This window comes from Phaseolus vulgaris, chromosome 3 (assembly GCF_051622355.1).
Source record: "Phaseolus vulgaris cultivar YP4 chromosome 3, ASM5162235v1, whole genome shotgun sequence".
NCBI classification, from domain to species: domain Eukaryota; kingdom Viridiplantae; phylum Streptophyta; class Magnoliopsida; order Fabales; family Fabaceae; genus Phaseolus; species Phaseolus vulgaris.
In genome coordinates this window covers 45,971,702-46,043,648 of record NC_143500.1, presented here as the reverse complement: position 1 = coordinate 46,043,648, position 71,947 = coordinate 45,971,702, and the positions used below count along the sequence as shown (strand labels likewise).

At 29.6% G+C, this 71,947-nt stretch overlaps 6 protein-coding genes and 1 pseudogene across 8 annotated transcripts; 5 read left to right on the top strand and 2 right to left on the bottom strand.

Annotated features, from left to right (window-relative positions):
- The first annotated feature begins 3,265 nt into the window (after positions 1–3,265).
- Positions 3,266–4,555, top strand: LOC137805948 (protein DJ-1 homolog B-like; annotated as a pseudogene). The gene is made up of 4 exons (XR_016519786.1): positions 3,266–3,389; positions 3,575–3,727; positions 3,807–3,945; positions 4,305–4,555. The product of XR_016519786.1 is annotated as a protein DJ-1 homolog B-like (transcript).
- A 289-nt stretch (positions 4,556–4,844) lies between these two features.
- Positions 4,845–6,189, top strand: LOC137808046 (multiple organellar RNA editing factor 8, chloroplastic/mitochondrial-like). Its single transcript, XM_090299621.1, has 4 exons — positions 4,845–5,227; positions 5,584–5,684; positions 5,773–5,838; positions 6,066–6,189. The coding sequence occupies exons 1-4, from the start codon at positions 4,845–4,847 to the stop codon at positions 6,080–6,082; spliced, it is 567 nt and encodes a 188-aa protein (XP_090155747.1). The 3' UTR covers positions 6,083–6,189.
- Positions 6,190–11,585: 5,396 nt separating this feature from the next.
- Positions 11,586–16,022, top strand: LOC137808045 (Aldolase superfamily protein). The gene is made up of 12 exons (XM_068608943.2): positions 11,586–11,929; positions 12,034–12,112; positions 12,205–12,280; positions 12,377–12,460; positions 12,569–12,673; positions 13,126–13,206; positions 13,302–13,366; positions 14,171–14,240; positions 14,338–14,415; positions 14,727–14,824; positions 14,929–15,064; positions 15,599–16,022. The coding sequence occupies exons 1-12, from the start codon at positions 11,746–11,748 to the stop codon at positions 15,743–15,745; spliced, it is 1,203 nt and encodes a 400-aa protein (XP_068465044.1). The 5' UTR covers positions 11,586–11,745; the 3' UTR covers positions 15,746–16,022.
- A 6,112-nt stretch (positions 16,023–22,134) lies between these two features.
- LOC137805662 (uncharacterized) lies at positions 22,135–23,079 on the bottom strand. The gene is made up of 2 exons (XM_068605602.1): positions 23,040–23,079; positions 22,135–22,505 (listed from the first exon to the last, which is right to left on the bottom strand). The coding sequence occupies exons 1-2, from the start codon at positions 23,077–23,079 to the stop codon at positions 22,135–22,137; spliced, it is 411 nt and encodes a 136-aa protein (XP_068461703.1).
- Positions 23,080–34,951: 11,872 nt separating this feature from the next.
- On the top strand, positions 34,952–39,100 carry LOC137808044 (acid beta-fructofuranosidase). The gene is made up of 7 exons (XM_068608940.2): positions 34,952–35,665; positions 36,270–36,278; positions 36,797–37,659; positions 37,856–38,017; positions 38,122–38,357; positions 38,471–38,558; positions 38,667–39,100. The coding sequence occupies exons 1-7, from the start codon at positions 35,278–35,280 to the stop codon at positions 38,874–38,876; spliced, it is 1,956 nt and encodes a 651-aa protein (XP_068465041.2). The 5' UTR covers positions 34,952–35,277; the 3' UTR covers positions 38,877–39,100.
- Positions 39,101–45,756: 6,656 nt separating this feature from the next.
- Positions 45,757–50,421, top strand: LOC137808043 (monocopper oxidase-like protein SKU5). The gene is made up of 9 exons (XM_068608939.2): positions 45,757–46,468; positions 46,713–46,822; positions 46,911–47,181; positions 47,302–47,440; positions 48,042–48,408; positions 48,735–49,100; positions 49,180–49,258; positions 49,724–49,923; positions 50,027–50,421. The coding sequence occupies exons 1-9, from the start codon at positions 46,328–46,330 to the stop codon at positions 50,127–50,129; spliced, it is 1,776 nt and encodes a 591-aa protein (XP_068465040.1). The 5' UTR covers positions 45,757–46,327; the 3' UTR covers positions 50,130–50,421.
- Positions 50,422–63,354: 12,933 nt separating this feature from the next.
- On the bottom strand, positions 63,355–66,450 carry LOC137808042 (protein YABBY 4). 2 transcript variants are annotated; one of them, XM_068608937.2, is made up of 7 exons: positions 65,972–66,450; positions 65,668–65,823; positions 65,355–65,481; positions 64,437–64,485; positions 64,210–64,285; positions 63,776–63,850; positions 63,355–63,670 (listed from the first exon to the last, which is right to left on the bottom strand). In XM_068608937.2, exons 1-7 carry the CDS (start codon positions 66,065–66,067, stop codon positions 63,602–63,604), a joined length of 648 nt encoding a protein of 215 aa, XP_068465038.1. In that variant the 5' UTR covers positions 66,068–66,450; the 3' UTR covers positions 63,355–63,601. The 2 variants fall into 2 exon arrangements, with proteins under 2 accessions (XP_068465038.1, XP_068465039.1); XM_068608938.2 differs by having other exon boundaries at positions 65,932–66,149.
- Between the last annotated feature and the right edge of the window lie 5,497 nt (positions 66,451–71,947).

Here is a 71,947-nt window from a genome sequence, read left to right as displayed (position 1 = left end):
CAAGATTGTTCTCTTTGTGTGGTAATAAAGAAGGTAGTTTACAGTCTTGTGGGGAGTGGGTTAATGATAGATGGGAGTGGAAGTTAATTTGGAGGGGAGGTCTGTTTGATCGGAAAATATGCCAGGAAGTCCAGTTGTTACAAGAAGTGCATGGAAAGACCCATATCTTGAATTCTGCAAATAGTCGAGTTTGGAAGGCTGGTAAGGATAGTGGTTTCTCGGTAAAATCTGCCTATGATCTTTTAAGAGGCCCTGTTGAGGAAAAAAGTGTGTTTGTCTTCCTCTGGAAAACTACTGCTTTGCCCTCAGCACAGATTATCGCTTGGAGGTGTTGATTAAGTCGATTGCCACAAAAGCTAACTTGGAGAGGCGTGGGATTTTGGTGGATACCAATCTACGTAGTTTTTGCAGGATGGCTGTGGAGTCGACAAAACACATGTTTTTTTATTGCAGGATTGTTTGGTTAGTCTGGAATCAGTGCTATACATGGTTAGGGATTGCGTTGGTTGACGATGTTGTCCCAACAACTCACTTCTTGCATTTTATTTTGCTAAATGCTCCTATCCAGGTTAATGTAGTTTGGAATTGTGTTTGGATAGCTATAGTTAGTGAATTATGGAAGCACAGGAATAAACATATTTTCCAAGGAGGGGTGATCGATCCTTCGAAAGTGTTCACTTTGGCACAATTAAAGACTTGGTCTTGGGTAACTTCTAAAACTGTTTCTGTTAGTTTTACTTACTCTGAGTGGTGCATTGATCTTAAGGCTTGTATGTTTTCAATAAAGTGAGCTTTTATAAGAGTTATCCCTTCGTTTGGGTTGTTTGTTGTTCTAAGTTTCTGTTGTTCTTTTTGCCCTTTGTTGTGGTTGCAAAAAGATTGGATTGGGTTTGGTTTTGAGTTTGTACGGGTTAGATTTGAATTTGTACGAGTTAGTTTTGAATTGGTACGGGTTAGTCTTGAAAGTGAACGGGCTGTACGGGTTTTTAGTGGTAGATTTGTTTGTCTCTCTCTATTTGTTGGTTTGGGAGATCAGAGAAATTGTCTCATTTTTTAGGTATGTATAAGGGTTGAACCACTCCTTAAGTGGTTCCGGTTATTCAATCCTTTTTGCTAATAAAAAAAAAACATACACGGCAAAAAAAATATACGATGGATTCCACTACCGGTTGTTGCACAAACTAAAGAAAGCCCAAATCAAATGAAAGAGTATAAAGCAAATTCAAAGAAGAAGAAATCCAAGAAATGAATGAGAGAAACCAAAAGACAACGAAATAAAAGAAAGAGAAAACGCGAGGTCGAGAAATTAAAGAAAGAAAAACGATGAATGAAAGTATTTAAAGAACGGTGTATTTAAAGAAATTGTGTTTTGCACACGTGTAAGCTCTACAGCATGCTATTCAGCACTTCCAAAATGAGTTTTAGATTACTATTTTGAGTTAAAATTTGAATTTTTTTTTTTATAACTTATCTTGGGAGTGCCTTTCATTTGTATTATAAGTTGATTATAGGTTGATTTGTATTATAGGTTGATTATTTAGCATTTTGCTAAAGCTGGATTGGTACGTAGTCGTTCGTGTATTATGATGAACTGCTTCTTAGCAAGCAAAATGATATGAAAAACAGTAATACTATTTATACATTAAATTTTAATTATAATTTATGCAATTTTTATTTTCATTTTTATCACTCATCACTCCATTTGTCACGTATTTCACTCTTTTTTATTATATTTTTTCTACATAATGTGCATTGCAGAATCAATGATGAAACTATTTTACAAATATATGATGTTTTTTCGATTCTGAAAATATATAATATTTAACCGTACTTGTTTGCATCAGCTTTATAATTGTGATGGAAATTAAATGTAGGATGATTAACAGAGAACAAGACACGACGGAAGCAGTTAGGGAATTGACTATCTATTTATTGCATTTAGAGAAACAATTGATTGGGGAAAAGAAGTACATTCATTTTACAATAAGGACCATGCCTCTAAAACATCGTATTCTAGGTACATTTGCGGCATGTCCAGGCACATTTTTTTCATGGAGGAAGAAAATGTAAGAAAAATAAATTAAGTATTTCATAAACTAAGTTTAATTTATATACAAGTTAAAAAGCAGAATTTAGAAAAATTATAAAGAAAATTTTATAAATTAACTTATGAATAATTTAATTTTAGGCTTTATTTAGATTTGAAGATGGGTTTGAGGGAGTGAATTTAAGGTGAAAGTAAGATTTTTAGATTAATGATTTGTTTGGACTAAAGAGTTGTAGAAAATTATTAATTTAAAAAAAAGTGTAAGAAAAATAAGATTATTTGAATTAAAATAAATAAAGTGAAAAGTTATTTTTTTTAAATGACTTAAGGTATGATTGAAATGTATTTTTTTAATTGGTGATTAATTAGATTTGATTGGTATCTCAACATACATGCATGATTCATTAAATTATCTATTAGCTCTTTCTATTACAAAATTTTAATCTTCTACTTCTATTGATATCTCAGTACTTATTTTAATTATAATTTTTCATTTATGCTTAGTAAAAAATTAAAGTTGTGTAGTGTATTAAGTTATTAAGTTAGGAATAATTCCATTTTATTTATAAAAAAGTTCATTAATTAGACTTAATGTCAATCACTATACTTAATTATTTTACATATTATTTTTTAAAAGGTAACTATTACAGCAACGTGTTAAAGTTCCAAGGGCTTAAAAACTTTTAAAAATTATCAATGGAGACTACCCTTTTTTTATTAAAAAATGTTAATTACTTTGTCACTGAAAAACCAAAAGTGAATATTTTTCATATGTGGTAACATGTTTATTTTTAACCTGAAACAAATTAAATCTCACTTAAACTCAATAAAATTCTTCTAAACACCAAATTGACTTCTAATAAAAAAAATATCAAATGATATAGAGTAAACTTTATGGTCAGACATTACTCTTCCTTCAACCTCTTATTATTGAACTAAATATTGAGAAACAACATATGATGTTTGTGCTACATTGTTGAACTCTAACAGTAAAGACTTCGTAAGAGAGCTCACCCTCTGGGCCCTCTTCCTTCCTGGGGTGGAACCAAATAAAGAAAAAACAAATTTTATCACATGTAAGATAAGTTTATTGGTAATGTATGAGTCTAGTGTTGCACATGGGTGCATTGAGCCTTCTACTGCTGAATTTTTTACAATAAAAGTGCTATTTTTTAATGCTTTGTTATATCAGATCCTTGCTATATATGAAGTAAATTATTTTCCTTTCTCTCATCAGGTTTGTGTGTAATTGAACGTTCAGGTCATGCGTTCCAATCATGATGATGAACATACTTTCAAGGAGTTTAACCCAGTGCAGTGGACATTTGACAATCCACCCCGGGTGAGGTTTTGACATTTTTGCTGCAGAATTTCTGTGCATTAAAAAGAGTATCTCTGAAAGGAAGCTGGACTATCATTATTTAGAATTTCTTTGGAAGGAGTGTATATCACTGTTCAAAGATAAATTTTGTCATTGGATTTGTAACTTTTACATGCATTGTTATTTGCACTTTGTCTTCTTTTCAGATTCTTGTACCAATTGCTAATGGTTCAGAGGAAATGGAAGCTGTGATCATCATTGATATGCTGCGAAGAGCAAAGGCAAATGTTGTGGTTGCTTCTGTTGAGGATAAACTTGACGAAGCAGCCAAACTTTCATATGACCTTATTGTGTTACCTGTAAGGTGGCTTCTTATTTTTGTCGAAGTATTGAATTAGTACATAACATTTAGTTTGCGATATATTCAATTTTCTACAGGGTGGACTTGGTGGTGCACAAACATTTCCCAACTCAGAAACCTTGGTGAATTTGCTGAAAAAACAAAGAGAATCAAACAAATATTATGGAGCAATTTGTGCATCCCCGGCCTGTCTTGGAGCCCCATGGTTTGCTTAAGGTATTTGTTTTCCGGGTCAGTCTGTGATCATAAGCATGATTCAGTAAAATGACAATAATATACGTGCAATTCTCTTAGTTGCATTTGGTTTGGTTTTCCGTAATTAACTTGGCCACTTGGCCTGCAACAATCAGCAAGGTTTAGAAAGGCATGCATGACAAGCTGCACATAATGTTCAAGTGCATTGAGACACTCTGTGTTGCTAATTCCCCTACGGAGTCTTCATTCTAATTATTTTGTGGTGTTATAAAATGCTTGCTTGGCCTAAATATTTCTTTAAACTTTATTTCCAATCTATGCTTTTCCGATTGCACCATGGTGTTAATTTGAGACATGGTTCTTTATTTTCTTCAATACAGGGTAAAAAGGCCACTGCCTTTCCTGCAATGTGCAACAAGTTATCTGATCAGAGTGAAGTAGAAAATAGGGTGGTAGTTGATGGGAATCTCATTACCAGTAGAGGCCCAGGAACCTCCATTGAGTTTGCATTAGCTATTGTGGAGAAGCTGTTAGGACGCAAGTTAGCCCTAGAACTTGCAAAGGCAGTAGTGTTCGGGCGCCCGTAGGATTTTTGAATGCCAAGTTTTTTGTACCGATGCATTATTATATATTTGTGTTGATTATTTGTCGTTGGCTTGTACGCAAGATAAGTGGTTGTTGGTAACTTTGATTACTCTTTGATAGTTGCTTTTCATATGTTGTGGAATCTAAATTACTTAAAAGAAAAAATATATTTTGACAACCCTTAGATCAACCCTCTCACTCCACACTTAACCCGCGCCAATTACGAATTATGGGGAGCCGAGTGTCTCACGGGCCGAGATAAACACAGAAACCCTAAACCCTTTTCATTTCTCTTCTCTTCTTCTCAAACCCTAAACCTACCAATCTTTCCAACCATGGCCACTCAGATCATCTATCGAGTCTTCCCCAAAACCCTAACCCTAGTGCCCTTCCACTCCCGCTCCCTCACCTCCCCTCCTCCCTCCTCTCTCTCCGCCCTCTCCTTCCTCCGCCGCATCTCCGTCGCCGCCAATCCCTCTCTCTGCCGCCTCCTCCTTCCCACCACCCCCTCCCTCCGCGCCCTATGCACACGCGCCACCACCTCTTCCCTCAACGACCCCAACCCTAACTTGTCCAACCGTCCCCCCAAAGAAACCATGGAGTTCGATGTATTCGAATTCAAACACTGGCTCGTCGTCATCAAGAAGCCTGAAGATTACTCAACTCGCGACGAAATCATCAATTTTTACATCAAAACCTTGTCCAAGGTTCTCGGAAGGTAACAACAACAGCACCAATAATCCCTCTTGTTCCTTATTTCTGTTTTATCTGTATTTTATGTGTTTTACTACTCGGTGCAAATTTTTATTACATTGGATTGTCTTTTTTTTTTTTGATCGGCAGGATTGTCCTAATATAATATGAAGAAAAAAAAGGTACCTCTTTGCTTGGTGAGTATGATAAATAGCTTGATTTAAGTTTTTATTTTTTTATAATTAACAGAATGAGTATTTTTATGATAATATGAATATTTTCTTAATATTAATAAGGTGATGAGGTTGAAGATATGCATTTCGTACGTGGTTTCTTGTTTTTGGGCTGACTATTTCGAGTGTTTAGTTTTGATTTTTATAGTGAAGAGGAAGCTAGGATGAAGATATATTCGGTTTCCACCAGTGATTATTTTGCGTTTGGGCCGCTTGTAATAACAAAATATTTTCCTTTCAAGATTGAAGGTATATGTGGTTTTGAACCTTCAGGGTTTTGTTTGTATTTTATGCTGGTGGGGATTTCTTATACAGGGTTCTGTATTTGGTATTGCAGAATTGCCTGGAGTTCGGTACGTGCTTCCTGATTCGTATTTGAAGGTTAAGGAAAAGGATTATGGAGGTAAACTCTGTTGTTCTGTTGTCTGCCTCTTTGTGTGCATTTGATTTGATGTTTGAATTATGGTTGTTGTGCCTTTAGTTCCATGAACGTTTTTTTATAACATAAGCGTAGCGTGGCATGTTATGACTGTTAGGATGTTTCATAGTGGTTTATGATTTAAATTCCTGCCTCGGAGCCACAAATGCCATAACCATGCACTCTGTGAACTTTTTTCTTTTCCCGATCAGGTGAGCCCTTTGAGTGAAGGAAGAATGTTGTGAACAGAGACATGCAGGGTAGGCCTCCTATTCCAAATCCTGGTCCTGTTTCCAGTGATGCTCCGCCAAGCAATGCAGGTGGATATGTCCCTCCCGGCAACCAAGGTGGATGCGCCCCACCAAATGCAGGTGGATATGCTTCTTCCAATGCTGAACGTGGTTACCCTCTTCCTCCTAACATGGGTGGTTAAATAATGGTTTGGGGTGAAATAGTAGAAGATAAGTTTTTAGATATTGAGCTACAAGATGTACACTCAAGTGATATGATATATATTTTAAACAAGAGCTAGTAGTTTGAAGGACAAAGAAATTGAGGTTGAACAACTCCTTCTCCTCTAAATAACAACTTGGTTATTTAAGTGATAACTTAGTCATTCAAGTGAGTTGTGACCTCATAGGTTCCTAAAACATGTGAGACCATGCAACTATTTTTTAATGCTTAAGAGATAGTAAAGTTGTGTACCTTATGCTCATGAAACTTGATGTACTAATGAAACAAGTGTATCAATCAAGCATTGTAAGGACACTCAAGCAATTAGTGCTTAAGTGTAGAAAAGATATTTGAGCGAGGAAGAGGTTTAATTCTACTATTTGGATGTCACACTCAAGTAATGTGAGACCATTAAAGGAAGAGAGTTCTTTTTTAGTTTATAGGAAACAAAAATTCAAGTGAGAAGAACTCTCTCAAACAACACTTAGTTGTAATAATGGTGATGGTCATATTTAATATGATCATTGGTGTGATATGTATATGTATATGCAACAAGATCGTCATAAATTGCAACTGTTTCCTCAAAGTGTACTCTCATCATAATATCTTTTCGAATTTATACCGAACGCGGTTACTTTTTCAGTGTAAAAGTACATCAATACAGTGATCCTAAACCGTATTTTTAATTAATTTTAATGAAAAATTTATTATAAATTACTATATCATTTAATTTCTGTAATATAAAAAAAATTATATAAATCAAACAACATGTAAATATAAACAAACAAAATAAACAATAACGTAAAATTAATAAACTATCATAACAAATATAACTATACAAATATTCAAATTTCATATATTTATGTCAAATGTATAAAAAAAAAACCTAAAAATTTAAAAATTTTATTTCATTTATGTCTAAATTTTTACTATTTATTTTAATTACTATATCATTTTGTATAATGTTTTTAATTATAACATTAACAATTTATGTCAAATAAAATTAAAAAACCCTAAACATTAGAAATTATTATTTTTCATTCTGTCAAAATTTTATTTATAAATAAAAAATTCATTTTTTTTAAAAAAATTCAAATTTAAAAAAATAAAAGTCAAAATCATATTTCTACTCTAAACTTTTACTGCTTTTCTTAATTACTACAACATTTTTATAATATTTTTAATTATAACATTAATAAATTATGTTAAATCTACAAAAATGAAAACCCTAAATATTATAAATTTTGAATTCCATTCTCTCAAAAATATTTTTTATAAACAATTCAATTTTAAATAAATAATTACTTTCTACATTTATTATTAAAATATCATATTTCTTCTCAAAAGTTTTACTGGTTTTTTTAATTAATAAAATATTTTTTATAAAGTTTTTAATTATAACATTAACAATTTATGTAAGATAAAAAAAAACCCTACAAATTACAAATTTCTATTTCCACTTGTAAAAATATTCATTTTAAATAAATAAATTTTTTTCTTATAAACAATTAAACCTTATAACAAAAATTACTAAAACATTCCTTTTTAATGTTTTTCATGATAACATTAATAATTTATGTGAAATCTAAAAAAATATTAACTAAACATTATCAAATTTTGTTTCCATTCTGTAAAAATATTATTTACAAATAAAAAACTATTTCTTATAAACAATTTAATTTTTAAAAATTAATAACTATCTACATTTATTATTACAAATTCAAGTTTCTTCTCTAAACTTTTTCTGCCTCTTTAAATTACTATAACATTTTTTATAACATTTAATTCTAACATCAATAATTTATGTAAAATAAAAAATAACCCTACATAATACAAATATTTATTTTAAATAAATAAATTTATTCTCTTATAAACAATTAATTTTTTTTTAAATAACTATGTACATTTATTATTAAAAATATAAACAATATTTATCTAAACTTTTTCAGTTTTCTTTAATTACTACAACATTTTTTTAATTGTTTTAATTATAACATTAATTTATGTTAAATATAAAAAAAAAACCTAAACTTTACAAATTTCTATTTCCATTATGTAAATCATTAATTTTATACAAATAAATATTTTTCTTAAATGTTAAAAAATAAATAACTATATACAAAAATTAAAAAAATAAATCAAATAAAGGAATTAGAAACAACATTAATTTTCTAACTCATTAACATAATTAACTAAACTAAACCCTAAACAAATTATATTACAAAACAATAATCATCCAAAAAAAAATATAAAGCAAAAATTAAAAACAAAAAAGTTAACATAAAAAATTTAAAAACCTGAAGAACAGAACAATAGGGACGAAGAACACACCAGGAGAGTGCCTGAAAATTAGGCAACCCAAAAAATTTCACAAAACTCACAAAAAATTAGAACATAATCGATTATCCCATCAGTTACAAACAAAGGATAATCGATTATCCAAAAAAATCAAGCATAACCGATTATTGAACAAGGCAAAAAACAGGCTTATTCGATTATCAAAAGCCATAATCGATTATCACCATTTATGAACGCTTAAGATAATCGATCATGTCTTGAATTTTTAACACATAATCGATTATTTTGGCTTTGCATAATCGATTATCAACTCCATAATCAACTATGTGGCTAGTGCTTTTTCAGCCATAATCGATTAAGCACCATTGAAGCAAAGGCATATGCTCACCTAAGATGAACCAAGCACAACGTTAGTGAACCCCTACCACACACTCTGATGCCTTACTAATCTCTCCAACCCTAGTAGAACTCAATACATATGAGGACAAGCTTCGGTTTCTTTGACCAGTGAAACAACCATGCATGGTTTTATATACTGAACAACCAACTTAATGCACACCTACTCCTCACCCATTGCATTCATAGCTTTCAGAGCCTTCAATGGTCAAACGATTCCTGAGCCAAGTCAGGAATCTCACGCTTTGATGTGGCATGCATGCAGGGGGCAATGGTTTGTCCTGGAATGGAGAGGAGAAAAGCAAGGGCACAAGGGTAACTTCCTAGCTGTGACGTGGCACTCGCTCTAATGATCCCTACTTTCTCTTCATCTTGGAGAAGAGCCTAAACCCACTCCACTTTCTCCGCAGTTCCTCCCTCACCCGCATTGAACGCTGGAAGCAAACGGGGTGGTACTGAGACTTTTTTCGTCGACAACAGTGCCACCCCCAGAACCAAACATGGCCTTAATGTGTGTTTGGATTGGGGAATGGATGTGTGAGGATTTGAGGGAGTGAATGTGTGAGGATGTGAGAAGAAACAACTTTATCCTTGCCTATTAAATTTTTTTAATAATGAAATGAGTTATTTTTGTTTAAAAATAAACAACTTTCAATATTTTGTAAATTTAAAAATTAAAATTTAAAAATAAATATATATTAAATATAAATAGATATAATTTAAAAATTATAATTAGAAAAAAAATGTATTCAACAAATTAAATAAAAATAAAACTTAAAATAATTTCTTAAAATATTAAACATGCATTATAAAATTAGAAAATAAATTAGATCTTATATAAATAAAAGATAATATTTTTTATTATTAAAAACCATATAGTAATAAAAAATAAAAAAATATAAGGTAATTAACAATAGAAAATAATTTCATAAAAAACTATCATCAAATAAATCACAAACTCATAAACATAATAATTATAAAAAAAATATTATAAACACAGCAAAAAATTAAATAAAAAGATAACTTCAAATAATTTTTTAAAATATTAAATATATACTATAAAATTAGAAAAAAAATCACATCTTATATAAATAAAAAATTCTGTTTTTTAATATTAATGAGGATAAAATCGGAAATAACACATGCTGATGTGACTTTCCCTCTACATCTTTTCATCTTGAGAGGAGATGATATTTACTGTTCACAGATATATTCTTTCCTCCTCTTCCGTGCAAAACCCTGTATCCAAACCATTGATATCCTCACACTTCTTTCCTTACAAACCGTACATTCATGAAAACAAACAAAACCTTATATTTCAAAATTGTACAATTAATTAATATTTTTTAAAACAAACTAGTTTATGATATTTAGTATATGTTTGTTGTAGATTTAGGTATAAAGTTTGTATATGTCTTAATGTAGGATCATGTCTCTTACTAATAACAATAGAAGTTGGATAACTTAAGAATTTATTTAGTGTTTGAAACCTAAGAATAAACAAATATCAATTAATATATTTTAGTATAAAAATATATTAATATAAATATTAAAGTAACATGTAAATGTTAAACATTAAAATATTTTCTGGACGAAGGTGTCTTCTCGGATAATGAGTGAATTTTTTAAAAAAAGTGTGGGTAATCATAATTAGAATAATTATTTCTTATCATAATATTTTCTTCCTAAGAAGATTCACTCAACAAGGTACAAGAATAAATAAGATTCAGCCAATATGTGCTTGAACTTGAGGTTTCACAATAATATTAAATGCCATGTTATTTTTCTTAGTGAGACATTTTATTATTGAGCAAAAGTTCAATTTATGAACTAACAAAAAGACAAATTTATGATTATGCTGTACATTTACTGATGGGTGATAGAAAGAAACATTGAAAAGCATATCTTGGACGTCAAGGATTCAAGAGAGTTTCCATCTTCTTGCTTATAGTTTTTTTAATATTTGTTCTTTTCACCAAAGACCCTATACTAGTTAATCATTCATTTCATTGAGATTAAATGTAATAAATGTTTTCTATACATAGTTTCTCTATATCTAGAAGTATGAACATTTGACACTCATCTATATCTAGAAGTAACCTGCTTACAAATAACTAATTTAGAAGACTGTCTTTAAAGTTAAAGTGGCTCATTAGTAATTAAAGGTGAAATTATTTGAATGTCTGGACTTGACATATAATATGTATACTATATCAGATTTGAATATAAAAACTAAGAAAAAAAATATAGTTAAAATTATCGATATCTATTTGGTATACATGACGAAATACGAACATAAATAACAAATGAAAAAAAATAATATGAGGAATATAACAATAATTACGTTGCACTGTCTTATTCTGTTAAACATTTGATAACGTGACTGTTTGAAAAACAAAGGAAAATTGTGCGGGATAATTTATCTGAGCAATTATATTTTGCAATTAAGAAAGAAAGAGAAAAATAATATAATACAAAACAAGATTAAAACATAAGTTTAATTAAAGTCAACTTACAATTTCATTACTACAAATTAAACTAAATAGAAATGAATAATGCAAATGGGGAGTTGCTTAAAAACTGTTAGAAAGTTATGTAACAGAGAGAGAAAAAATAGAAATCTGACATCACTGTGTCCAAAATTAGAGAGGTGAATGTGGTTTTGGATTTGGATCTGGTCTATTACTGTGAGTTATTAATTCAGAAGTGGTAACGGAGCTTAGAGTCTTAACCTCTAATCTCAAAATGTCACTCACTTTGCAAACTCCGTCCTCTACAACGCTCTCTCCTGCAACATCCATTCACTCAACAACAACAAGATCCACTTTCTCCTTCTCGCCTCGTTCCACGCTTTCCCCAAAAACCCTCCATTTCAATTACCACAGGTCCCTCCCTCGAACTCGCGCTTCTGCTTCCTCTATCAATATCGGTAATTCATAATTTCACCATATTATATACATTAGTAGTTATGCTATCTTCATTCCTTCATTTCGCGCTTTCCTTTTCTCTCCAATGTCGCAATTTATGTTGCAGCTTCCACCACTGAACTCGATGCTGTGTCCGCCTTCAGCGAGATCGTCCCCGACACCGTCGTTTTCGATGATTTCGAAAAGTAACGTCGATTTATTCTCTCTGCTTTTTTCCTATGGAATTTCAATGAGTTTTGATGTGATGGTTAATTAATGAGCGTATACGCTGCTGCAGATTTCCTCCAACTGCTGCTACTGTCAGTTCATCACTTCTCTTGGGGATATGTGGCCTTCCAGACACCATTTTTAGGGTAACACGTGCATTTCAATCTTAGGAAATCCTAACCAGTGCACTTTGATCTGAGTCTGACTTAACGAGTTACGCATTTTTATTATTATTATTATAGAATGCTGTGGAGATGGCTTTGGCTGATTCTGAGTGTTATGGAATTCAAAATCCTAATGCGCGATTGTCTTGTTTTGTCAGCAAGGTATTTGTTTCTGTTTTTCATTTTAATTTGATTTAATGATAACTGGTGATGCTCATTTGAGTCTAATCTATCTGTGGTTGTTTTGCGGATTTTATCCTGAAACTGTAGGCTTTTGCGAATGTGGGTAGCGACTTGGCAAAGCTTGTCCCTGGCCGTGTTTCAACAGAAGTGGATGCGCGGCTTGCTTATGATACACACGCCATTATCAGGAAGGTATTTTACATGTTTCATAACTACTTATTATGTTAAAATTTTATTACTTTGTTGAATAATACACTTGTAGTTTCAGTGCTTCTTTCTCAGGTACCAATCATAGGTCTTGTAATTTCTCAGGATTACATAGTTCTTATTAAGTTGTCTATACTAGTCATGAGTAAGAGCTATAAACAGTTTCGATGTTGGCTCCAGATGTAGGAAAACAATTGTTTTAGTTGATTGCCACATCATTCTGATATATGCAATGACCAATCTAAGGAGATAGGTGTTTCTCTCTGACTCTCTTTTCCTTTTCTCTCTATAAATTCTAAGCTGAGAGTGGCTGCTAGGCTGTTTAAAAACAAGGTTCACGTTTTGTGAGTCCTTGTCGCTCTGTACAGTTACAATGACAAAATACACATATTTTGTGAGTTGGTGAAATCTAATGCTACTGTTATCAAATTTTACAGGTGCATGACTTGTTAAAGTTGTACAATATTAGCAATGTACCTCCGCAACGTCTGTTGTTTAAAATTCCTTCAACTTGGCAAGTGAGTAATCTGAAAAATAGAATTGCAGTGCCAGCTGAATCCAGATATACTGATGCTTTATTCATGTACTGGTGGCTTGGTTACTTTTTATTTAGGGAATAGAAGCTGCAAGGTTGCTGGAATCTGAAGGCATACAAACACATTTGACCTTTGTCTACAGGTAGTTTAGTTGAATATTTTGCAAAAAACTCTCGAGGTTAATACAAAAACGATGCCATATTAGTATATTGCTTAAAAGGCTTGGATCTTTAATTATGTGCAGTACACCAGTTTTTCTGTTTTGAATTCTCTTAATACATTGCAATGTTATGTCTAAACCTCAGGAATCTTACAATGGTATATTTTGTTTTGTTCCATTATAAGAAAAAAATATTTAGCACACATTACCTTTTGGTAGCTATATCCATAAAGAATTTTATTCAACTGAAAAATAAAAGCCATCTTTCCATGAAAACAGATATTTTATGTGTTGGAAAAAAAATACTGAAGCTTCATTACTACAATTTCTTGATGTCAATTTTGAATTGCTTAAAATATTAGCAAGTCTGTTTATGGTTTTTTTCTTGACCATTATCTTTTAATATTTTATGTGGGTGGGGGAAAACTATCCTAAACAACATGCTCAATTTAACTCATTGTTTGTCGGAAGTACAAACGTTGCTCTTTTTTTACTCTGGACCGCCAATTTGAATATCAGATAGCTAATGCTATGAAGCATGGCATCATGCTCTCTTATTAGAATTTTTGTGAAATGTTCTGCGTTTTGTTACATCAAAAGAAAAAGGAATTATTTGCTTTTATGAAAATTACATGTATGGAACTTATGTGAAATTTTTTCCCTAATGAAAATTCAAAGATCTAAGTTTGTAACCTTTGATCTAGTGGCTGTGTTATTCCGTTTGAATTGAGTTATTTTTATTTAATTTATTTTTAATCCTTTGATGGATTGGTTCTATTTCTTCAGTTTTGCTCAAGCCGCTGCTGCAGCTCAAGCTGGTGCGTCTGTTATTCAAATTTTTGTTGGTCGTACAAGGGTAATTTCTATCTTTTATTTGTGTCATAACTTCATAAGAGTGTTTAACAACAGGTTAAGGTTTTAGGGTATCCTATTTAAACTTCGTAATTTTTCAGGATTGGGCACGTAATCATTCTGGTGACAAAGAAATAGAATCTGCCCTGCTAAGAGGAGAGGATCCAGGGTTGGCATTGGTATGTTCTTCAATATTTTACTCTTTTGTTCGTTGCCTATTGCTCTATTCTTAGAATTAAATTTATGTTTGTTTTTGTGTTGTGAATACTAACTTATAGAGCTTTTTGTCAAATCAAAATTAACTTATAAAGCTCATGGTGAAAATGTAGAAATAGAGGTAATTTCTTTTTTCACAGTTGAAGTCAGTAATTTGGTAGGTATGACTTGTGGAAAATAGCTTGGCTCTTGCTGCAAGAATCAGATTTTTGCTAAAAGTAGTTATGATGATCACCAACAAAGCCTATGCTTGAAATCATTATTATTATTTCAGGTGACGAAAGCTTACAATTATATTCACAAATATGGGCATAAGTCAAAGTTGATGGCAGCAGCAGTTCGCAACAAGCAGGATCTATTTAGTCTTCTGGGGTATTCAAAGACTTCCTTTAAGTCAGATCCAATTTAATACCTGATTGGAGTTTTTTATTTGTATGATATACTATCAATTTATTTGCTTTTTCCTCCTTGTCTAGGGTTGACTATATCATCGCTCCTTTAAAGATATTGCAGACTCTCAAAGAATCTGTTGCTTCTCCTGATGAGAAGTACTCTTTTGTTAGGAGGTTATCCCCTCAGTCTGCTGCACAGTACAAATTTAGTGATGAAGAGGTATGGTTTCAGCTTCTAATGTCATTTGCTTTTCACCTTTACAAAGTAGCAATTCTTAGTTGAAACTGCAGAATTAAGTTGGTAGCAATGTATGTCCGCCCACCTTATAATTGCAAAAACATGATGGCATGCCCATTGCTTGTTTTTCAATCAAATGGAAAATAAAAAACCAATTAGATGAAGGGCAACATCAAACTGCATGTTGTTTGTTCTCTAATGTTATTTCAACCAGGTGTTAATTCTCCCTTCAAGAGGCTCAGGAAAATCGGAATCAGCCGACCCTAACTTTTGTCAGTTTATTGCTGTGAAAGTTTGATTTCTATCAGTGCCATTGACAATGTAATAGGAAATGTGAACGTTGACTGCCATCTATGGTGACTGGGTTAATGCTAAAATAACGCCCATTCCAGTGTCCTTTCTCACCTCAATCATCAGCCGGATATTTTAATAAAATCGCGTTTTTGTTCTGAAGTTTGTTGTATTTGCTAATTAATCTGATTGCTATACTAATAAGTTTGCATGCTTTATATTCAGCTTGTTAAATGGGACCAACATAGCTTGGCAAATGCCATGGGGCCTGCAGCTGTGCAGCTTTTGGCTGCTGGACTGGATGGTAATGCTGATCAAGCAAAGCGGGTTGAAGATTTATTTGGGAAAATTTGGCCACCACCAAATGTATGATTTCACTTTTTTATGTCGCACGACAGTATTTTGCCTGAAGGAATAATCGTGAAGCGAACAGATGAAGGGAATATTCCGTTGTTTTTCTTTCCCTCTGACCTTTGAAGTCTTGAACACGCGGTTCCTAAATGCACTTTTTTTTTCAGTTTTGCAGTTGCATTTCATAGTATGATTTTTAGAGAGATATTATTATACTGTGTGTATCTTTGGTGTACACTTAAATTTCCGGAACTTTTATTCCGTTTTAATAGTAAATAAAACCGGATACTCCTACAAAGTAAGGCGCAAGAAACGTCCCTCCAAGTGTGCCCAAGATCTGACATTTTGCACATCGAAAATTTCTTACACTTCTTTTTATTCATGTAGGCTCTGATTGGATTAGGGAGGGAATGTGTGAGGATTTGAGGGAGTGGATATGTGAGGAAAGTGTGAAGAAAGTGAAAGGGTTTGGATTGGGGTATGTTAGGGTGGATGTGTGAGGAAAGTTTTTGGGGATTTGTGAGTGATGTGATGGTTATGAGGAAATTTTAATTTTTTTAAAAGTGTGAAATGTTACTTTAGAGATTAACTCTTGCCTATTAAAAAAATTAATAATAAAATGAGTTGTTTTTGTTTTAAAATGAAAATCTTTCATACATTTCGTAGATTTAAAAATTATAATTAAAAAAATATATATGTTAAATGTAAATATGTATAATATAAAAACTATAATTAGAAAAAAAAAATGTATTCAACAAATTAAATAAAAACAGATCTTCAAGTAATAAAATTGAAAAATAAATCAAATCTTATATAAATAAAAAGATATTATTTTTCAATATTAAAAACCCTCTAGAAATGAAAAATAAAAAATACCACAACAACAAAAAATATAACGTAATTAACAATAAAAAAAAATTTCATAAAAAATTATTAAAATAAATTATAACTCATAAACATAATAACTATATATAGAAATATATTAATATAAACATAACAAAAAAAACAGAATTTCAAATAATTTCTTTAAATATTAAACATATACTATAAAATTAAAAATAAATCACATCTTATATAAATAAAAAATTTACTATTTTTTAATATTAAAAAACCTCACAATAAAGCAATCTAAAAAATACAACAGTAACAAAAATATAACTTAATTAACCATAGAAAAGGATTCCATAAAAAATAAGGATAAAAACGTATTAGTGGTATAATCCGATATAGTTCAATAATTAATTATTATTATTTTATTTTATTAAATATTTGTGTTAGTTAAATTTATTTAATAACTAATATTTATAATAAAGTGTAGTTTTTATTAATAAATTATGTAAAAATACGTGAAAATATATTAATTATATTTTCAGTTTCTAATGAATAATTGAAGTTAGAATAAAATTATTTTAAGTGATGGATTGTTTTTAGGGATTTTTTTAATTAAATAAATTAAATATTTAGTATAAAATAAAATGAAAAATGTTTAGTATAATCTTTTGGTGATGACCATGATCCAACCCAGGTAATATTTTCAATTTTAATTAGATATAGTATATTCTTTTCTTTAAAAAAAAACTAAATCCAACCACATTTAATAAAATATCTGATTAGAACTTGAAAAATAGGTATCACCTTATCTACTCTAATAACTAATATATAAATGGAAGATTTTATTTAACTATATTTTTTTTACACTGATTTATAATCTTTTATAAAATAATAAACAAACTTAAAACTTATTTAAAATTTATTATGATTTGTTTCTTCATTTTAAATATTATATATATATATATTTTAAACATCGTAAAATAATTTTTTTTAAATACTAATACATTCAAATGAAGCATTGTGATACATTCAAATGAGAGTAAAATTGGAAATAAGGGATGCTGACATGGCTTTCCCTCTACATCTCTTCATTTTGAGGGGAGAAGATATTTGTTGGAGATCCTCCCACATCGACTAGAGATTAGAGCCTTTCATTGTATATAAGTGTGGGTGCAAACCTCAACCCTATGAGCCGGTTTTATGGGGTTGAGTTAGGCTTAAAGTCCACTTCTTAATATGGTATCAGAGCCATTTCGAGCCTATCCTAGCGAGTATTTGTTGGGCCTATCGTGTCACCCGCTATCGGGCCGCTATCGGACCACCCATAATATATAGTCCCACGCACGAGCTTCTATCTATCACTCTCGGCGTGAGGGGTGTGTTGGAGATCCCACATCGACTAGAGATTAGAGCCTTTCATTTGTATATAAGTGGGTGCAAACCTCAACCCTATGAGCCGGTTTTATGGGGTTGAGTTAGGCTTAAAGTCCACTTCTTAATAATATTTAATGTTCACAGGTATATCTTCTCCTTCAGTCTCCTGCACATTCCTTGATCCAAACCATGGATATCCACTCACATCTTTCCTCTTGAAAAGTACATCCATGGAAGCAAACAGGGAGTTAGTAACGAGTTTTTCAAAATTTTAATACATTCTGAAAAATTTACTTTACTTTTAAGTGAATGAGTGTTATGCTTTGTAATCCGGCTTGAGCAATGGCAATGGGCCACATTTAAGCTGGCTTTGTTGAATCATATATATTTTTTTTTGTTACAACATTAAATGATTTCATTAGTAATCATAATCTATATTTAGATTTTATTATATGATTTAGAGGTTAAACCCTACTGAGTGAGTTCATTAAACATCGGTATGGGTGGATATGGACTAAGTTCGGATACCTTTTTATCTAAACTTGGTTTGTTTATGTTTTAGTTTTGTTCTTAGGCTTCAGTTGATTCTTTTTAAAGGTTTAACCCGAATTAAAAAACTTATTTAATTGCTTGTTTATGGTAATATTTAATACAAAAATCTGCTTAATAAATGTATATTTTCTTTTTTCATTTAGGTGATTAAGTCTTAATAAATATTTCGAATAAAAATACAATAAAAATATGCGAAAATAAATCTAACCTCAACAAGTATTAAAGAAAGATAATGATAAAATAAAAACAGAAAACAAACTATCATTAAAAATTCTCAAATGACATATCATAGAAAACTACTTTGACCTTGAATTTAGACATAAGAAAAAAAAAAGATAGATATAACTCTTACCTCGACTTGTTTTCATTTAATACACGACTCATTCAATCTCTCAATATTTTTTTCCCATTTTCATTAGTACAAAGTTAAATTGTAACATTTTGGTGAAAAAAAACCCTAATCGCTTGTCCTAATTATTTTAAAAATAATTCAGTAACTAATCCAATAAAGGAGTTTCGATAAACATTAAAAGGTAAAAAATAAAAAAAAGGAGGTGCTGTGCAAAGGAGAATTAGTTTAATTTTCCTTGAACATAATTATAAGAAAATAAACATAAATCTAGTAAAAATTAAAGGAAATGGATTATACAATGCATACAATAAATAAACCCAGTATGTACTGTAAAATAATGAAATGTAATACAAAAATAACAACCAGTTGCGAATGGCAAATGAGAATATACATGTTTAACTTAGTTTTGTCAGTTTTGTAAGCGAGTTTGAAAAAAAAAATCTGACAATTTTACTCTCAAACATGCTCTAAATAAAGTTTTTAATTCAACTAAAAATTGATATTCTTTTTTAATAAATTCCAAATGTCTAAGGATGCACTTAAAACATAACTTAAAGCTTGCTTATAGTTTAGACTAGAAAGGTGCAGCAGCAAGTAGAAAACAGAGAATAAATAAACAACTTTAATCAGTGTGGAGTAGTGCGTGAAACCATGGTGGAAGGGTTTAGCTTCCAAATTATGAATCAATCTATCTCCAGTTGTAGGGTCCCACTATAGTTGACCCTTTTTTACTCTCTTTAGTATTATTACTTTCAAACAAAATTGAAATTTCATATCTGTAAAATGATTTTATTTTTTAAAAAACTAAATAGTTAGATTCAGAATAAATAGGACATATTTTATATTTAGAATAATACAATAAAAAATTATTTTTAATAAAAAAAATAATTTAGTTAATTTTAATGATTGAAGTAATTGAATACATGTTTATTAAAAAATAATTAATATTAATATATAATTAACTTTTTTGTTAATATTCAATCAAAACTATGAGAATTTAAAATATATGTGAATAAAATTGAGATAATTATTAATATTACTGTTAATTTTCTCTTCAATAAATATATGTCATAATTAATAAGGATGGTATCTTTAATCACTTCAACTGTTGAGAGAGTTCAAATAAAATTAATAATTTAAATCAAAAGTTGTTGTACTAAAACTGTATTTTTTTATTATACTAAAAATGAAATACCTTAATATTTGTGGTATTACAATGATTATTTATTTATTTTTAAATGATAAATAAAAAATTATAATATAAAAGTATAATTTCGATTTTTTAAACACACAAACCATAGAATACGAAGTACAAATTTGTCTCTTTTTATAAACTCTAAGTTATGCATATAGAATATGACTTTCTTTTTTAAAAGATATAAGACTAGTGTTGTATTTGTGACCTACGTATTTTTTTTTTTAATATAAATGTAGATTCTTAGAAAACTTGATTTTAGGATCTACACAAAATCATAACTTTTTTAGTTTTATATCTATAAAATGATGCAATTTTAGGTTTAAATTAGAACTAAAAATATACATTTGTGATAAACTTTTAAGACTAAAAAATATTAATTATTATTGTGATTAAAATCAAAATGTGAAGATTAAAAATGTATTTTATCAAATTCTTTTTAAATGGTCTAATTGATTATATTTGATCTTTTTACGTTATATATATATGAGATTTATATAAAATTATTACCTTGATTATTATCACCTGCAATATTATATACAATCAATCACATTGTAATGAAACCGCGTATCTTGTTATCTTTCAAGTTAGTCTTTTAGAAAAATTGTATTAAATATTTTTTTTATCAACTAGACAAAAATAAATGTGAACTACTTCAGGAATAGTCCACAATAGTCAAAATAACAACAACAACTCTTCACAAACCGTAAAAGAAACATCAACCCAACCAACCAATAATCACTTGTTTTTAATAAAAAACATACAAACTAGAGGATCAAGACACCAATCAGAAAAGAAAAAACAAGCAGAAGGAATTTTGGAAGTAACCCAAGACCATACTTTCAGTTGAGCCAATGAGAAGATTTCAGAATGATCAATCACTCCTCCCTTGAAAATATGTTTATTCCTATGACGCCAAATTTCACTAACCAAAGCAATTCAAGTATACCCAAAAGCTAAGTTGACAGAAGCAGGAACGTCAATGAAGTTATAATGCAAAAAATGTGAAGCAAGTTCAAGAAGATCAACCGACTTCACCCTTACTCAATCATAACACAAGTTCCATACTAGCCAAACAACTCTACATTCAAATGACAAATGACTTGTAGTTTCCTCTTTCTCCCTACAAAAGCAACAAACCATGATATCCACCATAATCCCACGTCTTGCCACCAGATTGACCTTGGTAGCGATCTTGTTCACCAGGACCTTCCAAGCAGTAATGTGAGTTGAAGGCAAAGCCTTAATTTTCCAAAAAAAGTTATACAAACTCAAAGACTCCTCTTCTAACACGCCCTTTAAAAAACCATAAGTTGAGTTAACAGAATATTCAGCGCAATCACCATCCTTACAGACCCATTTATCTTCGAAATCCAAATAGGGGCTTGAAAGGTGAACAACCCCAAGAAGTTGAGAAACCAATTCCGATTCCCAAGAAAAAAGGCTCCTTCTTCAAGACAGATCCCACACCCAAACATTATTAACTCAATCCTCACACAAAGAGATTTAGCATCTTTCGATACTAACAATGAAAACAACCTTGGAAACATGTATTTCAAACTACCAGAACCCAACCAATTATCTTCTCAGAAAAAAAAACTCATTTCCATTACCAAGCTCCCACCTGAAAGGATCTTCAAAGGAAGAACATCAGACTTCATGTTTCCAGACCTCCTTCAAATCTCTCCGCCACAGTGAATCTGAGTTGAGAGTAGTCGTTGCTCTCTAAGGCTTCTCCACCCACCATATTTAGACTCTATAATATCCTTCCAGAGTCCTCCCTTAGTCTGACACAAATGTCAAATCCATTTTCCCAGCAAAGCCAGGTTAAACAACCTGATATTGAGAATGCCAAGGCCACCAACATCTAGTGGTTCGCGCACCTTATCCCAAGCAACCCATGCAATTTTCCTCTCCTCAAACTCCCAACAACTCCACAAAAAGTTCCTTTGTAGGGTCACAATCTTCTTCACAACCGTGGAAGGCATCTTGAACAAGGATAAAAAGAATAGCGGAACAGACGAAATAAATGACTTGACAAAGAAAATCCTCCCAGCCATCGAAATAAAAGTCCCTTTCCAGGTGCTCAATCTAGACTTGATTCTGTCAACTACACCGTCCTAAAACACGTTTCTCTTTTGGCATCCCCATGTACTTGAAAGGGGTCTTCGTCATCTCACAATTAAGAATAGACGCAAAGCGAAGAATGACATTTTGATCAATCCCCACCCCTCCAATTCTACTCTTCGAGAAATTCACCTTCAACCCAAAAGCAATCTCAAAATAGTTCAACAAAACCTTGAGGTTGTACATACTCTTAATGCTAGCATCGCAGAAAAACAAGGTGTTATCTGCGAATTGAAGCATATTAACCTTAACCTTTTTATACCCGACCTCGAGCTCCTTTATCAAACTTTTCTTCGTTGCTTTCCTTGAAACACCGACTAGACCTTCAGCTGCTGCAGTAAGTCTAAACCCTAAACATATCTCATTTGAAGTTAATATCAAACCTATTAGAAGAAGTGTATTAAAAATTTATAATCATTTTTGGATGTCAAGGTAGTTCATCTACCGAATTTGTAACAACTTATGCACAAATTTCCTTTAACTTCTCATTACTTAATATCGTAATTTAAATATATAATATTTCATTTCCTTAATGGATTATGTGTTTAATATTATACCCGACCTTGAGCTCCTTTATCAAACTTTTCTTCGTTGTTTTCCTTGAAACACCGGCTAAACCTTCAGCTACAATAAGTCTAAACCATGAACCCTAAACATATCTCATTAGAAGTTAATATCAAACCTATTAGAAGAAGTGTATTGAAAATTTATAATCATTTTTGGATGTCAAGGTAGTTCATCTAACTAATTTGTAACAACTGATGCACAAATTCCTTTAACTTCTCATTACTTAATATCGTAATTTAAATATATAATATTTCATTTCCTATTATGTGTTTAATATGATAACCTTGGAGTCATAATACCATTTCTGGTACACATACATATCACACCAATGATCATATTAAATATCACCATCACCATTATTACAATTAAGTGTTGTTTGAGAGAGCTCTTTCCGTTGAAATCTCGCTTCCTACAACCGAAGAAGACTCTCTTCCTTGAATGGTCTCACATTACTCACATTACTTAAGAGTGACAACTCCAAATAGTAGAATTAAGCTTCTCCCTCGCTCAAATTCTCTTTCTAGGCTTAAGCATTAATTGTTTGATTGTTCTTGTAATGCTAGATTGATACACTTGTTTCATTGGGTACATCAAGTTTCATAAGGTACACCACTTTACTATCTCTTAAGCATTAAAACATAGTTACATGGTCTCACATGTTTTAGGAACACATGAGATCACAACTCATCGCTTGAATGACTAAGTTATCACTTAAGTGACCAAGTTGTTAATTGAGCGTCATTTATTTTAAAGGAGAAAGAATTGCCTCAACCTCGATCTCTTTCTCGCTCAAGCTACTAGCTCTTGTTTGAGATATATATCATATCACTTAAGTGTCCATATTGTTGCTCGAGCAATAATAAATGAAAAGAAATGAGTAAAATCATTAGAGAGTGGTCTACTTACTTAGATGAAAAACCTAATTAACTATTTTATCCATCATTGTAGTACCTCCTCAAAATGTAATATGAAATCACAATGATAATTTAATTATTTTATAAACTTAAAGAAAATTTAAAAATTAGAGATTTTAGAGAGATATAATTTTTAATAATAATATATTACATTTTATTTATTTATGAATATTTTATTATGTACCCATTTAAATAAAACTCTAGATATATTTAAAAATTCCACTTGCTGCATATTATACCCAATATTCATTTGTCTAGACAACTCACTAAAAGATGCTGCAAATCATAAAAAAAACCATGAAGGATAACTTTTTTAATTAGTAAAATAAAAAATAAAATAAATAAATAACAATTTAAGAAAGCTCCAACTCTATTACATCTAACACTTATCAAACTGTATAACTTTCAAGAAATCTTACCAAGAGGGTGCCTATCACCCTACCACCAATTGGTGAAAAAAAAATAGAGTAAATATTACTTCCCTTAACCAACATTCAAAAAAAAGGAAAACTTTTCTTACACTGTGAATAGTGAACAACACACACTTCACACCTCTTTATAATAATATAATAATATTTTAAATTAAAAATAAAATAAATATTATTAAAATATTAATTTATTAGTATATTAGGTATATATTTTATTTTTACTGTATATAGTGGCAACAGCACCTTTCAAAAAAAGTACATTCCTAAATACATCACCACTGTACCCCTAAATACATCACAAAAAACACTACCCAACAGAAAAAGACCTATACACATAACTCAATCACAATGCAAGACACTGAAATTATAACCAGATACAAAAGAAGTTAGATAGTAATTCTAAACTAAAACTGTTGAAGGAAATATTACATAACATAAATATAGCCTTCATATTCCAACATAGTCTCATTAATGCTCAAAAGTTTCCTAATAAGATGACAAATATTAGCGGATTAGTTAAACAAATTCATTTTTTTAATATTGTGATTATGCTAATTTATAAAATTTGACATCCAATATTATTTATTTTTATTTCCCAATAGATATTACATTAAAATATCATACTTGTCTTTCTTCTTTCAAAATTTATTTTATTTTTTCAAGATTTTGAATCTTTAATAATTACACGCATAAATACTCTTTTATGTTAAAAACACTCCTAATAAGATGATCTGTCAAGCTTCCATTTTTAATTCAGCTCTTTTAAATCTTGAATTTTCAATAGCTTTCACCCATTTGTTTCATTTATCAACAACTAGTTTTTTGAGCAAGTTATATGCCAAAAAACTGTGATCGTGTATATCAGTCATCATGTTACTTTGTTATGTAAATTTTAATTAGAAATAAAATACAACTCCTATTAATATTAATTAGTTGGCACTAGCAACCCGTGAATCATGACAGTTGACATTGGTTCCTAGTGGTGACCATGCATTGTTAATTGACAGCAGTGTCCCTTAGTGAACAGTGTCTCTATATACAGTATGATCATAATTGTCCTAATTAGCTTGCCCTAGGACAGGTTCATATGATCAATATTAATTAGTCATTCACTCATTGGTTATATCAAACATTATTGGATGAATGTAATCATATCGAATATAATTTTCCTGACGGCCATGTGGAACCTGCAACACCACCCATTTGCTCCACGTGGATTGTGAAAACATGCAACAAATTTAGGTCAGAGTTAAACTAAGTTGGTAGGGCATATAAATCACATCATTAAATGTAATGCAAGAAGAGCCCAGTCTTAAGATCTGGTTTTGGTTGTTTTGTCTGTTTAATTTCTTTGGTGGCTTCCTCAATAATGAAACATTATTGTTGACCATGAGAAACATTATTTGAGGAGATAGGTGGGAGGAAAACAATGCCAGCCACAAGCAGAAAATACAAGAAAGAGAAGATGATAGAAAGATTTGAAGGATGTTGTGTGTGGATTAATAAGGATGTAATATGATGATAGTTCACTTTCACATGTGGCTTAAAAACAGTCACCAAAATGTTTGGTATTTAGAAAAGCCACAAAGGCAGTGTGTGTTGACAGTTGCATTATTGAATGCAGTGAAATGGTACAGGTGCCAACATGGTGGACCATCTGACTCAGCAATGACTCACACACCTCTCATTCATCTTTTTCTATTCACAAAATCACTGTAGAAAACTACAGCTCTCAAAATCATATTATAAAAGAATATATAGTTTAGTGATGCAAATTATTGGGACAGGAAAAACCTCACCTCACCTCACTCTGGCACCTCCCCTACTAAATTCTAATAATGTCATTAAATTTGTTAATGTTTCATTGTTGATTACAAAAGTATTAAATAACAAAATATTGAAAGATACGGTTCTGGTACAATATAAACTCATCATTTTATTATATTTATTTATTCACATTACTATATAAATTTCAATACAAAACAATTCTTACTGAAAATAATCAATTATTTAATAAATATTATTTTTCACAAATTAATAAATATTACATAATTTCATTTATATAATTATGAAAAAAAAAATACTTCTCATTTAGTATGGTGATAAAACTTGAGAATATTAGAGATAAAAATGGATTGCTTCTTTAAAAATCTAAATCAAATTTAATATAAATCTAAATAATTGGATTGAAAAAATTAAATATATATTTTAAAAGAAAATTTGTAATCCAAATTTAAATATTTAGATTTGTTTTTTAAGATAATTTCATATTTTTTTTTAAAATAGTTTTGAATGTTTACAAATTAGTTTAATATCGATTTAGAAATTGAATTTAAATTTAAAATAATTTAAAATTAATTTATATATATATATATATATATGAATATTTAAGAATTTTTTTGAACTAAAATTTGTTGAAATCTTTTATATTTCAAAACTGTAAAATTAATCAATAATTTTTAAAACAAATCAGTTTATGATATTTAGTATATGTTTGTTGTAGATTTAGGTATAAAGTTTGTATATGTCTTAATGTAGTGGCATGTCACTTACTAATAACAATAGATGTTGGATAACTTAAGAATTTAGTGTTTGAAACCTAAGAAAAAAAAAATATCAATTACTATATTTTAGTATAAAAATATATAAATATAAATATTAAAGTAACATGGTATTTGTTAAACATTAAAATATTTCCTAGATAAAGGTGTCTTCACACATAATGAGTGAATTAAAAAAAATAGTGTAGGTACTCATAATTAGGATAATTATTAGTTCTTATCATAATATTTTCCTCCTTATTTATATATATATATATTAAAATTTTCTCAATTTTAAAATATAGGAAAACAATTTAAGAAGTTGAATTAGATTTATTATAAAAAGGGATACAACCAAAAGAGATACCACTAATCTTTTCTTATTTTCTTAGAAAGTTAAAAACTTTGAGTAAGAAGATTCACTGAACAAGGTACAAAAATAAATAAGATTCAACCAACATGTGTTTGAACTTGATGTCTCACAATCAACATTAAATGCCATGTTATTTTTCTTAGTGAGACATTCTATTATTGAGCAAAAGTTCAATCTATGAACTAACAAAAAGACAAATATGATTATGGTGGACATTTACTGATGGGTGATAGAAAGAAACATTGAAAAGCATACCTTGGACATCAAGGGTTCCAGAGAGTTTCCATATTCTTGCTTATGGTTTTCTTAATATTCGTTTTGTTCTCCAAGAACCTTAGACTACATTCATTTCATTGAGATTAATGTAATAATTATTTTCTATACATAGTTTATCCATTTCAATTTATAATTTTTTTATGAATTTTCTGCTCAATTGATGGTTATGTTGCATGACTTAACCATATGTATTTTTATTGATTTTTAATATTGAAAAATAATTTTAAAACTTTGATCTTAATATTGAACAACTTAAGAGCTTCATATTAGAAATAATATTGTTACCAATTTGTCATTTTTTATAACACTTGCAAACCTTATGTAAAAAAAAGTTAAAAAAATTGGTATTTTCACATTTAAGGTTTAGAACTTTACCTAAAAGAAATTAGAGTTGTAATAAACTTATAGTGTGAAGGTTGGTGTAAGGAAAATATTGGTTTGAGAAAGTATGTTACGATGAAACTATGAAATCCAAGATAATTTTATATTGTCAAATAAAAATTATTAAAATTTATTTATCTTTTTAATTTGATATTATAATTAGATTTCAACCTCAACTTTGATTAATTAATATTTTTAATTAGTTGTCAGTACTAATTAGGGAAAATCAATATAGTCTAAATAAGTGCAAATTTATTAGAGAAACAATACTTGAATATTTTCTACTCATACTTCGATTGGCTACACTTCCTATAAGAACACAACAAATTTATCAAACAAAAATTTTGTCAAATAGTTTTTCTTTACTTCATCAATTATTGTATGATTTTCTCTTTTATGTCAATTTTCACTTTCAAGTTTTAAGTTTTACATACGCACAAATCTAGTATTTATATTTTAAAAAAATATATAATACAATATTATCATAATTGAATTACTTTATTGATACTTTCAGTTTTTAATATGTTTTAGTAAATTTAATAAAATATTTGATTTACTTTTTTAATTCATTTTGAAACTTTTAAATTGTTATTTAAAGTAAAAAAAAAAAAATACAAACCTATATGTTTTTTGTTGAATGGTTATTTCAATTACATCCTTATACTAAATTTCATAGAAAAAAATATACTATACCAATTGAATATTGAAGTATATTAGATTTAAATCTTTTTTTATACCAGAGAATATGATATTGTGATATTTTTTAAACACTCAACTACATTTTTTAGGTTGTATTTGGATTGAGGAGGAGAAATGTTAGGATTTGGAAGAGTGGATGTGTGAAAATGTGAAAGGAAATCATGAAGAAAGTGAGTGTGTTTGAATTGGGGTATGTTAAAGTGAATTTGTGAAGAAAGTTTATTGAAGTTTGTGAGTGATGTGGCGGTTGAGGGTATTTTGAATTTTTTTTAAAAATGTAAAATATAAGATTACAAATTTATGCTTGTCTTGAAAAAATAGAATAATAAAATATTATGTATTTTTGTGTAAATTTGAGTGAATTAAAATTATGTAAGTTATTTATGACATTATTGAATAATTAATTTAAAAAATACAAGTTATTTAAGAAATTAAATATTCATAAATTTATAATTTATAATTAGAAAAAAAAATTATATTAAATAAAAAATTATTATTGTATAATTTGTTTATTATAAATAACTAAATATTTTTGTATCAAAATTTTATTTTATTAATTATTATTATTTCATTTTATTAAAATATTTTTGTTAGTTAAATTTATGTAATAATTAATATATGTAGAAAAGATAAAATTGGAAAAATCACAGTGGTGGTTGACTTTCCCTAATCTTTTCTTTAGTTCAGGGAGAGATAATATTTACTATTCACGAGTATATCACTCCCTTCCCTTTTGTGCAAATTCCTGAATCTAAATGATATACAATTTATTTCGTGCTCATGCATAGTAAATCTCTAGAAACAAAGAGACCCTTAATCTTATATAGATAAAGATGTTTTTTGGTTATACATATAATGTATTTTTTGTAAAAAGGTTTTATGTAAGGGTCTAGAAAATAACCTTAGAGTAGAAGTGGTATATTTTAAATGATACCTGAATATTTTATTATTAAAATGAAAATGACATATAAATAGAAAATTCAGTTATTCGAGTTTCATTTTAAAAGAATCACCATCTCTCTAAAGGTTTCCCTTTTCCTTTCTCTCCCTTTTCTCTAAGATTCTGATTTGCTCGCTTATCAGTTTGGCGATCGGAGTCTGCCATTGGACTCCTGGCAGCGAAGACTACAAAACTGCACGATCAGAATCTCTTATAGAGTAAAGTTCAGTTTTGTTCCTCTTTTTTCTTTTCTCTCCCTTCTCTCTAAGACTCTGATCTCCTTGCTTATCAGTTTGGTAAGATTGCCCGATCAGAATCTCTGATAGAGTAAGTTCAATTTTTACCCTTCTCTGAGTCAATTTTTAACTTGTAGGTCTATCTCAATCTAAGTGTATGCATGTGTCTCTTTTAGTTTTAGGATTAGTCTTTAGTAGATCAGAGTCTTAGAGATATAGTTAGATTTTTTATCAGGAATCTGTGGTGCAGGTTAAGCTAATTTTGAAGATTTTGGTAGGTTTGGAGCTCTTCGTGAGCATATACTCAAGTAAAGGTAAGGGAAGCTAGTTTAAAATCTTCAATAGAACCCTAGGTTAGAAGATTTGAATGTGAGTGTGACGGGGTCACCAATTCCAGATTTTGTTGCAAGATTTCTTGTTCTGAGTAGATTGTAGTTTGATTGAAATTGAAAGTGTTGTGATTGAGAATTGGTTGTTTGATTTAAATGGTTTTGGAATTAGAAATCATATATATGTATAAATGGACATAATAACTCAATGATTCAATGAGAGTGATTGTATCACGCTGAACAAGAACTGTCAATGTAATGTGTAATTTATAATTTATGAATTGAATGAGATATTGATTTATAATCTAATAGGTATATTAAGTTATGCAGAATTTTTCTGCATATTTCGCTCAAGCTAGCAAGTGCTAGCTCAAGTTAAAAAATTTGGGTGCTCTTTGGAGGATTTTAGCTCAAGCTAGCGAATTTTATCACGTTGAACAAGAACTGTCAATGTAATGTGTAATTTATAATTTATGAATTGAATGAGATATTGATTTATAATCTAATAGGTATATTAAGTTATGCAGAATTTTTCTGCATATTTCGCTCAAGCTAGCAAGTGCTAGCTTAAGTTAAAAAATTTGGGTGCTCTTTGGAGGATTTTAGCTCAAGCTAAAATTCTGGGTGCTCTCTGGAGGATTTTAGCTCAAGCTAGCGAAATTTAGTTCAAGCTAAAATTTTGGGTTCTCTTGAGGATTTTAGCTCAAGCTAGCGAATTTTAGCTCAAGCTAAAATTCTGGGTGCTCTCTAGTGGATTTTAGCTCAAGCTAGCGAATTCTAGCTCAAGCTAAAGTAAAATAAATAAAATAAAAATATTAAACTAATTTTTATTTGCTTTTAAAAGATTGATTTATTTATTTCTATATAGTTTTTCTTATAAAGTATGTAAACTTATATTTCATGTATAGTTAATTGAAAATCTCTTTAATTAGACATTTATATGATTAGTCAATGAATTGTTGTGTATTTTGGAAATTCTAAACATTGGTATGATTTGATTGTTTGATGGTGGATATTACGAGGTTCAAAATATGAATTCTAATCGAGACATAGTATTTTTAGGAAAGAAAATACCGTGTTAAGATTGTTTAGGATGTGCATTGACTAGGGATTCGTCTAGAAGGAGATATCCTGACTCTCCTGAGATAATGGAATCATATAGATGAAGTTATTCAGGTGGTGAGAGTCGAAGGAGGTTCATATGAATGGATAAGTTGTTTGAAAGATAATTAACTTAACCTGTTATATGAATTAACCAGTCATACTAGGAGAGAGATGATATTGAGATTAATTATGCGCATAGCTGTGTGGATTTCACAGTGATGTAGTATGACAGGTGCAAATCTCTGAGTCTAAGTCAACGCACGAGTCTTCCGGAAGTAGAGTCAAGTGTCTATGTGTTATGAGTCAGTAGAAGTCTGACATGTGAAAAGATGAATTATGAAATTTAATAGACACTTGATGATTTGAGAAATTGTATGAGACTTGATGATTTATGTTGATTAATTTGACATGAAATTATATAGAAATTTTTATATACCCTGTTATTTGTTTGTGTTTGTTTCTTTATTTGTGATGATCGTGTTTTACACGGGAGCAAATGAGATTATAGGTAATAGAGATCCTTAGTGAGCAACTAGAGTATTAGATAGATTTACCTTTGAATGCTTTGTTTCTTTTGTGTTTTTTTTTTTACTTTTGATGTATATTATGAAGAGGGATATCTTTTTGAGATACAAATATGATAACCTAATATATGTTTACATGTTAATTAGATATTGCATGCATAATATATCAACATATATGGGGAAAAAATAGGGATGTTACATTTTACACTACAAGAAAATCATTAATTAGAAACTAATTTTAGAGACAAAAAAATAATTAGTTGTTATAGTGACCAAATTAGAGACTATTTTAAAAACTAAAAAAAATTGATTTCTAAATTAGTTTATATTATTGTTAAATGATTATTGTTGTTAAATTGGTTTATAAATAATTTTCATTTAATAATAATAGAAACCAATTTGTTTTTAGTATTCAAAATTGTCTCTAATTTGGTTACTATAATAATTAATTATTTTTTATTTTTAAAATTAGTTTTTATTTAATGATTTTCTTTATAGTGTTAAATATCCTTGAAATATCTCATATTTATTTTTTATTTTTTATTAATAAAAATTAAAATAATGTTTATATATATATTAGCTCTTATATGATCTAGATATTGGATATATTCAATTTATTGGTATAAAGTGGGTAACTATCCTCTAAAATTTGTACAGACTAAAACATTTGTACATTTATTAGCTATGAAAAAAAAAGATCACTTAATATCTATATATGTTGTTATATCAGCCTATTCTTAATTAATCCTTACAAACAGACACATACTAGGTTTTTTTCACAAAACCAAAATTTGAATATTATAAATAGATTAATCCTTGTTCAATATTTTGGTTAGATTCCTATAATGGATTTATACTCAGAAAAGTTGTGTGGGTCCCAACTTAAAGGGGCTATTATTTATTAGTACTTTTGAGGACTGGGTCTATTTCCTTTTCCTTAACTGTCTAAACCACCTTATCTTACATGTACAAAATTTGAATACGTAATTTGGTGAGATTACAATAGACGTTGGAATTATTAAATTTAAAATATGAATATTTATATTAAATTTGATGAGTTTCAATTTATTGAAATTGGATAGGAGAGAGATAAATTAAATGAAATTTTAATAAAATTAAATAATTTGTTTTCTTTAATTCTTTCAGAAAGCACAAAGTAGAACTGAATTAAATTCTGTTTACTGAACAGGAAGCTAATATGTAAGATTTAGATTGTTCTAAAAATAATATAATATGAAAAATTCACTTTTATTATTATTGTGAATGTAGATAAGCTATAGTTATCCTTGTGAAGAAGGGATCTACTTATACAAGTATGAGATTATTAAAGAAAACTAATACTAGTATGAGTTATGTTTACTCTTACATTATTAATAATTTTATATAAAATTGGATTTTTATTTTATCCAATCAATCAATTACAATCCTACATCATATACAGTATTCCTATTAAATATTATAAAAATTAACAATAAAAAAAATAAAAATTCCTATTTCTTAGTATTTTAAAAATTTAGATTTATATATTTATCATAGATTTTAACTTTTAATTCAATAGAAAAATTTAGAGTAAAACTACACAAGAAAATATATTAATTAATATAAAAATAAAAATAAATTCTATCTATTTAAATTTATCCTTCCACCTTGTCTGATTTCACCTATTTTCTAACAAAACACTAAAAACATTTCAAATCAACTTAATGTTTTCCCTTCAATTCATTATTTCATTAGTTTACTTTTCTTAATTTATCCCTCTATATACAATTCTTTTATTAATATAATTAATATTATTTTTTAAATTTAATTGAACTTGTTGTTTTTTTATTTAAGGACATTTTATGGAAGAAAATATTTTAGTTTTTTTTTTCAGATAATCAAAATTCAGAAAGAAAAAACATGTTTATCTTGGTTTTTTTTAGAAATTGACATTTGCACTAAAAATAGCATTTAATTAAGTTTTCCAAAAGAATATTGGTATGTTTTTGAGTTGTAATAAAAAAATTATATTTTTGATAAATTATAAGCTATGGAAAATTAAATATCTTAATAAAAACAACACATTATTATTTTTATTTATAGAAGACTTGTATAAACAATTTTAATAATATTTGTTATCAACTAAAATTATTTGTAGATAACTCTCACGCAAGTTGAACATGTAAAAAAAAGTAATAGTACAATTCCTCACTTTTTTTTAGTCACTTTTGGTGTTGAACTGGCAGTAAGATAGTGTCAATCTTGATTGGATGAGAGGATGTACTACCATTTGAAGAGGTTTTGCCCATTTCTCTAGTTTTAATTTCTGGTCCATTATCATATTTATTTAGCTTATATATTTAACATAAAAAAAATATTAAATAAAAATTAATTTTAAAAATAAAAGTAATTAATTATTATACTAACTAAATTAAAGATATTTTAGAGAAAAAAAATTATTAATTTCTATTATTGATAAATAATTTTTAAATTATTATTAAATTAGCTACAAAAAGTTTTAATTACCAATTATTTAATTCTAAATTTGATAATAAAAACTTTTGTAGTTAATTAAATATCAATTTAGAAATATATATATATATATATATATATATATATATATATATATAATAGATTACAAATCTGTTTTTGTAATAATAGTAATAACCAAATAATTTTAAAATAAAAAATTAATAAAAAAATCAAATAATTTAAATATTTTACATCTAATTCAAATAATTTTATGTCTCTTTCTTTTATTTTATACTCTCTTCCTCTTTATGGGAACAAAGATTTATTGTTAAGACTATTTTAATCATACATTTTAAATTATGGTAAAAAAATATATATTTTTTTGGCAATTTTAGTATTGTATCTAAACATCTCAGAAATATTAATAATGTAACCTTTACAAATCTGTAAATATTAAATGTTATGAAAAATAAAGTAACGTAAAATCATAAAAAATAGCTCTTAAATTCAAATATTGTATACATATAAAAAGTCCTTTTATGTTTTTATCTTTTTTAGTGTCCTTTTCTGATTAATTAACACTAAAATACCAATTTGGATTTGGGAATTAAAAGTTAATAAAAATGTAAGACTTAAGTGCAAATACTTAAACTCTTAACAAACAAGGTTACTCTAATTAAATTATTACCTCCTAAATATGAATTCAAATACAGAAAGTTCTTAAAACACAGATACCAAATAAAACCCTTTATTACCATCCTTAATCACAGACCCTTTAGATTGAACTAAGGACAAAACAAAAGAGAAGAAGAATGATTGCATCAGAAAATTGTAGGGCCTTGAACCCCAATTATGCATGTGATGTCCCCGACATAGATGCCTGAGTTGGAACCTCCATTCCTGGTCCCATCCCATCCACTTCATCCACTCCTCACACTTCATGTTTCATGTCACAGACATTCTGTGAAAATAGTTTTCCAAATAATAATAAGCCACTCAATATTAGCAAAATATACAAGTTTCCTTTTTTTTCTGATAAAAAATGTATTATTAAATAACTGGAAAGTATTTTTGAGTCTTCAAATCTGTCTTGAATGGTTTTGACATCCCTATCAGTCTCCAGACTCTAGGATCCGAGTCCTATAAAATGTGCCAATGTGAGGAAAACCCTCTCTCATCTCATTCACTTCACAACTTCTGCACATTTCCAACCCAACCCAATCCAATTCAATCCCCACTCACATGCATGTTGTCTCTGCCAGCAACTCATAACATAACATAACACACCAAATTACTCATTCTCTCTTTCTTTCATTCATTCACAACCACTTCCTCGGCCCCTCATCTTTTCTTTCTCACCATGGAACATCATAAACCCTTGTTACCTACTTCCTCTCACGCCGCTCCAAACCCACGCACTCGCAAGGACCTTCTCCTCCTCCTCTGCGCCTTGCTCTTCCTCTCTTCCCTTGTCGCCTTTGGGCGGAACAGGGCCTCCAACGTCCCTCATGATCACGTCTCATCTTCTGCATCCAACCATCAACAAGAACACCAAAGTCCCACATCGCTGCCTTCTTCCAAATGGCACGCTGTTTCAAGAGGCGTTTCTTCCGGGGTGTCGGAGAAGTCATCCAGCATGTTATTCTCCGGTGAAGGAGGAGCTTCAGAAGCATTTCCTTGGGACAATAGCATGTTGTCTTGGCAGAGAACTTCCTTTCATTTCCAGCCAGAGAAAAACTGGATGAATGGTAACTTTTTTTTTTTATTATTCACCTCTAACCCAACTAATTCTGTGATCTGAAAATCAACACGTTTTTGTTTTCTTCAACTTCTACCTAACCAATACTCAAGTGACACTTTATTGGATTTTATTATTTTTTCATAGATGGAACGTTTTGATTATGCCTGATATTAGATTAGCCTGAATAGTTATCTCGCATTGCCTAAAATTTGTCTCCACGGTTCAAATTATTAACACGATTGAGACCTGTATTTTGTTTGACGTTATTCACTTTTTAGAGATGTTATTTGTATTGAAGCAAAAAGGGATTTTGGATTGGGATTTCGTGGGTCTTTCTACTTCCAAAAATGGTCCTACGAAAAGTGATAAGGACAATAATTAATCAAGGTTTAGCCAATAAAAAAACATTATTTTTTCAAAAGAAGTTTTTGAAGGGGTAAAATCATGTTTTGTCGGAATGTTTTCTTTGAATATAAAAAAATTGTGAATAGTGTATGTTTATACCATTTGTATTTGTACTTTATCTCAAGCTAACTATCATCCCTATTATTTTTTATTGTTGGATGTCTGTGGCTTGGACTGATGGGGGAACCTGATTTGCTCTGCTTCAGATCCTAATGGTAAGAACTCTTCTACCTTGCAAAGTTTGCGTAATTCGATTTAATTCCTCGCTAATTTTCTTCTAATTTTAATATTTTGCGTTGAATTGTCTCCTCTAAATTATCTATTACTACTAGTCCAGAAGCAATGAACTTTTCCCACAGCACCACGTTGGAAATTGCACCAGAGGTTAAAAGTGGACCCACATAAGATTGAATATTTGACAACGAGTCATAAAATGAAACAAGATCACGTAAAATACACTTGAATTTTATAAAATAATGGAAATAAAATTAAATCATTAGTTTATTGTTAAAATATTATTTTAGGAGAAGTAAAAGTATATTTAAAAGAATGAAATAGATTCCTTTCTCTTAATTTTTAATCACTTCATTTTATCTGTTTTTATTTTCTTTCTATTAGATTTAATTCCATTCATTTTGATTTTAAATAATTTAAACAAAGACAAAAATCTAATTTTCACTTCGTTTTATTCCTCCCATCAACAATTAGTGAGAACCTTTTATATGCATTTCAGGTCCTATGTACTACAAAGGATGGTATCACTTTTTCTACCAATACAATCCGAACGGTGCAGTTTGGGGTGACATAGTTTGGGGACACGCGGTGTCAAGGGACATGATCCATTGGCTTCACCTTCCATTGGCAATGGTGGCTGATCAATGGTATGACAAACAAGGTGTGTGGACAGGCTCGGCCACCATCTTACCCAATGGTGAAATCATCATGTTATACACAGGTTCCACCAATGAGTCAGTGCAAGTTCAAAACCTTGCATACCCTGCTGACCCCTCTGACCCTCTCCTTGTGGATTGGATCAAACACCCCGGAAACCCAGTTTTGGTCCCACCACCAGGCATTGGTGCTAAGGACTTTCGTGACCCAACAACTGCATGGCTCACCTCTGAAGGAAAGTGGCGCATCACCATAGGGTCCAAGCTCAATAAAACTGGTATTGCTTTGGTTTATGACACTGATGACTTCAAGACCTATGAGCTTAAGAACGGGCACCTTCGAGCTGTCCCTGGCACTGGCATGTGGGAGTGCGTGGACTTCTTCCCTGTGTCCAAGAAAAATGAAAATGGATTGGATACCTCTCTATCTATTAATGGGGCTGAGGTGAAATATGTCATGAAGGTGAGCCTGGATGATGATAGACATGATTACTACACCATAGGGACTTATGATGAGAACAAAGTTTTGTTCACACCAGACGATGTTAAGAATGATGTTGGTGTTGGTTTAAGGTATGACTATGGAATATTCTATGCATCCAAGACATTTTATGATCAAAATATGGATAGGAGAATTCTGTGGGGTTGGATTGGAGAGTCTGACAGTGAATATGCAGATGTGACCAAAGGTTGGGCTTCAGTTCAGGTATATTTATATACAATATAAAAGTTTAGTTTTTATACAATACACCTAAGAATTTCAGATTCTTGATCAAGATAATAGTTAACTTATCATATGTGATAATTTGTTACCGAAACAATGTACAAAAATCCCTTTACACGTTTAAAAAGCTATTTTATTATTTTATTTCAATGTGTATATGTTTTTTTTTTTTGTACAGAGTATTCCAAGAACTGTGAGGCTTGATAAAAAGACTGGCAGCAACTTACTTCAGTGGCCTGTTGCTGAGGTGGAGAGTTTGAGATTGAGAAGTGATGAATTCAAAAGTTTGAAGGCTAAACCAGGGTCAGTGGTGTCACTAGATATTGAAACAGCCACACAGGTTTGTGTTCATGATATAATCAAGTTTCTAAAGATGTCGAATTTTAGCTATATGGAATAAATGTGAATCTGAATTAAGTGACATTGTGTTTACCAATGCAACAGTTGGATGTTGTTGCGGAGTTTGAGATAGACGCGGAATCCCTACAGAAAACAGCTCAATCCAACGAGGAGTTCACGTGCAGCACCAGTGGTGGAGCTGCACAACGTGGAGCCTTGGGACCTTTTGGTCTTCTGGTTTTGGCAGATGAGGGGCTTTCTGAGTATACTCCTGTGTATTTCTATGTCATTAAAGGAAGAAATGGAAATCTTAAGACTTCCTTTTGCTCCGATCAATCAAGGTATTGGACTAAAATCTGTTAATTCTGAACTTTGAAAGTTATCCATACTGAGTAACTAAATCAGAGACAATACTTAGAAATTCAATATTGAATTTGTTACATTGTTTTTATAGGTCTTCTCAGGCAAATGATGTTCGCAAGCAAATCTTTGGGAACATTGTTCCAGTACTTGAAGGCGAAAAGTTTTCCTTACGGATGCTGGTAATTGAGTTGTTCCTTTAAGTTTTCTAATGTTTTCTTGCTTAAAAACACATTTCTTATGCATATTAACCAGATTAACTAATGAATCTTCATGATATTATAATATAGGTGGACCATTCTATTGTTGAAAGCTTTGCTCAAGGTGGAAGAACGTGTGTTACATCTCGGGTTTATCCAACAAAGGCAATCTATGGAGCTGCTAGATTGTTCTTGTTCAACAATGCTACTGAGGCCACTGTGACAGCCTCACTCAAAATTTGGCAAATGAATTCTGCATTTATACGCCCATTCCCATTCAACCCAGATCAGAAGAATTAAAATTCAAATTGAAGATGAAAGACTTATAGTCACAGGATTGGAAAGCATCTTGGGTTGGCAATATGTGCTCTTATCAACTGTAATGAGTTCTTGTTCAACGCCCATTCCTTCATTTTTTCACAATTACGTTGATCAGATGTGTAGAGTTATTTGATCTTATCATGTGTAATGTTGCTTACATCAGAATGTGTTCCTCAAAGAAATATAATGTTAATGTTCTCCAATTCTCTGTAAAAATCTTTCACCTTATTTTTTTTGTGTTTTGAAACCAACATTAATTAAAAAATATTCATTGTATTTTTTAAAGGAAAAATTACACTTGTGGTTATTCATCTTATTCTATTTTATTTATTTTTTATTTCTTAATTTTTATCTCGTAAATTTGATTTTATTAGTCTTTTTTGGTTTAAAGTTAACGTAGTTAATAACTTTAATACAATCACAGTCCAAAAAGATAACAATGATCTAGACATGAGTGAGCAGCAGTAATTAACGAAGTAATAGTTTTGAGCTGTCAAAATAATATTTAAAATAAAAAAGCCTTTTAGAAAAAAAGGAAGACTTTTATGTTTGATTTGATCCATACAATTCTATAAACCCTATAATTGATTGAGGGTTTTTTTATTACCCAATATGTTGTGATGAATATAGTAAAAAGTCAAATATTTAGTAAAAAATGAAAATTGAATATTTACATGTAGTCAATTTTATGAAATTCAGATTATTTTAATATAACTTCTGAGTTCATGTTTGCTATGATTTATTGAGGAATTCAAATCATTACTCCCACGAAAGCAATATGTTAAAAAATTGTTTCATTCCAACCAAGAACAAAAGAGAACAAAACAGATTTAGTTTTTGGGTTAGAGAAATCCATTTTTATAGATCATGTTTAATATGACAGACTCATTTTGTTTTATCTAACCATTTACTTGTAAAATTTATGATATCCATAAAACTGTACAATAGAAATCCAATACAAAAATTGTCAAGTTCATAAAGGAGTTTTTAAATTTTTAGTTTTGAATGTTGTAGTGGCTAAAAGTCGTCACGTAATTGATTAGGATTTAGGGTTTAAAATATATTTTAAATTTGTAAGTATTATTTTGTAGTAATTTATTAATTTATTATATTAAAATTAATACTAATTCTAAAATGAGTGAAGAACTACATTGAACTAATTTAAAAGAACAAAAAATTGAATTCTTTTACAAGATAAAAAGCTAAATGAACTATAAACGTAAAGTGTAATTTAGTATTTTTTTTATATATTTTATATGTTAATTTTAATTTTTTTATACTTATCCTTCCTAAAATACTTTTGATCTTCACGTTTATTTTTGTGATACGTTTTTATTTGTCCCCATGATATGTAGCAATAAGTTAGAGGCAAATAAAATTATTTTTAAAATATATTTAAAATAGTTACATTGGAGTGACTTATTTTAGTCTTAATTTTATTTTTGTAAAGTATTTAAGAAATAATAAATATAATAAATACTATAACAAAATAATTAAATATTAATTAATTTAAAGATAAAAAAATAATTAGTCATTAACCTACAAGAAGAGAAGTAAAGAAAATGTTTGGTAAGCGAGTGTGAAAGAGGCATTCATTGGTAATCTTTTAGTTTATAATGTATCTTTATAAATTTCATAATGTGAAATTTCATATTTATAATTATTTTTATTATTATTTAAATTGATATTATTTCTAATATTTTCTATATTGAACGAATTTATATTAGGTCTGAAAAGATTTATACTTAAAAAACTATATTATTTAAATTTTGGAAAATTGATATTTCAAGTATTATACTGGAATATGTTTGAAAAATATAATATATTTCATTTAGGGTTCAGTTTGATTTTAGGATGTATTTTTCAAGCAAAAGAAAGACGCAAAAGAATGAGAATTAAGGAATAAAAAACTAATAAAAATTAGAAAATGAGAAAAGAAAAATCTTTAGTCTTCTTTTTCGTTACTATACAAAGATTTGTGAAGAGATTATTGTTAAAAATATATATTAAATATATATTATATCAAATATATATTTTATAATTAGTATATTAAATATATATTATAATTTTATGTTATTAGATTATTTATATTTATATTTATAATAAATAAATAAAATTAATTATATAATAATAATTACTAAAACAATAAATAAATATTAATAAATATAAAAAATGATAATTAAAATAAAAAAATTAATAATAAATTTATGAAATAATAATTATAATAAAATAATTATAAATAATAATGATAAAAAAATATTATTAATAAAAAATAATTATAAATAATAATGATAAAAAATATTAATAATAATAAAATTAAAATTATTATCTTTTATTTAGTTAAAAATTAGTTTATAATGACATAAAAAGTTAATTATTATATACATTATTTTATAAAAAATTAAATTTATTATATCTATCAAATCAATCACGAATTTTCACAAAATTTATCTTTAATTACTATTTTATTTACCTTGATCTAAACAACTTGATTTTCTTGCACTTTCTTTTCAAGTCTATTTCTTAATCCAAACAATTTTAATATAATAAATAAGTAATACGTTCAATTTTAATTAATTATACACTGTTTTTACAAAAGTAAGATGGAGTACCAATATATATTATATTGAATATTAAATTGTTTGGTTTAGCATTCAATTTCAATTACTCTATGTTTCTTTTGTTTATAAAAGCAAGAAGAAGGAGTTAATGGTCATTATATTGAATATTAAATTATTTGGTTGGATAGTTTAGAAAAATTAATAAATTTTGATAGTTCTTTATTATATAAATTTTAATACACATTTGATATATATATATATATAATAATAAAATTATGAAATTTAGGTTAATTATGTTCTATGTTGATTTCGAGTGCATACTTGATTCTAGTTAATATGATATTGTAATTTTTATTTAATATCACTTGAAAATTAAATATTGTTGAAATTTTGTGAAATATAAAAAAAAATATTGATTAAAATTCATGTATTAATTAAGTGTATAAAGGAAATATTTCTAAATGAGATTAAATTACATTTGATTGAAAATGTGAATTTTACATGTTTTCAAGTGCTTACAAATGTAGGTACGGATTAAAGTTTGTTTAATTTAATTCAAATAACAATGATTATAACAAAGAAATGAAAAAATTTCTACAATTTATGCAACATATAATTATGGAGAAAGGTTTATGTGTTTTGTATGAATTGTTTAAATAGAAGAAGATTGAATGTTAAAAAATTAAGAAACATTATTACTTTCTCATAAATTATACAAATTTCTAATAAATATTTCTTTTCTTCCATATATCTACAAATAAATACACAATTTTAATAATTTATAGTCAAACATTTAAAATTCTTCTAAAAGTTATACTAAAAATTATTGTCATATGTGTTGTTATTTTTAATATTAGTATAATTTTGTAATTGTCTTAAACTTAATCAATTATAAAGAGTAGAAATTGTAGAAATTATTTCAATAATCTAAAGTGTTATGAATATTAACAAAATAATTAATGTAGGAGGGTTATGATATAATGGAGTGCTTTATAGTCTAACATTTGTGTTCTTATAAAAACCTACAACATATACTAACTTCACACTAGTTTTGATGTAAATTAAGAAGGTTTTAATCATCTTGATAAACTCAAAATGTGTTGGAGAACTCAAATTTATTGGAAGAACAACAAAAAAATAGCATGAATTTGAGCACGTGTGACTTAAAAAAAAACATGTGTTGGTTAGAAACTTTTTATATATCCTTTTATATTTTGAATGATCATCTAGCATGTGTATTTTGATAATGATTATGAGATTGTAGAATATCGTAAGAGAATTAAGAAATATTTAAAAATCTAAAAATTTACAAAATTACATGAATAATTAAAATTAAAGGTAATATTTAATTTTTATATTAAATTTTAAATGAAAAAAAATTATTTACTTAAAATTATTTTAAAAAGACTAAATTGAAAGATAGAAAAACCTTAATAAAACAACATGAATGAGAATAACTCAAGAATTTACATCCCAACAAATGTCAACTTTATTAACAGTATCACATTTAATTTCAAATTTATTAACACCTGATATAGGTTATTTGAAGTTAAAAAATCGAAAGTTTATAACAACTTATCTTTATTTTATTTCGCTTAGACTAATAGCATGCATTTTTAATAATTAAAATATTAATTTTTAAAATTCAAAGTATATTATTAATTAGGAATATGATAATTGCATTGTAAACTCAAGTATAAGCATGTTAGAAGGCCTCTCCATTCTTGAACTCAAACCCCATTATTCAAATTTTCTAAAACAAGTATTTTGTGTTATAAGTTTTTAGTTTACAAGATTCATCATTCACTTAATTAATATCTAATTAAATTTTAAAACTTTAGATGGATATCTTTAATTGATAAGGAAAAGAATCATAAATTTCTACCAAAAACCTTTGACTAATATCTTGAAGTACTTGTCTTTAGCTTTTTTATTTGGTTGACTTTATTATTTCCTTATTAGATATTATTTGATGGATTAATTTTGTCATTACCATATCATCCTTTAAAAATATACATGAAGAAAAAAATCTTTAAGCTAAATAATGCACGAATATAACTGAGATTATTAAAGGTACAATTTTATCCTTATACATGATGCAAATTTTTAACTTAGTATTTGAAATTTATTAATTTGCTTCGTATATATATATATATATATATATATATATATATATAAAAGTGCAACACACTCTTAAATATGAACTTAATTAATAATACACTATATATAAAAGAAGAAAAATAAAAGATTATGAAAAAAAACATAAAATGAAATAAATAGAATTTATTTATGTGAAAACAAATTAATAAGTTTTTTTACTTAGGAATTAAACTAAAAATTGGTGAGACATTGGTGATTAAATTATACATGTTTAAGGTTGATTTGATGAAGAGTGCTTGAGGATTGGGTGAGTGCCCTTGAATGATGACTAGAATAGCATTATAATTCCCAACAACCAACTTTACAGTCTGTTGTCCCATCTCAATGTGCTTTTAATACCATTTCAATCACATGACCCTTCAATTGCCATGCTGGTGTCTCAAAACTTGTACGCAATTTCATTTCATTTATTTATTTTACTCATGGCAACGCAAAAGTAAACTCCAAAACAAGTTACTCATTTTATTTTATTCTTCAAATAATAATTCCTTTCTTTTACTTTTTTCGCATGCTTAATTCATTTTAGTTCCTAAACATTTTAAATAATCTTCTATGGTTTGATTAAACAACAAAGATTTAAATACTTGGTCTAAAATAGAACAAGATAGAAAATATTATTTATAATAATTACAAAATTTTGTCTAACATAAAAGTTTTAATAAAAAAATAATTATGAAATTTATTGATGAAAAAAAATAGAATAAAGGGGTTTTGTTTATAATTTATGTTTTGATCTTTCAACTGCGTGTGCATCTATGTTACATTGTCAAGCATCCAACTGGTTTTAATTAAAAGACAAACACAAAATATTTTTTTCAGTCTTGCAATACAAAGTTTATTTATTTTTATTATTGGTTGGTGCACCATATTCAGGCTAATTTTCCTGAATTATTGACTCTGTCAGATTTCTTCTTCTCAAATTGTGTTTTGCTAATTGTTCCTGATTAGGGTAGACAAGTAGTGTAGGTTGAAATGTCACCTTTATCACTAAAATTAAATTGAATCATATGACTCATGGTGGGTTACTTATTCACTTATAAGTTTGTTTGTGTTTTGGACAAGTAAGTCGAAATTTTCAAACGGAAAATATTTTTTTAACAATTACACTATATACACGTACTAGTCTATAATTTTATATGACTTAATCTAATTATAAAATTATTTTATTTTAAAAAAATATTGTTTTTCTAATTATAATTTGATACAGGATTATTAATATTTTTACAGATTTTACACTTACACTCTTGTGTGTATCAATAATGTTTAACTTTGTGAGATGTTTCTAGAATAAAAAGATAGGGCCAGGTCAGGATAATCATCATGTTAGTTGTATGAGAGTTTCTTTCTACAAAGGTATGAAAATAATTTTATTTGCATTGTAGAAGTATTCTTTTAAAACATTTATTAATTAAAACAATTTTACGGGAACTGATTCACGGAGTTCATATTTTTTTTTCCATTTTGGTTCACAGGTATTTATTTCATTCTGTATAACTCTTGAATCATGACACGTTTTCCTAATCTCAATGCTCACCAATTTGACTACTTCGCATTCAAAAGCTGTGATGACGAGTTCCCTTTGTTGTAATAAAGTGAATTTATAATGTTTGTTAAAATTGAGTGAAGAACTTAAACTGTAAAATAGTGGTTTTGAGGAGAATTTGAAGCTAATAATTCTGGCACCAGTTAAAGACAGAAAAGGTATTATTGCTTCTGTTATGGGATACTTTGATGCAAAACCGTTTTCAGTTTTAACTAATTAACTGACACACAGAAGGAAGAGGTGTGAAAATAAAAATTTGTATTAAAAAAAGAAAAGAAAATGTTTGAGAGGGATTGAGGCGTGATTTAACACTTTACATGGCTGGACTCACGTGGTATGCATCATGATGATCAGGGACCGTTGAGGTAAGTCAAAACAAAAAAGTGAGTATCAAACGGTAATTACGCGGAGCAGAGTGTTGGCCCCACACGGCCTCGAGCAGTGGGTCCACTAGAAGAATGGTTCCGGACTGGGTTTTGCAGAGATCCGACCGTTGCAACGCAATTTACGGAGTTGCCACTATCAAACCAAAACGGAAAGTGACCCCTCCATCCAACACCAAAATTAATTAATTCTTACTAATTCATAATTGAATAAAACAAATTGGCAATGCAAATACACTGTGTCCCTTTCATTTTCTACAGAGAAACAACACATAACAGAGAAAGCTACGGTCCCAACAACGGCTATATGCATAATATGCCTTTTGCATGTTTATGTTAAATAATGAGAGTATTATTAAAATTGTGATATTTAAAAAAGATGTTATATATTAAATAAGAAGTAGATGATGAAAATGAAAATGAAGTTAAATTTGAAATTAGAAAATAAAGTTTTGGTTGGGGTTGAGTGTTAGCATGTGCAGGTATGAAGTAGTATTGTTAAGAAAGAAATGAGAAGGTGTGAACTGGCTACTGGCTGTCATCTTTGGTTGAGGTTCATGCGGTGTGTGTCTGCTAAGTACTTACCCTTTTTCACACCACACTTCAAACTGCTGCTGCTCCTCCTTCCTCTCTCTTATTTCTTCATCTCTATCACTCTCTAACTCTTCTTGCTTTCTAATTTCCTTTGATAATGTAAAATCACAGCAAAGGAAAAAGCTACGCAACTAACTTCCCTCTAGATCCTTTTTGAAAGAAAAAAAAAAACCCACAAAGTTCCACACAATGTCTTCTTCTACAACTCTCTTCTTCTTTCTCGTCAACGTCTCCTTACTTCTCACCCTCTCTTCCGCTGCGGATCCATTTGTTTCCTACGATTTTGAGGTCTCTTACATCACTGCCTCTCCTCTTGGAGTTCCTCAGCAGGTTCTCTCTTCTCTCTCTCTTGCTTTCGTTTAAAATATCGAGCTTTACTTGCAGATCTGCATTAAGGGACCCTGCTAGATACTAATGTCATACGTTAACAATTGGACTTTTGAAGGGTTGTTAAGTGAATGCCGTTACGAGGTGTTTGTTTGTTGACGCAGTGAAAGTTTGGTAGGTGGGTGGGAAGAAAGAGCTACGGGGTTTTGCTGCTGCCTCTCATGTCTTGTCTGCATTGTTTTTGCAGGTCATTGCTGTCAACAACAAATTCCCTGGTCCTACTATCAATGTCACAACAAACAACAATGTTGCCGTCAATGTTCGGAACAAATTGGATGAGAGCCTCCTCATTCATTGGTATGTTGCTTGCTGGTTCAGTTTCAAAACTTCCTATGGAGCTTAGATTTGTTTACTGAGCTCAACTTACGGAACTTTCACGAGACAGGTCTGGAATTCAGCAGAGGAGGAGTTCGTGGCAAGATGGTGTTCTTGGCACCAATTGTCCTATTCCTTCTAAGTGGAACTGGACTTACCAGTTTCAGGTCAAGGATCAAATTGGAAGCTTTTTCTACTTCCCTTCCCTTCATCTTCAGAGAGCTGCTGGTGGATTTGGGGGTTTCATTGTGAACAACCGACCCATCATTCCTATTCCTTTTGATACCCCATATGGGGATATTGTCGTTTTTATTGGGGATTGGTACACCCGCAACCATACGGTTAGTGTGATAGTTGAATTTTTGGAAACTCCTATTTTCTGCTATAATTCAATTCATACTGGTCAAGTAAATAATAACATGGGTTAAACTGTTTGTTACTGGTTTTGCTTTGGAATGTAGGATATGAGGAAGGCCCTAGATGATGGAAAAGAACTTGGCATGCCGGATGGTGTTCTCATCAATGGGAAAGGCCCATACCGATATAACGATACACTTGTTCCTGATGGCATAGATTATGAAACAATTGAAGTCCATCCTGGTAGGTTCTTAGTAAAATTTAACTCATGTGGGACAAAGTGGGAAACTTCAATTTGTTTTGTAGTTTCTCTAACGTTATGCTTCTTTAGGGATATAAACATGGAATTCTTTACTAACACGCATGTCTGAATTGTGAGAAAAACAATGGACAGAAAGTTAGGCAAAAGCAAGCGAAGTCTTTCTTATTATAGTGGTGTGCATGACTTTTGTTTGGATAAATTTTTCTACAATAAATGAAAAATGTAAAATAAATGGAGCTTTTCTCATAAGCTACGATAAACTCATACACTCAACTTTTCTAGACACTTTTTCCACTAACTTTCCAAAAGATGAAATGTACAAGTTAATTTTAGTTTGTAAGAGAAACAATTTATTTTACTTACTTTTTCTTTTTCCTAACAAGTACATAGGAGGAAGTTTATCCAACACAGCTTGGTACGTTGATTATATCTGTAGTGTAGATGTTAATGCTATTGGAAGGAAAAGGTTATTGTGGTTCTCACAGCTGTAGCCATTATAATTTGTTTCCTTGGATGACTTTGAGTCTGGTGTTATGACATTTGTTATAATGATTTTAATGGTCATCACATGATGTACAACAGGAAAAACTTACCGACTTCGTGTACATAACGTTGGAGTATCAACAAGTCTGAATTTCAGGATCCAGAGTCATAACTTACTTCTAGCAGAAACAGAGGGTTCTTACACAGTGCAACAGAACTACACTAGCTTAGATATTCATGTTGGACAATCTTATTCTTTTCTGGTAACCATGGACCAAAATGCAAGTTCAGATTACTACATTGTAGCAAGTGCCAGGTTTGTTAATGAATCACGGTGGCAAAGAGTTACTGGAGTCGCTATCTTGCGCTATACAAATTCCAAGGGGAAGGCGCATGGTCCTCTCCCACCGGCTCCTGATGACCAATTTGACAAAACTTACTCAATGAACCAAGCAAGATCCATCAGGTCTGTGCTGCAATTTTATATACTCATTTGTTCGTGTTTCAAACTTCAATCTTTAGGAATAATGTCAAATTGAAGAACAGTTATTCTTGGTACTGAGTTTTTCTGTATATTGTTTTTGGAAGTTTAAGTAGTTAGAAATTTTCAGACGTGTTGAGCCTCAAGTGCATGATATATTAAATGTGTGGTAAATGCAAATATAAAACTTTAATATATTATTTTTATTATTGAATGTTAATTCCACTAGAACATATGTAGATTAGATTCTGAAATTTGAGAATTAAAAATTATCATCACTCACTCTTGTATTTCTTTTGTTAACTGTGCAGATGGAATGTATCAGCAAGTGGTGCTCGTCCTAACCCACAAGGGTCTTTCAGATATGGTTCCATCAATGTGACTGAGATTTATGTATTAAAAAATAAGCTACCAGAGAAAATTAACGGGAAGAGGCGAGCAACAGTCAGTGGAATCTCTTTTGTCAATCCTTCCACTCCAATCAGGCTTGCTGACCAGTACAAATTGAAGGGAGTTTACAAGCTTGATTTCCCCTCCAAGCCTATTACTGGACCATCTCGTGCAGAAACATCAATCATTAATGGAACCTATAGAGGATTTATGGAAGTTATATTGCAGAACAATGATACCAAGATGCATACCTATCACATGAGTGGATATGCATTTTTTGTAGTCGGGTACAGACTAATTCCCTCTCTTCTAAGTGCCATTCCATGTTTCAAGAACCAATAACACAACTCTATTTGTTTGCTGCAGGATGGATTATGGTGATTGGTCAGAGAATAGCAGGGGCACATATAACAAGTGGGATGGAATAGCTCGCACTACAGCTCAGGTATAGTTTTATCTTAGATTGTGTCTCTGACTCCTCTTGAACACTAAAATCATTGAAACTTTCATGTTTCCCAAAGCTGTCAAATGCTTCACTGGAACTTCTGTGCTGTTCTTATCACAAGTTCATAGTTAGTAGTTTCACATTCTCCCTCATGCTCCTGGGGAAGTCTTTGTTGGAACTTAATCACTCTTGTTTATCATGTTGCTGACTGACATACTAGTTTGGTCACAGAACTAATAACCTAGGATGAGATGTAGAATTGAGTTGTGCCATTGGTAATCTTTGTTCTTTACCGTTAAAATTACAGAACTGATGACTCCATCATTGCTTCAACAATCAGTTCCATTTTCGAAGTTTGTTTTTCACATACTAGTTCCTTAAACTTAACTAGTGCTAATCATTCAGTATCATGATTCGTAAAAGTTTTAATCTCACATCTGTTTGTTTCCAATGTCTCTCATTCAGGTTTACCCTGGAGCATGGACGGCGATATTGGTTTCCCTTGACAACGTAGGAGTATGGAATCTCAGAACAGAAAACCTTGATTCATGGTACCTTGGTCAAGAAACATATGTCAGGGTTGTCAACCCAGAGGTTACTAACAAAACTGAGCTGCCCATTCCAGACAATGCCCTCTTCTGTGGTGCCCTCAGTAAATTGCAGAAGTATGTTACAAATCCTTCTTCTCCAACTACCACCATTAACTTAGATTATGAATGGTTCTAAATTTTGAGGCCAACTGTTTTGTTTTTGTTTGTTTTCTTTCAGGCCTCAAGTTATTGCTTCTGCGGCATCATCAATCAATGAGAATACACTTGAGCTGCTTTTCACCTGGCTGATTGTATGCGCCTGGATCCACATATTCCAGTAAAAAGCACATTCCGGGTCATCCTCTCCTCTCTTAGTTGCTTGCCGGTGGACTTTTTGGCTTGTTGGTGAGGTTTGTGGTTGAGTTTTTAGTTTTGTAAGTCTTGTTTATATTATTGATCTTGCAGTGGTTTTGACTTGTATTCTTCTTCCTATTAGCTTAATGCTTGTGGTTCCGAGTTTAATTTATTGGGACTTGTCATTCTTTTAATGCCTATAGTTGATGTAGTAATGACAATTAATCACTCTCTCTCCATACATGTAACTTTACCTGCCGACGAGATTCATCATGGTCACTTTCCTCCTTTCATCTTTATATTTGTGGAATTTGTAGCCATGCAAGGTCAAAGAAGCATGGACCCAACTGAAGATGCTTCTCTAGCTGTCTTACAGATATGATCTAGCTAGCAAATCTTTAAAAAACAAAAGCAAAAAGGGTAACAACAAATTGACATAATGACACGACAAAACCGAGCATTTTTCTCTTGTACGTTTGCATGGACATTTAGCTGGATTTGCCTTACTGAGCTTGGTAGCTTTGAGATGTTCCTGCACTCTTCTCCATATTCTTCATTTTTGTTATGACTAATTTTTGTCCTAGAGGGGCCGTTACAGCTTGTTTTGTTGCCCCAAGATCGAAAGTGACAGTCCATAAATTTTCAACCACAGATTCGTCTCCCTCCCACAGATAAAGTTTAATTCAGCTTGTAACCCAAGAAAAAAAAATGAAAGAAAAAGGCCTTGTTTAACATGCATGTAAAAATTGACCAAAACAATATGAACGACATTTGCGGATCTTGTAAGTTGCGGATCTAACATTGGTTGAAAAAAAGATAGTTTGACGACTTTTATAATTTTTAATATAATGAGTTTAGAAATAAATATATATAGAATAAAGATATATAATAAAAAATATAAAAATAATAGTATTAGGAGTTGTAACTAGTTGTATAAAAATTATGAGTTTTGTATGTATCATTAATAAATCGTATATAATAGCTTTTTAGATTTGGAAAAATACACTTATGTAAGTAAATATTTTTGTTTAGAATTTTAAAATTGTTAAAAAAACATTTGTTGATAACTTGATATAGTTTATCATTTATTATTTACTTGATTGTTGTAGACCTTTGTTGTTAAGAATAATATTGCAAAATATATTTTTTTTGAATAAAGTTATAGTTAAAAATCATATAGAACGAAACAATTACTTAATTTATGATAATTTATTACCTTACTATATTTTGTATAAATCATATCATATATCGATTACTTTTTTTAATGTAGTAAGAACGGTCAATACTATTTTGCTAATGTCGTTCTCAATAATATATAGCATGATTAATTTATAAAGTATAAGCATGTTTAATATATCAACAAGTCCTAAAATTATTTTACAAAATTTAATCAAAATCCTAAACTAAAAGAGTTCACAGGGAACCACCACTTTTTTATTATTGCATTTCAAGAATAAGTAAAATTGTCACAATTTTTATTTAATTCAAGTTACAATAAACTAATTCCAAGAAATAAAAATTTCATAATAGTAAGGACTGGATTACAATTTTTAGTTTAGGAATCAGATAATATTTTTAAAAATTCAAATAGATGCTGGTGTACTAAACCGTTTTAATTATTATAATAAATTATTTGTTCATTTCATTGAAATGTATTATTTAAATTCAATCACGTCAGTAATATAATGCTTAATATTTTATTATCATTGGGGGAGTACTTATTTTTCCCTTGGACTTCTTCAATTAGAAGTTTAAATGTGTTGTAAATACCATGTTTTTTAGATTATTACTTGTAAATACTCAAATATATTTAGATTGTAAGTGACTTACAAGTTTAGTCATCAAAAGGAAAGGGTATAAATTTGTCCATTAAACAGAAAAACCGAGAGAGAAAATTCAAAAAGATCAGGCAGGGAACTTGTGCTATTGAAATAAAAAAAAAAATATTAAACTATAAAAATATTTTTATTAAAAATAATTATAAAATTAAATATTTTTTTTATTTTCTAGGGGTTTTTTATTGGGAATAATTATTTAAATTAAAAAAGGTAGTTATTTAAAGGGTGAAATGGTAAGAAATTGGGTTTTGTTTTCAAATTCAATTTTTTCTAAATTTTTTAAAATTCAAACTATTATATTTTAATATTATAAAGAATAAATTTTAAAAACAGTGTATACACCAAACAAGTGAATCCCTCTGTATATTGTTATAGATTGAGTAATAATTATTTATATCTTATCATTTAAAAAAAAAACATTCACTCTTTTATTAAAAAATAGTTTAATAAGAGAATAAGCATCTCTTTCATGAATCACATGCGAAGATTTGGAGAAAGCGTCCCATATCCTATGGATGGATCCTGTGAATGTTACGTTCAAATACTGCTCCAACTAATACACATATTACATCCTTTGATCCCAACATTTTAAACTACTTTTCCAACTCATCAAACAAACAAAACGTCAAAACCATACCTCATGCATCTACTGTCATTGTCTTAAACATTATTCTCAAATAAACAATTTCATATATATTTTTGTTAGAAGAGAAGTCTTTAAGATTTTTTTTTAATTTATAATCAATTTGAATACTTAAATTTGTTATTGACCTGCTTATGATGTACTTTGTAAAAAAATACTCAAGTACTCTTTATATTATATATATATATATATATATATATATATATGAGATTAATTGTTTATTAGTACAATTGTTCATTATTTTCAATTTTTTTGCTTTAGAAAAGTAATACACATATACATGAGGCAGATTTTTTTATTCAAGAAAGAATGATGATAGATTAACATCTACATTTTAAAATAACAACTATTTAACAACTTTTTTTTACTAATATAAAATAAATATAAATTTAAAAGTTTTATTGTCAATATATCAATAAAGAGAGCTGTAAAGTGATTAGTTTTTTTAAAGAGGGTGTCAAAAAATAAGAAACTATAATTCTTGTCTGTTCCGTCTTCTTGTGATATTTATTTGAAAAATATTAAGATTTTAAATCAATAAAATAGAATAAAAACATATTTTCTGTACAGTATGGTGTAGACATGCAAACTGATATTGCGGTTCTTTGATAAAAGAGGAAAAACTGTGAAAACAAATAATTGAAACGTTGGGTCAACCTTGCATAATTATCAAGTTTACTACGTTTCATTGTTCCAAACAGTCTTCTGAGCAAAAAAATGCAGAGAACAGTCTGACAATTGAAGACAATATCTGCTATGTGAGTCTACTGTGAAGGACATGTGATTTAAGGGTGAAGAAGAATGATCATACTCCTCAAAGAAGAAAAGGTAAGTAAGAATGAAAACAAATCTAAGAAAAGATGGGGTTCCCCTATAACCTCACAAATATATTTTTAAATGATATTATTTAGAATATATATCTTTAAATTTTGATTAATTAAGATTAAATACTTCAATAAATATATATATATATATATATTATTTAAAAGATTTTTTTTTAATTTAAAAAAGTGATTTTAAACTCTGTTAAGATTGCTTTGAGTACTAATCTTCTTCTTTTTTTTTCCTTTGAATCACTCCAACTCACATTGTTCTCACTTTGGTGTTCAAGAACACACAAAACTTTGGTAGAATAGAAGTAAAACTTCTCACTTTGGTGTTCAAGAACACACAAAACGTTGGTAGAATAGAAGTAAAACTGTTATAATTTTTTCAAAATCCTTGAAGAGTTTATAAACTCACCTTCAATTACAATACAGTTATTCTGTTTTGTAAACAGAAAACAGAACCAAAACTAACTCCTAACTGTTTTAAAAGAGTTATATAACACACTCACATAAACAACCTATTGTTTATTTTTATGTCATATGGGTGAATATTTTGCATTATCTGTTTTACTATATTTGTAGTATTTATATATTAATATGTTCCAAAACCTTGACAAATTTAAGTAAGAAGTGAAATTTATAAATATTACTAAACAAAAGTATTAAATAAAAATAATTTTATACATAAAATAATTAATTATTATTGACTAAATTAAATATGATTTTATTTATTAAAAAATATTATTATAATTAATTTTAGAATTAAAAAATAATTATTTACTATTGATCAAATTAAATATTATTTTATAGAAAGAAACATTGTTATGTAATTTATATTTTTTTAATAATGTTGTTTCTAAAGAAAAAATACTTTTAATTTTTTAGTCGTTGATTTTATCATTTTTAGGTAAAGAAATTGTGTACAAATGTGAAGAAATTTTCTTTCTCTTTCATTTGGTCTTTTAATTTTGTGCATTGTATCATAATTTTATAACTACAACTGACTTGTAAATGAATTAGTACCCTTATACCTCATTTATCAATATCTTCTATTTACGGATGAAAAAATAACTAAAAATTTCAATTACTTGTTTTCTTGTAAAATCATTGGAAAATAATGAAAATATTAGTTTTTCTATTTTTTTTATCCTAGTTTGTTGTATTAGTTTAATACATGTAATTATTGTTACACAAATAATAATTTTTTATTCTTTCTCTTTGTTTTGATTTCTATTCTTATAGATTAGAGGAGTGACAATACGGTGGTCCACTTCACACTTCACTTAAGTAATGTGACTTGATTTTATTGGTCTACCTTGCATACATATCTAGGTATACGGACCAAACATATATAAGAAAATTAAAATTTTATTAAAATAAAAAATATTAATATACTTGTACTATACATTACAAGAAAATCATGAAATAGAAACCAATTTTAGAAACAAAAAATAATTAGTTGCTATAGTGGCTAAATTAGAGACCATTTTAGAGACTAAAAAAAATTGGTTTCTAAATTAGTTTCTATTATTGTTAAATGGTTTCTATATTAGTATCTAATTAGCAACCAAATTTTTTTGCTACCAAATTTAGAATCTAAATAATTTGTAGTTAAAACTTTGGTAGCTAATTAGATACCAATTTAGAAACTATTTAACAATAATAAAAACTAATTTAGAAACCAATTTTATTTTAGTTTCTAAAATGGTCTCTAATTTAGTCACTATAGCAACTAATTATTTTTTTTTTCTAAAATTAATTTCTATTTCATGATTTTTTTTTTGTAGTGATATATATATATATATATATATATATATATATATATATATATATATAACACTTGTTATCTTGTCTGTAAATTGTATGGTGGTAGTATTGGTGTGACAATATGCAATTTGCATGACTACGAACCACTTTTTACCTCTTTTAATTTGTTTTCATTTTAATACTTTCTCCAATGACTTAAATTTCCCTAATATTTCTACCACACTCTGAACTAATAACGTGTTTGGGATGACAAAAATGGTAGGAGTGAGGAGAGCACATGGGGTGTTTGGGGACATGACATTGATGAGAACCAAAATTCAGAGGAGGAAATTGTGTATTTTTTATTAGGGTGTTTCTTCCTGCACCTCATCAATTTCAAAATTTAATTTATGTAACATAAAAAAAAATTCTAGAATAACCTTTCCAAAACAACTATTTTACCTTCTGTAATCTAAAACAACTATTTTGACTTATGAAATTTGATTTATGGATTTGATGGGGGTGCAAGAAGAAACACCCTTTTATTGTTATGTGTGCTATTAGGCGGGTCCGTCCCATACCTAGCTCGCACGATTTGGGGGTTGTGTGGAAACGAGTCTAAGAAGGTTAGCGGACCAAAATAGTAAGTTCACCCCATATTTTTCTTACTAGGTTGTGCCTAAGTCCGCACAACTTATCCTACATTGTCACCCCACTATATTATTTGTCCTCTTTTAGTGTTAGATTGCAATATGTATCATATTGAGTTAGTTTCGTCTTACTTCCGTTATGACCTTTTCTTAATCTTGTCTTTCTTTTTCTATGAAATTTTTTTTTCTAGACATTTTTTTTACGTTTCCTTGTTGTTTTTATAATGTAGGTTCTTGATTCCTTTTTATTTTATAATATACATTGTTACTAAGATATGGATTAACTACAAAAAAATCATTCTAATCCTTATTATCTTCGTTTAGGAGAAAATTCAAAAATAGTTTTTCTTATGTCACAATTGAAAAAAAGAAAATTAGCATTAATGGAGTAGAGTTAAACATGCATCATTATAAAAAAATAAATTGAAGTTCATTGATGGAAGGGATACTCCATAACAAGATGATCCTTCTTTTTTCTCCTTAATAAAGATTCAACATTATAATAACTTCTTGAATTACTTATACCTTAATTCTGAGAATTGCAAGAAGTGCAATTTATATTGATAATATTAAGGATATTTGAGAGAAAGATTTTCTAAAGAAGAAATTAAGCTAATTCTAACTATGTAACATTAAATGCAGTTGTAATTTAGTGAAAATTGATGTTAGACATAAATTATGTGTATTTTGAAAGGTTTTGGATACACATATCTTCTTATCAAACTTCTTCCCAATATTATTTGTGTATTCTCACTAACAACTCATGTAAAACTTATATTTAATCCTATCGAGCCCAAGTCGGAATAATTGGAAACCTAGTTGAGAGAATTGGGAAAGAAATGCAATTTGGGATGGGAAAAGAACCAAACATCCTTGTACACACGTTGTATCCTAAAAGCTACTTGAAATTTTTTATTTCACTTGAGCATATAAATGTAAAACATATTAAATAAGAAGCAAGATATTTCTTAAAATAAATAATATAGTATCGTTTCTGGATTAGCATAGGAAGTAAAATTAGTAATGTAATGGTTGAATGGGCAAAAGAGAGTCTGAGAATGTAATGGTTGTGGGTGGTGATGGGTTGCATAGATAGTTGAATATGTTGGAAATGTGGTAGAAAATAAGAGGTAATTTGCGTTTACTTCTTTTGATATATTTATATAGCACTTGCATGCTTTGCTTTAGGGTGAAAAAAAGGTTGAGATGCATGCGCAAAGAGTTGAGAGTTGGGCGTGTTAAGATGTTGGAGCTAAAGTGTGAAATTTTGCTTTGCTAACAAAATATCCCACCCTTTTGGGGTGATGAATGGGTGAGAAAAAGTGAAGAACAGAGCACCAATTACTATTATTACTCATTCGTGGAGTGTGGGGCTATGCATGTGCATTTTCTTCATTACAATTGCAACTGTTTATTCTCTTGCTATGTAACTGGGGATCAACATTCACTACTCTTTTGCTTATGCTACGTAGAATCCAATGCATACCCCAACTCTTTCACTTCTCTTCCAATGCCCACATGCCCCACTAAGATCAATTATACTGCTACAAAAATATTCCTACAGATCAAAATTCTAAAAAGATTTTTTTTTTTTTTTTACGTAATATGACTCAAATTTCAACTATGGACTTTATATAGTTCCTATTCTGTTCTTTATCAATTCTTTCACTTTCTTTGCTTTGGATCATTGTTTTAACTGGTAGCTATAGAACCGGCACTTCAAAATTGTGTACCGACATGCTATCAAGCTCGTGCAAACAGATTCGTCTGTACGAACTTTTGGAGGTTTTTGTAAGAAACAAATAACAGAAACAACTCTTCATGTACAACCACAGTCTTCAGTTGCCAGACCCATTTGGATTCATTATAAATCCCATTTTCTTTCTTTCTTCTTTCACTAATAATTTACACTCCCATACTCTTTTTTTTCTAAATTATGTCAACAAATTTCCCCATGATTCGCAAAAAATATCTGAATCCCTTCAACTTAAGTTAAGATTCAGGTTTTGGGTGTCGAGAGAGATTAATGAACTTTTAATCTCTTCTCTCTCACATAATAAGTCTGCTTGTTCCAATCTTTCCACAGATGTATTTGATTCATTCGTAAGTGCACTAAAATGTAGCTTAATTTAGGTGGATTACTATGCCCCCTGTGTTAATTTGAGAGCAGAGGAATGCAACTCTTATGTGAAAATGAGATCCAAATCTAATGTTGAAATCTATGATATGCAAATTCACCTTTTTGGGTAGATGAAATGTCAGAAATTAATAAAAAGTAATTATTTTAAGTGATGTTGAAGATCTCACATCGACTAGAGATTATGACATTTCATTGTATATAAGTGGGTGCAAAATCTTATCTTATGAGTCGGTTTTATGAGGTTGAGTTAAACTTAAAACTCACTTTTTCTTTTTAACAGGTATCCTTTTTAGATTATGATTAGAGTAAGGGAAGTTCAAATAATAATTAAAATTGTGACGTTTGATTAAAGATAAACAACTTAAAAAAAGTAGATGTAACCTCTTTGCCTTTATACATGTTCACAACAATCATAATACATGTTCTATAAGAATAAAATAATATTGTTTAAAGTAAATATAAGAATATAAATTAAAATAGTTATAAATTTTGTATCAACATTGTTATCACATGACATTACAAAATCATATACACACAATCATTAATGAGTATATAAATATTTTCAATGCTTTTGAAAATTTAAAGAATTTTAATTTGATTCAGGACTTCACAACTTCAACTTTTTGAAGACACATTCAAAATACTCATAAAAGAGACTAATACTTAACTAAATTTGAATCTATCCATTCACATAATATTTCACAAGTAATCAATATAGTTCATGTATGTACTCAACAAATATCCATGCAGAACTCTGTCACTTTTTCAAAAATAAAATTCTCATATAAGTGATTTGGAACTTAGTGAAACTTTATATTTTCTTTCATTCATGACTCCAATACTCAATACATATTAAACTCCAACAATACCAATTACCATCTACGTAATTATTCCTCACATTAATCCAACACTTTTTATTTTAAAACATTCATTCTAATTAGATATTCAATTACAAACATTAAAGAAAACATTCAAAATATTAAATATGTATTTAATAAAATTAGAACTATAAATATTAAAGTCCTTTATACAACATGAACTAATGAAAGGTTAATTTTTTTCTTTTTAGTAATTTGTTGAGCAAAATTTAGCCAATAAACATCAAATATTTATAGACTCAATCCACTAAGTAAAATGTAATCCTTAAGTTATTTTTCATAAATATTTTTTAATTGGCATTAGAGTGATTTTGCTGAGCAAAATCCTTGAATAAAATATATTGTTAAAAATCTCTCAAATTTCTTGATCGGTTTTGAGATATAATGAGTGAATTGTGTAAATAATTCATCACAATTCGTATTTCAAAGTTTAATAAAACAACACACTAATATCAATTCAACATTCAAAACAACTATCAAATATCAATTTTCAAATACGTGACAAAATTCAAACATCTACACATAAACTAATCATTTGCATTCAATTTAATCCAATCCAAATTTCATATTTTTACTTTTTGTAGTTCGTAACAAATACAAATAAATTTTTTGAAGTGTTCAAAATTACTTAAAGTACTTAATTTAGTGAAATTTCCAAAATTGATTTAGTCTTTGAGATGAAACTCACAATTTCTCAAAAATCAAGATCTCAACAACTTGTAAGATTAAAAAGATCGTATTTAAATAACAATCTAACTCACTCAATTTGTGTGCTCTTTTAAAAGATTTATGGAAGAAATTAATCTATTTACCTTAGATATCAAATACATACACAAAACCCTCTCTACATGTAAATTACATGATAAAAGAGAAAAACATGAGATTTTATGGGAGAAAAAACTTACTAATAATATAATTTACATATTTTTTTTTAAGATTTTGATGATATGAACTAGTATGCATGTTCATGGGTCAATCATTAGGCAGATGAGTCAATAAAACTAACCCACAATTCTTATGCGAGTAAGTCCATCATGACACATTTTTTGTAGGTCAAATATGGAGCAAGGCAAAATGTACGGGTCTACCACCTATGCAAGACTTCAGTTCAAATCATATTATCCTAAAGTTGTGTAAGAATGACACGTCTTTATTTTAAATAAAAACTTGAATTTAAATTAATCAAAATCGTGTGGATCAAACCATAACTTCTTTTCTTACATTAAAGTTTTGTCATATTACACGACTTCATTTTGATAAATCTAAAGTTGTCATTTTTACATATTTTCTCACAATAAAATCTTGTGATAGTGACATGACGGATAAATTTTAAAAAAATTATCCATTTTAATAAATTACACCATTTTCATTAAAAAAAATAACTATTAATAAACCTAAGCTTAATTATTTTATATCAATTAACGTCACTTCATAATTTGTAACTAAAAATATTATCAAATTAGAATGTTAATTTGTGTTTGATTGTATGAAAGATGGGGTGATGTGGTGAAAAAAAGATACTATTTGAATGTGTAGATTTAATATCATTTATGTGGTTTTTTCATTTGTCTGTGTACGTGAAGAATGAATATTTTTATATGTTTCTGTCTTTACAGACATTTGTGTAGGTCACTTTGTTGATTTGATTGTTATCTGTAGACTGACATTGATGTTTTCAACTTCAAAAACCAATTCTGAGGAACAGAGAAAAGTGATCGGTGTCACTGCATCACTAAACATATACATACTACCCTATAATATAACAATAAAGCCTTCTAGACTTTTCTGGAAAACTTTTTAAATAAATAATTTTTAAGAAAAGTATAAATATAAATTGTTTTAAATATTTGTAATAAAAAATATTTTAAAATATGACTACTAATAAAAAAACACCTTTTAAAATATGACTATTAATGACAACATCAAGAAACTCAGTTCTACATTGACAACATCTCCTCTCTTGAATATTCACTCAAGAAGATTAGAAGAAAAAATAAATAAAAACTTAGATAAGATTGATTTTGTTTACCAAGACTAAAATTCAATTAATCCAAATCAATCTCTTCTTCACTAGCTCCTAACAATCTTAATTAATCCGATAAAGATTGATTGAATACTGAGAAACTCACATTTTCTTAAAGTATAGAAGAAAAATGTTTTTAAAATGAAATAAGAAATGAACATTTAACTTCTATTTATAAACTTCATTTCTTATTCACTATAGAATCTAGTCTTAAATATTTTGTATGTTACATTTTGTTCCTTTTCTTTATTTTTTAATACTCCTTTATTATTTTACTTCGATGAAATAAATGTTACAAATGTTATTAGACCAAAATTAAATCTATTCATACCATTTTAAAATAATTTTTACACATAACAAAAAAAAATCTTACGTCAATTATTTATTCAAACAAGATATTACAATAAATTCTATTTCTTAAATATATATATATATATATATATATATATATTTTATATAATTAAGATACTAAATAAAATTATTTATAAATGTACTAAAATCATTAATTTAAGTTAATATTTAAATTTCTAATTTTATTATCTTGATAATTTTAGAAAAATTTCAGCATTAATTGTATCTAACATTTTATTTAATTATAAAAAAAATTATATCTATTTTAATTATTATATTTTAAATTTTTAAAATTTTCCCAATTTTAACTTTATTAAAATAAATTGAAAATCTAGGTTAAAATACGATTGTTGAATAACGGAATTCTAACATTATTATGTGAAAGAGGACTAAAACAAAGATCGACTTATAAGGAATTGAATTTTGAAACAATGCTATTTAGATGAATATTGAAAAGAAATTACTATTTATGTAAAAAAAAATCTACAATGAAAAAAAGAAATCCTATGTTCTCATCATCAATTTCAAACTACCACATTTTAAACTCTAGCTAGGTGGATGAAAAGATTTTAGTTTCTTTTAAATGTACCTAGAAAAAAATTAACATAAATAAATTTTAGTTAATTCTAAAATATTTTATAAGAATTTAAAAATAATAAATAAATTTAATTTTTAATTTTTAAAAAAATAGACATTTATAACTTTTTTTAATGATTTTTCTTATTTTAGTACTTGTCAACACCTTTACAACTATCATTCTAATTAATATTGTTAGTGTCTAAACTTATTTTTATTTTATTATTATTATCACTTTACTATCTTTAAAATGATTTTAATATAAGAAGAATTTTGTAAACTAATAATAAATTTTGAAACTAAAAGTTAAAATATTTTTAAAATGTAAAAAATATATTAAATTAAAAGTCATTTTAAAAAACCAGTTACAATTTTAGAAATTATATTTAAATATCATTCTGAATGGAACCTTGGCCAGCTGGGCATAAGGCTAATTGGCCAGTGACTTGCAGGAACAAATTATGAGCTGATTGGAACAAAATATGCTCTCATCAATCAACATCAAACAATTTTAATTCTCTATCTATGAATGTGTAAAAAAAAAAATTACCTTACTTGGTAGATGTGCAATACTGGAATTATTTAAATAATATTATTTTTCTAATAAATGGTATGAAATTTCATTAGTACCAGAACTAGTGTTCCAAGGGATAGTCTTTTTTGTAAACATAATGCACTATCTACTCTTGACATATCTTTTCAGTACTTCTCGTACTCCCACGATATTACAAAAATTGTTTTCATTATTTTTTTTTTGTCAAAAAATAAAATAAAATTAAGAAAAACACTTTAGGGAACCCGTAGACAAGAATCAACTACTGTTCTTCACTACTTTTTCACACATGTTGTTTGTCTTAAATGACTGAATTTTTCAATATTACGAACACACCATTTCCTACTCTCAAATTTTAGAAGACTAATTTTTGTTTATTTTATTAAGCATGATACAATGTTGGTGCGGGATAATCTTGAAGCAAACGTTAGAAATAATTTTTTAAATGATGCTCAATTATTCTCCTAATCTCAGTAATAGCAAAGCATTGGTCTTTTGGCATAAATATTACAGGAAATACCCCAAAACAGGTTGTGTCATAGACCTTTTGGTCTTTAAAATGCTGAGACGATGACTATTTGGATATAAAGAATTTTGGAGGGGGAAACATACAATGACAACAAAAACATAACCCAAATGTACGTCTCACTCGTGCAACTTCTGTCTTCAATTAACTTTTTTCCACTTCTTGCTTTTGTAATAATCAACTTTGCAAGTGACACACTTTATCCGAAATGTTTTAACTAAATCTAAAACACACTTACACACAAACACTCAAGTAACTCTCTTTCTCTCTCTCTGTTTATCTATTTATAATCACAATCGTTCATCATATTTGCCAATTTCAATCTTTCTTTATATCTGTCTTTATGTTTTTTTTTTCTTCTTAAACCTCATTTTTTGAGCGACTTTAGAATTTATCAATCAACTTGTTGACGTATGCGCGTGTGAAAATGAACAAAGGAGATAAACAATGAGCTGAAGTAGTAGTGGGGAAATTGAAGAGCATGAACGTTAATAATTAAGGTCTAGTCATTAGAGAACTACATGCATGCATAATCCCAAGAGCTAGTCACAGTGTAGTAGTAGTTCTTAGTTATATCAACATAATCACTCTTGAGCCACAAATAGATGCATATTTAAGTTAAGGAATCAGAGTTCCTGAGCTTGAAAGGTTGGTGAACTTGGAAAGCCTTTGTTCTTGCATTTCTTGAAGAGAAAACAGACTGCTAAATTAGTAGGGTGAGACACCAACATTAGCTGAAGCATAAAACCCATCTTTCATGAGAACCTCTTCTCCTTCCTGGACAAAAGAGAAAAAAACACCCACACATATAGAAATCAAAGTCAGGGTTATGCATTATTTTGTCTGCAACATTTTGCAAGAAGAGGGTGCATGATAATTTACCTGCTGGCACACATTTGTCTTCTTCACAGTCTGATCAGGCATGAGACCAAAGTGGATGTGTGGGAAGTGGGCCCACTGACACACAAAGCACGTCATACATCAGAAGAAGTTCAAAGTGAACCAGAAAACCTTTTCATTAATTTATTTCATTGTAGAAACAGGGGGAGGAAATACTAGCAAGTAGTTTAAAAAATTATTTAAAAACATTTGTTCTGGTATAAAGAAATGCATTCTTTTATTGTGAAAAATGTCAACAAATTTGTGAATAATGTACTCCTTTCTATTGTTATCTTTGCTTATGAGAAAATAAATAAAACTTTGCATGCAACATTTGGAGAGAAAAAATATGAGATCTGTTCAATTTATTGAAACCCTAGTACGTAAGAACCCCATTGTTATATTTATTTATTCAACAGGAGGAAAAAGGATGATACATTCTTGGCAGCTGCACTGAAGGCTTCCCTGTGAGTTATATCGGGATTGACAGACTTGATGCGTTGGATCTCGTCCCTGCAGAAATATACATGGACCATTCAAATTTCCTTCAACTTTAAAGTCTTTCATAACAACAAAGTACAAATTTAATATATATATATATATATATGAAGTTGTTCAAAATTTTAATAATAATAATAAGGAATGCTTTGAAATGAATACTTACTTGATAAAGCGGTTGTACGCTGAGGGGACTCTCTGTCTCTTCTCAGGAGCTGGAGAATGGCACCCAGTCATATATCAAAATCATTTCCTTTGACTTGGCAGATGAAATATTTTTTTTATCTAGCTATTTAAATTCCCTATTTTCCGTGGCAAGGGGCATTACTGCCTCTGTCTGTATACACATCTATGCTTCGGATTCTGATGATACTCAGTGTTAAAGGTTTTAAGCAACTATAATTCCGGGGGAGAAGAAACTGCCCTACATGTCTTTCTCTTTCTACCAACTATTTTCCTTCATGCCACTTATGAACGCCAAACTAACCTATGTTTTCCTTCATCTCTGTCGGTGCTTGTACAAAAAATTAATCAAAGTAAAACTAAAATATTATTGATAAAAGTGAAAGTGGAACACCGCCTCACAGACTGTGCCCTAGAGTCAGAAATACTAGTAGGTAATACTTGTTGTTCTTTTACATTATTAGTCTTTCCCAGATATTGAAAATCTTTTCTAGGCTTAATTAGGGTGATTAGGGTGATGATGTCTATATAGACCTTGTCAATACTTAGTTACTAGGATTATTGATAATTTCTTTTAGGGAATGTGCTGTTGGAAACAAGGAAGGGTTTAGGTACTGTCGCGATGAACTCTTAAAAGACCCTTTTTCTTCTACCAAAGGAACTGGTACTGTCAATATTGACCATAAAAGCAGCGACATGATTTATTTTCCTTTGAAAAACAACAGTGTATTTTACTACGCGAATGTGGCTTTCATCTAAAAGATGGCTTCATTATTGAGGTGAATACAAGATCATGGATGAACATAAAAGGGAACCTTAATTTTGAAGGAGAGAAATCTGAGTTATTTATTTTTCAGTCATATAAATATAAAAAATAATAGAGGAGTATATTTGATCTCACGTCTGTTTATGATCGGTGGCCGTGGAAGCTCATCAGCTGCGGTCCTAGCAGGCATAGAGAACTCATTTGAAACACTTAAATTTGTTTGGTTCATAAGAAAATTTGGAGAGGGGTTTGGTATCTCCTCCTGCAGAAATGGAATATGTCATCCACCGAGCCAGAAAATAAATTATATCGAGAATCAACCTATCACCTCTTTAACTCCTAGTCCATAAATCAAAAGAGGGTAACGGTGTACTGACATATATACACTAATCAATTGAACAGAGAAAGAGTAAATTGAGAATAAAATATAGATACACATAATTAATACCAGAAGGTTATGGGACGGGGAGAAGAAAGAGTGACCCAAATGAAATTGAGTGGGAGATGGCACAAGCAGGCCGCGCATGTTCACTGGCAGGAGGTTAGTGCAATGACCGCATCGGACAGTAACTGTCTTGAACAAGCTTGTGCAGGGAACGCTTACCTGAAACATAAAGGGGGGAAAGATGAATGGAGAAAGTGATGCATAATTTGAGAAAGAAAGAAAAAAAAGTTAAAGAGGAGTAGCGTGTTGCGGGTGAGGAAGAGAAACCCTAGAGTTGGAAAAGTGGGAAAGAAAAATGTGTTCATACAGCGAGGACGGTGTCACAAATATTGCAGTGAACATAACAAAGCTGTTCGGAAGGAGGGAGGTGGTCCAGTGATATTGTGGTGGAAGAGGATGACATTTTGGGTAGCCCCCTTTTTTCGTTCTCTTATATTCGGTTGATGATTGGTCTCTTGATTGATTGATTGATAGATGGACAGCTTAACCACCACACCTTGGATATGCTTTTTTTGATTATGAGTTGTGAAAGAAAGGTGCAGAGAGACAGAGAAAGAGTGAGAGGGAAAGAGGCTGATCTATTTGGTCTGGTCTGGTTGATAGATATACTACGAGAGGGAAAGGCACAGAATTCACCCCTTCTCTTTCTCTGTTTATTGCTCTTGTTTATAGAGCACACAAGAGCTTCACATGGATGCTAACCATGCATGCATGTATGATGTATGCATTCATGTGATATTCACACATATTCATGATCATTTATGTACAGGAAAGAGGGGTTAGTTTGTTCGGACATGAACATGGCGAAGTTATTATATAATTAACATGGGAACATATGTGGTTGGCATTTCGATGTGTATGTGTGTAAGAGAGAGATAGAGAGAGAGAAGCGGCAGATGTGGGGGAGAGGAGCCAGAAAGGGACGTGTGCATGGAGTGATATAGCTTTCACACACTCACCTGTTGTTTTCAATAGTTAAAGAGGGTCTTGTCTTGTGGTGCGTTCTCAAAAAAACACTTTCATTTAAAAATCATTTTTCCTAAATTTCCGAACAAAGGAGAATGAAACCCCACTACTCCACCCGCCACTCAACCCTAATACTTATTTCTCACTTTCTCTTCCTCCTCTTCCTCTTCCTCTCCCTCTTCCTCTTTCTTAGGGCTCCTCACTCAAACCCTCATTCAAGCTACGGCCACTGAAACTACAGAAACTCCATACTAGCTACCATCATGCACCATATTATTATAATAATAATAATAATAATAACATCATCATTATTATTATTATTATTTATGAAAAAGAGATTAACAAGTTTACTTTTGGTGATTTGACAACTCCCTCTCGCTGGCCTTACACAGACTGATACGCATTTAAGTCAGTAAAAAAAACATCTCAGCGAGCAGACTTTCCTCTTGCTACTTACCACCTTTGTCCTTTCCTATATTTCTATTTCTTTTGACTTATGTTAGCTAATTGAGTTAGAATCTTTTCATGTAAGTGCTTTCAATTTCACATCAAAGCCCCCAAACCAGCTCTGCCTTGCACCTCAAAATCATATAAACTATACTCAATAGTTTATACCAAAAAAAATAAAAAAAATAAGAAAGTAAAGTAGATTGTGTAAATTGTTCATATATGTATAACTTTTGTAGTATGTATATAAGATCTAGCTATTTCAAAATTTGGTGAAATTGATGGTTGTTAACTCCTATCTTGATCCATTGATCTGAGAGAGATCTGATCAGAACCGTCGCCATCCATGCTCATGTAAGCCCTGTGGGATTCCCTCATCCCAAAAAAGACAACCGTGTCATCATCCATTGTATGTGGTATGGGTCAAGCGCTTTCTATGTGCAAGATTATTAAATGTGTTCCTAACAAGGAAGTTGAGACCTTTATTCGCCCTTTGCATTCAGATATCATTAAGATGATTCCATATATTCAAATCCACCGGAAGAGTTAGTCTTTTTATAAAAAAACAATATCTTTTCTATTTCTTTTTTTCATTATCATATATGACTTAATAAATAACTTTTCAGACAGGAAGCAACATTAAACATGTTGAGAGGGAAACAATAATTTTTATAAAAAATAAAGGAGAACATGAAAGTTATCTCGCTTTTCTTTTTGAAGAAATATTTTCTTAATACACAGCAATGCTAACTCCATACATGCAAACTGGTTCAACTTTTTAGTTACTTGTTGAATCATAAAATTGCGTCTTTTCCTTATCTCCTCCGACTCCAAACTGCAGAAGAACCAAATGAAAATGGAAGACATGTCAATATCAACAGTATCTGTAGCAAAGAAATGAATAAAAAATCTGGGAAGGTGGTGTTGTAAAAACTGGATTTGTTTGGAAGAAAAAAGAGTGATAATTGAAATGGCAGTGGGCTTAATCTTGAAGAAGTGTGTTTGATGCCGTGAGTTATTCCTATCTAGCTCCACTTCTTTATTCCTTTTACTATTATTTGGAATCTGACTGTTAGTACTCGCGGTGATAACTGATAACTGGTGGCAATAGCTAGTCAAGTTCAAATTGTACTTGCATGTTTTGTCAACATTTGGGCTGTTCCCAACTTTCCATTGAGTTAGAAGTCATTCTTGTTGCCTCTTCATCATACGACATTACTAAAGCATGAACAAAACCTGGAAACATTTTTCTATAAAAATGGAATAACAATAGTAAAAACCCAGGCTTTCTTTGGAATTTTTTTTCCCAGTTACCACTGTGCAAACAAAAGATTACTCGTGTATTCTGATTTTTATTTACAGATAAGATAACACGGTTTACTTTACATTACTAAATTTCAAATTCGGTTTCTAAATATCCCAATTCTAACCTTCATCGTTTCTAACCCATCCTACAAAATATAATTACTGGAAAATCAAATTTTAATATCATTTTTCCTTTAAATGTATTCTATCATGCATATTTCTATTTATATATTCTTTCATATCTTATATAAATAACTTAAGAAATTAGCTTAGTTTAAAATTAGTTTTTTGGATGATAATTTGTTAACTTAATTAATTAATTCTCATTTTTAATATTTCACTTCAGCTTTTGTTCTTTTTAAATAACATTAATATCAATAATTGTTAACTGTTTTATTTATTGAATTATATTTGAATAAAATTTTAATTTATGATATTAATTATTAATATTACTAATGGTTAAATTTTTCAAAATTCAAAAATTTATTAACAATAAAATTATCTATTAATTATTTAATTAGTGTTTCTTGATTTATTCCAATAGTTTATTTAAAATTTGTTAAATAAAAAAAATTTAAAACAATTTTTTATTTTTATTTAAAAATAAAAACTCAAGCTAGAAATTAGTTCTCCAAAAACCAAATTTATGTCATATGTAAACTTGAAATAACAATGGTCATAACTCGAATACATGAATAAAGGTCATACTTCAACTCTTCAAAAGACCGAATTCTTACCATAAGTGTTATTTTATAAATAGAATGGATCATATTTTTTTTTATTATTGTAAGAAGTATATATAAATTTACTAGATTGTTTAGATAGATGATAATGAAAGAAATTGCAAGAAGAAACATAAAGTAAACAAGAAAAGATAAACAAATAATTAAATAGAAAAATTTATGTGGTTCGATTGAAATTCAGTCTATGTTTATAGTTAGAAATTCACTAAAAAAATCTAAGATTACAACACAATATATATCTCATTAGTGAACTCTTAACTCTAACTTGAAGATAATTTTTCATTACAAAATTCTATTTATAGAGTTAAAATTGTCTAACTACTTCCAAACAAAAAGATGCTTCAAACAGTTGCAATCACGTGCACATTAATTTAGTTAGGAGTTGAAAACACCAATAGACATTGGAAGTCAAATTGATGCAACATATGGTCTAGCTAGAAACTTTGGTCAAGATACCCAGTCTTGTACCACCATGTTTTAACTCTCTGACATTCTACTGCCTTTAGACAGTCTAAGAACCTTTGAACATAGATTTTTTACAAATCAAAACTTCACAAATCTCCACCTTGATTAAACACAACTCTTCTTAGTGATAAAACACTCCTCTAAGTCCATTACAGGGCTTAATCACCTATCAGTTAGATTAAATTCAGGCAATGAAAGAACTTATTGCCAGGTAAAATTTTCGTGATCGTGTAGAGGAATTATGATTTGTTGAGACATTAGCCATCTTCACAAATCCTCTAACAATCTCCTCTCTCACAAAATGAAGTTTCACATCAATATGCTTCATTCTCTTATGATATATACTTGGTTCTTTGAAAGTTGTATAGAATTATTGTTGTCACAAAAGATTGTGACAACCTGGTTTTGTGCCTTCAGCTATTTGGCTAGACCTTGAAGCCACAAAGCTTATTTCACAACTTCTGTCGTGACAATATATTTTGCCTCAAGTTCACTAAAGGATATTAAGTTTTGTTTCAAGCTAAGTACATAACTAAATTCTACCAACATCCTCTCAGTTCCATCATGCAAAACAAAAATTAATCATCCCAATTTCAGTTATCTTATAAGACTTGTTATCACCAATGAGAACAAATCATCCTTCAAGTTCCACAAATTGTTGGAACCATAGACGATTAAGTTCATATGAAACTAATAGTCATAGTCCATGATCCATTCACAATCATCAACATGACTCGAAACTATGAAAACCTCTGGTGATTCATAGTTGTCTTCTACCAAAGTTGTTTCATAAGATGTAGATGGTCCATCAGACCAGACGGTCTATTAGGATTTCCAATCTTCTGTTGCCTCTAAGGACAATACTTTCTTGTGTGTCTTTCCTTCTTATAATGGTAACACCTACAGACATTTACTACCTTTCCATCATGAGTCTTGAACTTTTACCTATATTTAACTCCTTCTCCTCCATTATCATAGTTAAATGATCTCCTCCTTACTACCAGACCATCATCAGTATAATGCCTTAATGTCAAACTTTTAGTTCAACTCTTTTGAGTTCTAGGTACGTAGCTTGTGTTGATTTTGGCTTAATCCCAAGTCCCACATCGGTGGGTTCATTGTTTGGGAAGGAGGTTTGAGGGTTATAAATTAAACTCTTCTCCTTCACTGTTATATATCCCAATTTGTAATATCTTCTCTCATAATAATAAAAGGGAGTTGTTTTTGCTGTGCTCGGAGATTAGGCTAAACAGGCCGAACTCCGTTAACAATTTTCGGGTGTGTTTTTCCTCTTTATCTCTTTTATTATTCCGCTTTATTTATTCAATATTATTTGTCGGGTAGCTCTGTTAGGGTTTTGTTTTAGTGGGAAAATTACCCGTTTTTCCCAACAAGTGGTATCAAAATGGCAAATTCGGATCAAGAAGGGAAGGCTCTGCAAGATGCAAATGTTGCAGAAAGCAAAAGTGATGTGTTGATTGTCTCGCTTTCAGCATCATTGCATCCAGATGAGTGGATATTGGATTCAGGTTGTACCTATCATATGTGTCCCATTCGGGAATGGTTCTTTGATTTTCAAGAACTCGATGGCGGGGTTGTTTACATGGGTAATGATAATCCATGTAAGACAGTCGGGATAGGTTCAATCAAGTTGCGGAATCACGATGGATCCACCAGAATTTTGCGGGATGTACGGTACGTGCCAAAGTTGAAGAAGAATCTCATCTCATTGGGGGCTTTAGAATCTAAAGGCCTAGTTGTGACGATGCGAGATGGAATTCTTAAAGCAACTTCAGGAGCACTGGTGATGTTGAAAGGCGTGAGGAAGAACAATTTGTATTACTACCAAGGTAGTACAGTGGTGGGGACAGTAGCGGCAACAACTTCTAGCACTAAGAAGGATGCTGAGGCAACGAAGTTGTGGCATATGAGGTTGGGACATGCTGGAGAGAAATCCTTGCAAATTCTTACCAAGCAAGGATTGTTGAAAGGTACGAAGGCTTGCAAACTTGAATTTTGTGAGCATTGTGTTCTGGGAAAACAACGAAGAGTGAAGTTTGGCACTGCAATTCACAATACCAAGGGTATTCTGGATTATGTGCATTCAGATGTGTGGGGACCTGCCAAGACTCCGTCAATCGGAGGTAGGCATTATTTTGTCACTTTTGTTGATGATTTTTCCAGGAGAGTTTGGGTGTTTACTATGAAGAACAAAAATGATGTGCTTGGAATTTTCCTTAAGTGGAAAGCTCAAGTTGAAAACCAGACAGGAAGGAAGATTAAGGTTCTCCGAACAGATAATGGAGGAGAATACAAGAGTGATCCGTTCCTGAAGGTATGCCAAGATTGTGGCATAG

Coding starts and splice junctions, on each gene's coding strand:
- LOC137808042 (XM_068608937.2), bottom strand. CDS start 66,067: ATGTCATCCTCTTCCACCACAATATCACTGGACCACCTCCCTCCTTCC. Junction 65,482..65,667: donor CCCCGTCCCATAACCTTCTG/GTATTAATTATG, acceptor CCATTTCTGCAG/GAGGAGATACCAAACCCCTC. Junction 63,851..64,209: donor TCAGTGCAGCTGCCAAGAAT/GTATCATCCTTT, acceptor TTTGTGTGTCAG/TGGGCCCACTTCCCACACAT.
- LOC137805662 (XM_068605602.1), bottom strand. CDS start 23,079: ATGGTGATGGTGATATTTAATATGATCATTGGTGTGATAT. Junction 22,506..23,039: donor TATGATCATTGGTGTGATAT/GTATGTGTACCA, acceptor AGATATGTTTAG/GGTTTAGACTTACTGCAGCA.
- LOC137808043 (XM_068608939.2), top strand. CDS start 46,328: ATGTCTTCTTCTACAACTCTCTTCTTCTTTCTCGTCAACGTCTCCTTA. Junction 47,441..48,041: donor AACAATTGAAGTCCATCCTG/GTAGGTTCTTAG, acceptor GATGTACAACAG/GAAAAACTTACCGACTTCGT. Junction 49,259..49,723: donor TAGCTCGCACTACAGCTCAG/GTATAGTTTTAT, acceptor TCTCTCATTCAG/GTTTACCCTGGAGCATGGAC.
- LOC137808045 (XM_068608943.2), top strand. CDS start 11,746: ATGTCACTCACTTTGCAAACTCCGTCCTCTACAACGCTCTCTCCTGCA. Junction 12,674..13,125: donor CACACGCCATTATCAGGAAG/GTATTTTACATG, acceptor CAAATTTTACAG/GTGCATGACTTGTTAAAGTT. Junction 14,825..14,928: donor GATCTATTTAGTCTTCTGGG/GTATTCAAAGAC, acceptor CTCCTTGTCTAG/GGTTGACTATATCATCGCTC.
- LOC137808044 (XM_068608940.2), top strand. CDS start 35,278: ATGGAACATCATAAACCCTTGTTACCTACTTCCTCTCACGCCGCTCCA. Junction 37,660..37,855: donor AAGGTTGGGCTTCAGTTCAG/GTATATTTATAT, acceptor TTTTTTGTACAG/AGTATTCCAAGAACTGTGAG. Junction 38,559..38,666: donor AGTTTTCCTTACGGATGCTG/GTAATTGAGTTG, acceptor ATTATAATATAG/GTGGACCATTCTATTGTTGA.
- LOC137808046 (XM_090299621.1), top strand. CDS start 4,845: ATGGCCACTCAGATCATCTATCGAGTCTTCCCCAAAACCCTAACCCTA. Junction 5,228..5,583: donor TTGTCCAAGGTTCTCGGAAG/GTAACAACAACA, acceptor TGATTTTTATAG/TGAAGAGGAAGCTAGGATGA. Junction 5,685..5,772: donor TTTTCCTTTCAAGATTGAAG/GTATATGTGGTT, acceptor TTGGTATTGCAG/AATTGCCTGGAGTTCGGTAC.